At 35.5% G+C, this 72,089-nt stretch overlaps 1 protein-coding gene across 2 annotated transcripts; it reads left to right on the top strand.

Moving 5' to 3' along the window:
- The first annotated feature begins 39,977 nt into the window (after positions 1-39,977).
- On the top strand, positions 39,978-65,365 carry LOC149782962 (uncharacterized). 2 transcript variants are annotated; one of them, XM_089934517.1, is made up of 2 exons: positions 39,978-40,141; positions 62,565-65,365. In XM_089934517.1, exons 1-2 carry the CDS (start codon positions 40,084-40,086, stop codon positions 63,893-63,895), a joined length of 1,389 nt encoding a protein of 462 aa, XP_089790643.1. In that variant the 5' UTR covers positions 39,978-40,083; the 3' UTR covers positions 63,896-65,365. The 2 variants fall into 2 exon arrangements, with proteins under 2 accessions (XP_089790643.1, XP_089790644.1); XM_089934518.1 differs by lacking the exon at positions 39,978-40,141 and adding an exon at positions 51,447-51,624.
- Positions 65,366-72,089: the final 6,724 nt, after the last annotated feature.

Here is a 72,089-nt window from a genome sequence, read left to right as displayed (position 1 = left end):
TTATTGTTTAAACTACCAAGGAAAACAATAGACGTTGAACGTCGGAAGGCAGTATATTATGTGACTATCGTCATACAAACAGAATTAATTATGTTTATTCATATTAATACTTAGTTTGAACATTACCTTCAGATCAAATAAACACATGACATTAGTTTGTGACCTCATAAGTAAATTAATATATCTCTAAGCTTATTTCTGTTAATTGTTTTTGTACATACTGTGTAAAAAGTGACCGGATTTTACAATAACTGTTTATAAAAATGCAAAAGGTCAATTATATGTAGACCTAACGGCAAAACATATGTATCCCTGACAACTATACAATCATTCCTGACAATTATACAATCATTCCTGACAATTATACAATCATTCTTATATAATCATTCCTGACAATTATACAATAATTTCTGACAATTATACAATAATTTCTGACAATTGTACAATTATTTCTGACAATTATACAATAATTCCATGTTTCACTAAATCAAGAAACGAAAGTCAAAAATTGAAAAGATTGGAAAGGAAAATGAGAACAATATTCAGACTGACACAAACTGACAGAAGAAGAAAAGCTCGAATGCGATAACAGCATTTAAGTATTCAACTGGAACACACATTTCATCTTGTTAAAATGAGGAAGTTCTATAAATAATGAAGCCAAAACAGAAAAAGTTATATACCAGGAGATTAACACATATAACTTTTATATATACTATAAATTTTTTCATCTAAGTTAGACCCTTAATTTTACTGTTATTTCCTAGAAGTATGTGCTCTGATTTCGCATCACTGTACTCTAAAATGAGGATGGAACTACTTTTCCCTCGTAGCCTCACTTGACTTGCAAAAGGAAAAGAGAACCATTCTTTATAACGAATAGGTATCATCAAGTTTCACCAACATTTTCAATCACACTGTAACTAAGCTGTCAAATTAATACTGCCATTCTCATGCCAAGTTGCAATCAAAGCTTCTCTCAAAGCACGCTAGAAACAGTTCAACAACTATCAGCTTGGCTTAGGATAGAAACTTTCATAGTCATTCAGCAAAGTTTTGTGAAGGAATCAGTTTGGAAGGAATGTTAAAAGGCATGAATTTGGGTAAAACAAAGAAACTATAAACATATATTTAGTGTAGCACACTTACTGTCGCCCGCCGAAGGTAAAACGATCTTCATTTATGTATATGACCTATTTTCGAACTATGGAGGTATCTTACGCTCCCAGTTATCTTTATCATAAAGTGCAGGTTGCACACTTACTGTCGCCCGCCGAAGGTAAAACGATCTTCATTTATGTATATGACCTATTTTCAAACTATGGAGGTATCTTACGCTCCCAGTTATCTTTATCATAAAGTGCAGGTTGAATGTTTTAAAAGAAAATGTCACTCTGTTAGATGTGTAGATACAAACGATACACTACTGTTATTACGTTGTCTTAAAAGTAAGACAATTAAAGTTGGGTACATGAGCAACATATTTGCAATTTAAAAACAGTTATTAATATTGAAGGTTATAAACAGCAGTATTAACTATGCTGTAGTGAGACATGCTAAGTACATTAACATCTTTATGAGTTATAACTTATACCAGCCTGTAGTTTAGCGAAGTATCCAAGTCCGACCTTATGGTACACCTCTCTCTCTCTCATGCACACACCCGTGTGTACCTTCAGTATGACAGACTTGACTTGAGACGGGTGAAAAGAAACAATATGAAGATATTTCATTTACAGGTGACTCGAGAAATACGCTTCTTAATATACTCGTATCGTTTCTAGTCATGCAAGTGTTGATGGCGTAGGCATGCGGTATTTACAATAATTTACATCACGTATGACACAAAGTTTTGCAGACGCAAAAAACATCTGAAAGGAAAACGTGATCTAGGGCGGCAAAGTTAAAATAAAACTCATTTTCATAATTCGAGGGTTCTGCTTTCCGAGGAGTCCCTGGATGTCATAGGAGAATGAAATTCCAAATGTTTGGAAAAGGGATATTGATGTTGTTGTGGCAGTGACTGACGTTGCTCGCAATGCTACTGTTGATACTGCACGTACCATATTTCAAGGAAAGGATTGGAAAGATGTTATGTACGTACCATATTTCAAGGAAAGGATTGGAAAGATGTTATGTACGTACCATATTTCAAGGAAAGGATTGGGAAGATGTTATGTACGTACCATATTTCAAGGAAAGGATTGGGAAGATGTTATGTACGTACCATATTTCAAGGAAATTGGGAAGATGTTATGTACGTACTATATTTCAAGGAAAGGTTTGGGAAGATGGTAACCGATACAACTACTGAGTAAAATAGTCAACATTTGTCTATCTCCTTATTGCAAACTGAAATTTTGGAAGAACGTCTTTGCGTCTCTCAAATATGTTAATTATATTAGGGAGCTACCAAACGACTTTCTTTTGGGGTAAATGGGATAGACGTAGAGGGCCTTTGTTCAGGGTCGCTCATGTCGTCTTCAAAATTGCTCACATGGATTTGAGCCAACACTTCATCTTCTCCTTTCTCACTGAAATGGTGCGATCTTTCCATCTTGATTGCAAAATTTCATTTGACTGACTCAGCTCTATATGCAAATGATATTTTGATAGTATGATTTAAACAGTACACACACACACACACACACACACACACAATCACACACACACACACACCACTGATGGGGAATTGAATTTTGGATTACGTGTATGGATTGTTGGATGGTGTAGATGGTGTGATGAATAGTATGTTTGTTTCAAACCTTCCCAGTTTAATCTTATAGTTAGTGTGTGGGAACTACACAAAACTTTTTGGAGTGTGTGTGTGTGTTGGTGTGTAAAATTGTATGGTATAGGTGATGTCATCTATTGCGTGTTTGTGAGATTTCATCTCCTTTTAAACTACAAGCTAATAGAAGGCGTTTTGGATAGTGGATATGGGGCGTTAGATTGCAAATAACTATTCCCACATTAAATTCCCGTAGGCCCTCATATATTTTGGATAGTCATCAAAATTAGCTGCTAGACTGTGTCTCGTGTACTTGGATAGTGATCAAAAGTGAGTGTTGAATTGTAAAGTGTATGTTTGGATATCTAAAAATGTTAACTTCCCATTGTCCCCTGTCCCTATCAACACGCTTATCCCCATAAATACTTCTGTCCCCATAAACCGTTTAGCCCATAAAATCTTTGGTAACTATAAACACTTTTGTACACCAAAAGTTTCCCCGCATGTTAAACCTATGGGCTCATTTGACACAGATACTGATCCGGTGGCATAAGTGGTTAGAATTCGGCTGAGTCATACCAAAGATTTCTAAAAATAAGACTTGTTTGCCTTGTCGCAGGTTAATGTGACTTAGTGGGACATAAAACAATATATCTGCGGTAAGATGATCCATTGCTAGACATTGAACTGCCACATTTGATATCCATATAATATTTTGACATAGTTTGTAGATTTTATTTATAAAAAGAAATACGAAATTAAAAAAAAACAAAATTGAAATCGAAATCTTTAAGTGAATTAAAAGAAATAAATGTTTTTGAGTTTATGTACAAATACTGCACATGTAACGAATCTCTGGGGATAATACTAGTCAGTTTTCAAAATATAAGTATTACTACACCTTATTCATTTTGCGATGGTGGTTATTTGTAAAATTCTGTCAGAGAAAATATCTTTCAAATTCAGAATGATGCCTTTATTCAAAACATGTCAAGACTTCTTTCTAGCAGATATTGTGCCTTTATGTCATTTATTCTATTCATTATGGGGTCCAAGCAGTTAATGTAGGTGTTTATGATGGGGTGATTATATGACTAACACGTATATGCTTGTATGGCTTTCAGAAATTGTTTACTAACATAGTTACATGCTACCGATGTATTGACGATGTGGTAATGTATATCCTGTAAGTAGTCAATGCAAACAATTACGAACATGAAATATAAACGACCTAATTGAAACTGTATTAGCCATTATAATCGACAAAATCTGGTTCATACAGGGGTCTAACTTTACGCCATAACATGTGGCCATTCAAAATTATATGGCACAATAACTTTATTGCACAAATGATTTTGGGAATAAGAAACATAACAAGAACACGCTTTTTGATGAACTGCTCGACCAAAAGTAAATAACAATATACATTGTATTAACGAGGAGACAGATAAAACACGGAAGATACAGGAAGACAAAAGCTAAAATAATTTTAATTGTTTTTATTGTATATGGCATATTTTGTTTATGTGTACAATTGAAATAAAAGTTAACAATTTCTGGAGGAGATTTCTCCCAATTTTCCTTAAAAAAATAAATTGGCTGAATTTCGTTTGCATACCTTTATAATGGGATTATTTTAAACTACTCGTTTGCATGCCTTTATAATGGGATTATTTTAAACTAATCGTTTGCATGCCTTTATAATGGGATTATTTTAAACTACTCGTTTGCATGCCTTTATAATGGGATTATTTTTAACTACTTATTGGCATGCCTTTATAATGGGATTATTTTAAACTACTCAGGAAATGAATAGATGTTGAATGTGAGAAAACAGAATATTATATAAGGATCAATATAAAAACATAATTATTACTTATATTAATAATATTAATGCATTAGTATGAACAGTATGTTTAAAATCAAAGAAAACATCTGACATTGATCTCATAATTAAGCTTGTCCTTTATCTCTGCGTTTCGTTCTTTCAGTCGTTTCGTGAACATAGCTGAATACAGGGAATTAAAACATATGATCTCTACTTTTAAAGTGACCTGATTTTAAAAAGACCCAGTTTATAACAAAGTAAAAGTGATGTTAATATGAAGAACAAACAACAACAAAAATCAGCAAGCTTGGAGAATTATACAAGCAATCCTTATTTAACAAAGCATGAATGGAAAGTCAACAGTTAAAAGCATTTGAAAGGAAAATGAGAACAATATTAAAACTGGCACAGACTGACATAAATATAAAAGATTTAATTAGATAACAACATTTAAGTAACATACAATTCAATGTGCTAAAATGAGAACTTCTATAAATAATGTAGCCATAAACATACAGTTCAATGTGATAAAATGAGGACTTCTATAAATAATGTAGCCATGAACATACAATTCAATGTGTTAAAATGTGGACTTCTATATATATGGTAGCCATGAACATACAGTTCAATGTGTTAAAATGAGGACTTCTATAAATAATGTAGCCATGAACATACAATTCAATGTGTTAAAATGAGGACTTCTATATATATGGTAGCCATGAACATACAATTCAATGTGTTAAAATGAGGACTTCTATAAATAATGTAGCCATGAACATACAATTCAATATGTTAAAATGAGGACTTCTATAAATAATGTAGCCACGAACATACAATTCAATGTGTTAAAATGAGGACTTCTGTAAATAATGCAGCCACGAACATACAATTCAATGTGTTAAAATGAGGACTTCTATAAATAATGCAGCCAAAGCAAAAACAATGCTACACCAAGAAATCAATACATTTATTGTATTATATGCTATTCATTTTCTTGTTCAAGCAACAGGCCGAATTTTACCGTTATTACCTAGAAGTAGGAAAACGATATTGATGTGTTCTGATTCCGTTTCAATAAAATACTATAATTAAAAAGAGACAAACAGTCATACATATAATTATATTGATATAAAGGATATACAATATATCAATTTTTTTAAACAATCTTAAAATTTTATATAGTGCATTGGCAATAACGCCATTAGATTACAAATATATATATATATATATATATATATATATATATATATATATATATATATATATATATATATATATATATATATATATATATATATATATAGAGAGAGAGAGAGAGAGAGAGAGAGAGAACAAATCTTCATTTAGTAGACATCGTTTAATTTGGTATCTTCCAACGAAATCTTCGTATAGCCATTATATGAGAGTCATTATTGCACCTGTTGGTCATATTCAGTTTGAAAGGAATGTTTAAAAGTTATGACAAATGGGTAAAGCAAAAGAAAACAACACATATTTTGTTTCATACACTTACTGTCGCCCGAAGGTTAAATGATCTTAGTTAGCAGTTTTTGTGCGAAGTAGCAAATTGGTTCATGTGTCATTATAACCGGTATTCATTTTGCATATAAGACGCATACATATATATACATATATATATATATATATATATATATATATATATATATATATATATATATATATATATATATATATATATATATATATATATATATATATATATATATATATTTTGTTTTACAGATTGCAAACGTTCATGATATAAAACATAAAAGTAAATATTTTATTGTCAGATTGAATACGGAGACTGAAGTGTGTGAAATTAATAATAGAATAAATTGAAGTCATTTATCAGCCAAAAAGTGCGTATGAAAATATTTGGTGTTAAATGTTATTCCGCCACCAGCTGACTGGTTCCTTTCTGTAAAACGTAACTACTGTCCGATACCAATACCGAACTACATGTATATTTTGAAGTCACGAGGAACTGATCGATGCTTCGGCTCAAACATTCTCAACTATATTTGTTATACAGAACAGAGATTACATCAATCAAATAAAGAGACTAGCGAAGAATGCAGAACACTAATAGAGGTTACAAGTGAAACAATAGATAAAGCCGAAGAAATGCTAATTCATTACAAATAATTCCTTCAAACTGTGAAGGTATCTTTACCGGTTATCTTCACCATAAAGTGCTGCTTGGAGGTGTCAAAGAAACTGTCAAGCTATTAAACGAGTAGATACAATAGACTGAGCAATATTAGTACGCTCACCTAAAGTACAACACATAAGTAGGGTACATGAGCAAGAATAGAGAATTTAAGAAAAGTGTTTATTATTAAAAGGTTGTAGACATCAATATTAATTTTGCTGTAGTGAGATATGCCAAATACATTTTCAACTTTATCTATCTGAAACATGTTTTAGAGTTATAACTTATATCCAGTCCGTATAATAGTGAAGATCCGAAGCCCGACGTTATGGTACACTCTCTCTCTCTCTCTCTCTCTCTCTCTCTCATGGACATACATGTGTTTTCCTTTAGTGTGGCAGATTTGAGATGGGTTTTCAAATGGACAAAACATTTGCTCACGTAGGCTTGTGGTATTTATGACAATTTACAAGTTATGCACGTACGACAAAACCTTTTATAGACATAAACAACATCTGAAATGAAAATGTGCCTCTGGATGGAAATAAAAATTATGGACAGAGCATTTTTGAACCGAAACAGAATCAAACACGAAAACGCAACAAAATAAATGCTTGCGCATTAGACGATTATGTAAATATTCCAGATTAAAAATTAATAGATTTTATAATATGACATATTTTTCATCTTCCTTCACTGTGTACTTTTATATTCAGTATTCTTGACTGATGTTGATAATTTCTGAATAGTTTGTTAAATTTAGTCTCTTTAAAAATGCTTGTAACAAACTGATGCACGAACACCTAAGCAAAACTTTGCCTGTCTGTCTCTGTCCAGAAACTTTGTGTAAATTCAGAATCAAACAAGCTGACACCACATATTTGGCAACATTGGTTTTAGAAAGTGTTTGCAATAGGGAAAGAAAGTCCACATTTAGACTATATCAGGAACCGTATATAGTACATGTAAATTAAACACAGATGCAATCAATAAAGAATAAGTAGAAATAAAAAACGAAACATTCCTCAGCTTGTACAGTCACTTCAATACATGACCATTCGCTTCACATTTCTGAGCGTCACTCTGTAAAGTTTTCTTTCCCAGTGCTTGCACCCTTAATGTCACTTTGATATCTCCACATCAACACATTTTATCGTCATTTACCTACATGTTACTAACCAATAATATTGAATGAACAGGTATTTTCTCAGGGCTAGCCTGGTATGTAGAACAAAGTGGGTGCATTTGGATTCATTCGAAGCTGTCCAGTAGTCAGTTGGTGATACCAAGTTCTCATTAAGACATATCCAATGTTACTCGTCATAACTTAGCAGGATTAGATCATACTACCACAATTATATCTATCACCTACTAGGCATGGATAAGTGTTCATTAGAGAAATCAGCACTATTGTTCAGTAAAGGAGAGCCACCTTGGAGCTGTATTTATCTTTCACCTTTTCGCCTTTTATGGTTATTTACATTGAAACGTGCTTATTTAATCTTTAACGTTGTCACGGTTCCTTCGAAATGGGAAATTTGAGTCCACTATTATACTATTATTTCTTCTAACAAATGGCTAAGTACCTGATACAATAAATGTGGAACATGGCACTTGTCGTTGTTTTACTAATGTGTACATCTTTATGCATTTGAACAATCATATTGCAATTTGCAACAAAAACACCATGAGCTATCTTACTTAACGAATCCTGGACAAAATGTTATATGTTGTACAGATCCAAGCTACTACTTATTTTAAATACCATTCATTAATTAAACGTTTCTGTCTTAAATGTGTATGTTTGAATTTTAGAACTAGTATGAAAATTAAATTTTTCATTAAAATTAGATTCTAAATTTAATTATTTATTTAAAGTAATGTTACAATTAAACTTATCTATGATTTTGTTGTTAAGATATATTTTCAGATAGAAATTCACTTGGATTACAATAAAAATTTAATGCATTAAAACATTGTTATAATTAAGGCATATCTAGAAAATTTAGTTAGGGCATCTCAAGAGCGCCGGGTTAATAAATTGAGCCCTGTGCAACATCAGAACTTCACAATTTCTGACAACTCACATAAAGGTTGTAATGAAATTCAAAACATTTTATATGTAGAGTTGAAATAGGCATGGCATGTAACTATAAAAGTTTTACTTAAATTGGCCATAATTTGGCTGGCTAATACTCAGGTCACAATTATTACTTCCTTTTCATCACGCACGAATGTAGTCCCTATCTTTATTTAGAGCATTGTTTCGTCTATCATTTCGGTGGCGATGCAAAAGTTATTTGTAGTCATGTTTGATCTTGATTGTTTATTGTTTAGAACATTAGCATTATGGCGTGTTTACTGTTTAAAATATGAACATTATTGTGTTAGAATATGAGCATTATGAGTTGTCTGTGTGCATTTCTTCTACATTGCACAGTGATTACAAGAGGCCTTGATGTTGATCCGAAAGTGAAATCTGTGACTCATTGCAGTTTGTGTTTACAGTCCAGCTTCTCCAAAAAATGCCGAATAACCTATTATACGAACTTCAATATGAGTTCATTTTTAAGGTAATTTAGATTCACATACGATGTTTAAGGAATTAGAAACAGTGGAAAAATCAGTCTGTTACGTATATCTGATTAAATTTATATCTGATTTAATTTGTGTTTCATTTGATTTGATTGCTTGCGGGTTTTGAAATCTTTTTATTTTCTTTACATGCCAATGTAATGTAATTTTGTTTACAAGGAATTTTATATTCTCCAGAAAATGACCTGAATGTTTCCATAAATACCTAATAATAGAAACACAAATGATTGGTTCTTATCAAAGATATACAGGGGCTACATGATTTTATTTTATATTTTTTGATCACGTGGTCCTCTATTTCGCAATTAGGCATTTCCAAAATTGCGAAATACTTAGTATTAACAGGGCAGTTTAAAGAGAGAGAGAGAGAGAGAGAGAGAGAGAGAGAGAGAGAGAGAGAGAGAGAGAAAGAGAGAGAGAGAGAGTTTCCAGAGTCCGGGCTTTTAAACACTTGATGTCAAGTTGTTTTCTTCTGTTGTGACAAGTACTGAATTTTTGAGTTTTTGAGTTATTTGTTTGGACTCTAAAGATTAATTCGTTTCTCTGGAAATATTATTGTATTCATGCAGAATTCTTTAGCAAAGACATTTCTTGAAAGTTTTGTTTGGATTTCCAAGACCGAAGGATTAATTACTGTGTTTTACAAGGAACTGTAGACTTCAACACAGTACAAGTTACAGCATACGTCATCGCCTCCATCTTGATATCTTCGTCGGGACTCGAACTTGGAATCAATAGGACATTTCAATATTAGGACTTAAAATATTTATTCGTGGATTATTTTTGAATTATGTTTGTATTTGATTCTGGAAACAGTAAATTCATATATTTTCATTTTTACAGAATTTTTCCAGGGGAATGAATTATTTGTTATATTTTTCAAAGATTGTTGTTTTCACTCTTTCTTGTGTTACTGTCCATTCGAGAATAAACACGTACATAAGAGTACTAGGAAACAAACGTAGAGACTAAATAGGAACAATAATTGTGTATTCAGAGTGTTTATGGGAGTGGATAGGATCCTGCTAGCTCTTGTTGTCATTGAGGGTGTAGGTGATAGTTTCGTAAATTATCTCATGTCAAATATCATAACATAAGTCTATAAAGTGACTTTTCCTCTATTATTGTTTAATACTAAAACAGATGGATAGGTTTCGGGATTGTGTTGTTCTTGAAATAGATGTAAGACATGTACACCTCCCTTCGTACTATATAAACAGTATAATACCAATAATCGTCTATGAAAAAGCAAATCCAACAACAAATAATTTAATTATTAAAGTTATAGATGCAAATGTGAGAGGAACTTACGGTATTATGAAGTAAATCCAAAGTAATCATCATAAAGGTCAATGAAAGTTCAAATGAATGAAAAATTTTAAAACTGGAAATGTATTGGTCCGCCAAGAATAGTTACGATGTCAATAAGGCTTTTTGCCAAGACCGTCTTTGAATAATTCATAATAGTTCCAAAATTTTATTTTAGTCCGCATAATGAGCGCTTTCTATTTCCATTGAACGGACCAAACAAATCTTTTTCCTCTCGAATAATAAGTAAAACATAAAATAGATTTGCAACAATAACACAAAAATCAGGACAACACCAGAATAGGAATGAATCTGATTGCTCAGTTATCCCCTTATATTCACCTTCTATTACGACTATATTTCACAACATACCTCACGTGACAGATCATACTACTCAGTTTATTTCGAAAATGCCTACTCATGTGACCTAGCCTAACCAATCGGAAATTACTTAATTCTTTTAGAGGCGTCCAAACCCTAGCAGCCAAAAAGAACTTAACATAAAGTCGCCATCAAATCTTATTATTAAAATTATTGACAGTAATCGTTAACACAGACGAAAGCATCTATTTATAGAGCTTATGTAACTTTACGCTCTTAATATTCCTATTATTGATAGTCCACCATTGTATTTAGCGCGCGCGCGCGCACACACACACACACACACACACACTCACACACACACACAGACAGAGGGTTCATACAACCTATGCGTCGCTTTGGATCAAGGCCATAAGTTGATAACCTTGGTGCTTTCATCTTCGCTAGTCAAGGTTCCGATGTCATAACCCTATCTACACCTTGGTGGATCGAACAGATATAATGGTGCTTTGTCCTAGCGACATCTATTGGATTTCATCAATTGCATCCCTTATTATGTAATGCGAACTAACCAATAGCGTGGTGCATTGTACGTCGGCCGAAAATTGCGGGTACAATTTACCTAAAATGGATACTTTGGAAGTTTAGCATTAAAAGTGTGACCATGTACCACAGGGAAGTCATGACAGGTGTACTTGAGTGAAAGGTATTTGTATAAACGCGGATCGTCACTGGAAAATTGCTTATTCATCAGTCATTCAAGTTGTGTGTTCCTGTTGCCTCGATCATGTAGGGACAGTGTTCAAATTTGAACAACTTAATTTTGATTGGATGCTGCGGCTTGCCGCCGCATCCAACGAAATTCACATACCCGAAGCAAAGAAATGTCTGCTAGATACGTCAAGGTGTAGATAGGGTTATCTTCGTACTCCTTGAATGGACCTCATTCGGACGAGTTGCCGGACCTTATATCGAGCTTGGGTGAATATTCTTAATATTTACTTCGAAGTGGAGACCGGCGTTGGAAAGTCTGAATAATATCATGAATCAGATATATATATGTATAGTGTTGATAAACAAATATGAGCATTCAGAATATAATAATAATAATAATAATAATAATAATAATAATCGTAATAATCAGTGAGGTTTTTAAAATGATACACAGCGAAGCAAATGAAAAATATTATCTTACGAATTGCTTTCATACTAAAAAATTGTTTTATGTTGTTTAACCTTATTTTGCACTGCACTAGTTGAAGTTTTATATTTTTCAGTTTTAATTATAGTTGTCAAATCATGTTTAGAGGTATATATTGTTTGGCTATCAAAGCATTTTTAGATGTATGTAGTTTATATAAACTGTAACTACGATCAGTAAAAAAACAATCACTCTCCTTGCAAATTAAACTAACATTATTTTGTAGTTAGGTATTTTAATTAAAATAGCTTTATTAATTATTTTAAATTTTAATTTAAATAATATAATGCCATAATTTTGGCATTTTAATTAAAATAATATTATTCTGTAGTGTAGTATTTAAATTGAAATTAAATTATTTTATTGTTTTGGTAATTTAATTTTTTCAAAATATCTGTGGTTTAGATGTTTTAATTTTAGATAATATTATTCTATTGTTTTGGTATTTTGTTTTAAATAACATTAGTCTATAGTTTTGGTAATTTATTTCAAACGATATTTTTCTGTAGTTTAGATATTTTAATTTTAAATGACATTATTATATAGTTTCGGTATTTTATTTTTCATGGATTGAATAACTTTTCACGTACACAAATAAGGTCAGTTCCTTGACGCTTTAATATGACGTGCCTTTCAGCGAAGAATGCAAGTGCAATTTTGTTTTCTTCAAAATTTGTTCCTTTCATTCCTGTTTTCGTTTTCTCTACTAAATAGTCATACATAGTCATAAATCTGATGGAAATTCATTTCTGATAATTTTTTAAACCAATCTCCAGTCCATTGAGAATAAGTGGCGTCGCTAGGGAGGTGCGGGGGGTGCGGGTGGTGCGAACCGCACCGGGTGACACCATCTCAGAAGGGTGACACCAAAATGAAAAATTGCAAATTTTACAGAGCACACACTGCTCGGTCTAGTCGGATTTCATAAGCGGATAACCGATCATAGTTAAATACATGACTAGCAGGCACAGCAGTGGCGTCGCTAGGGGGATGCGGGGGGTGCGGACTGCACCGGGTGACGCCATCAGAGGGGGTGACACCAAAATGACATTACTAAGGATTCTGTATGGTCTGTTACGGAAGAAGGGCCATGGGGGTGACACCATGAGCTACCGCACTGGGTGACACCAACCCGAGTGACGCCACTATTGAGAATTTTTCGGAGAGCCATAACATATTGTGAAATGTTGGATCTGCAAATTAGTCTAGGGTAAAGTACTTATATATATACTTCTCACGTACTGACATTTTGATTGTCAATCTCGCAGCAGTGAACTCCTTCTCTTGGAATTTCATTCATTTTCAGGTATTGTGAAACTGGTCCATTATCGACTGCGAAGCTCTTCGCGATATATAATTATAACGAACATTTGACTGTGGAATCGAATCCGAGAAAGAACGGGAAGTAACATATCCAACAAATATGCAGACAGGTAATTTCCTAGGTTCCTGCGTACCTTGTGAGATAATTACGTGAATCTACTTAGATTCTGCTCCATATTATAATTAAATGCCACGCAGAGGAGATTCCACAATGCCTGTGATTACCATGAAGCAGAAAGATTCCACCACCGACCTTTGAAATTTTATGAATATGGTAGAGTTAAATCCTTATTGTACATTTGGATGGTTTTCCTTTTGAAAAGAATTCTGTTTAGCATTTAGATAACGTTTTATTCACCATCATGCCGTGCATTTCTCGTGAAATAGAACTTACTCGTACTACCTCCTGTAATTACAGTACCTTCAAAGCGTGGATGTACAATGATGCAAATGTATTGCTTTTAATAGACATCTATCAAATAGTATGTTATCATTAAAGATCGTTGCTCCGGTGGCCTAGTGGTTAGAGTCCGCCTCGGATGCGGGAGGTCGTGGATTCGATCCCCGGCTCAGTCATACCAAAGACTTACAAAAATGGTACCAACTGCTGCCTCGCTTGGCGATCAGCATTAAGAGGTTAGTGTTAGGACTGGTCGGCCTGGTGTCAGGATAATGTGACTGGGTGGGACATCATGCTACATGTCTGCGGCATTATGCCCCAGTGCGAGACATCACAATAAACTGCCACACTGCAAATATCGTAGCGATATGACTGAAACATTGTTATAGCTACGTTAAAAATCCAAATCACACACACACACACACACATCGTTGAAGTTCAATAGCACTCCTGTCTTTGCTAATATAAATACATATATACATCGCCTCCAGACCAAGTAAAAAAAAAACCATTAGGGAGCAATTGTGTATTTTTGAAGGATATATTTTTGTCCTTTGTTTTTAAATTAGCATATTTTAAATATTCTTCTGTTGGAATACTTTACATTGTATGCAATATACAAAGTGGGTGCTTTGTAAAATTGATTAAATAACTTTTCAGGGGGAAATCATATATAAGAATTAAAGAGTTCTTAAAAAAACGTAATTATAATACTTGAAAACTGAAAACTGTACTGTTGTAAAATGATGACTGAAAACGGTACTATTTTAAAAGAATGCCTGAAAACGGTACTATTGTAAAAGAATGCCTGAAAACGGTACTATTGTAAAAGAATGTCTGAAAACGGTACTATTGTAAAATGATGCCTCAAAATGGTACTATTGTTAAAAAAAATGTCTGAAAACTGTACTATTCTAAAATAATGCCTGATAAGGGTACTATTGCATTGTTAATGCCTGAATACGGCAATATTATAACGATAATGCCTGGAAACGATACTATTGTGAAATAATGCCTGGAAACGATACTATTGTGAAATAATGCCTAAAAAATGGTACTTTTGTAATAATACCTGAAAACGATAATATTGTGAAATAATGCCTGAAAATGGTACTATTGTAATAATGCCTATAAACGATACTATTGTGAAATAATGCCTAAAAAATGGTACTTTTGTAATAATACCTGAAAACGATAATATTGTGAAATAATGCCTGAAAATGGTACTATTGTAATAATGCCTATAAATGGTAATATTGTAAAATAATGCCTGAAAACGGTACTATTGTAATAATGCCTATAAACGGTAATATTGTAAAATAATGCCTGAAAACGGTACTATTGTAAAATAATGTCTGCATATAAACAAACAATAGGTAACGAGTTGTAAAAGGCTGAAATAGAAGTCAAACACGCACCACCACCCCCACAAAAAGGAAGAAATTATCGGTTGAAAAGGAAGTGTAGGACCAATATGTCTTCTTTATTAGGTGGCTATATCAGCTGACTTCCTTTTGCATTAGTTGTTTTGTTGTTGTCGTTTGCAGTTTTAGATACTTAGACTTTAGTATCAATGAAAATAGTTGACTGTTTGTTTTCTTTTTAAATTAGATGCTGTTGCTTCTTAGATACTATTCCCACTTTGATCACTTTTACACTTTTACTTGAATAGTTCGTACCAACGTTCTCTAATGTTCTTTTTATTGTCCTTTACAAAATTGTCACTGACTTTTTATCAATTGCTGGAATGACATGTTTTACAGCATTTGCATCTATAGTAAAATGCAGTCTCGGTTTCACGCATGTGGAAATGTTTTAAAGTTATTTTTTGTATTCAACTTCCTACCCATATTCACACCATTATCACAAGACAATAACAATAATGTAATGTAAATTTAGGATCTGAGAGGTATTGCTGAAATGTCATTATAACGTTTTCATCTGTGTCATAAACTTCTTCTCATAAATGCATAGCTGTTTGCATTTTAATAGAGCCAGATATTGATTCAGATTGTTTGATGGTTGCTCTAATTTTTAAAGTATGTACTTAACACACAATTCAAATATACTAGAATAATTTGATTTAATTTAGCTGTTACTTCACTGGTTAACCTGTGGTCATCTTGTAATATGTTCATACGGATCAATATCTTTACTAAAACTTTGCAGTTTTTTACGTTTTTATTTCACTAAACGGAAATCCTCAATCATAAATGTGCTCATTAATTACACAATGTTTTTTCTCACTAATTAATGTAATATGATATTTTTCTCTTTCTTTCTGCTTTTATTATTATTATTATTATTATTATTATTATTATTATTATTATTATTGCCAAGTTGGAGCAAATCGGTTGTGGTCAGGCCTGGAGAGGGTTGGGCTCCGCCAGGCGACAGCTGCCATAGACACACCACATGAAAAATGACAACCAATACCCATCCCATATTGGCTCGGTCGTCGCTCTGTTCAATAAGGGCCGCGCCTTCCATCGTGCACCAGGGCGGAGATGGAAAGTATATGACTGATGCGCAGAGCAGCAAGATTCGTGTCAGGAACAAAATCACCATTGGCACATGGAATGTGAGAACACTGAGAGCAACAAGAAAGCTTGAGGAGCTTACATATGAAATGAACAAATACCGCTGGAACATCCTAGCACTGTGAGATACGATGGAAGAACATTGGAGAATCAACTACCTTGGAAGGACACAAACTGTACTTCAGTGGCAGAGAAGACAAACATGAGCAGGGAATTTGGCTCCTTGTACACAAGGACAGTGTGAGTACTGTCATGGGATGTCGGCCAGTATCCAGCCGGCTCATCGCCATCCGCCTCAGGGAAACTCCATTCAACATCACCATAATACAGGCATACGCCCCAACATCAGACTTTGATGACACGGCTATGGAAAACTGATATGACCAGCTACAAGAAATTTTGGATAAAACACCGAAAAAAGACATTCTAGTTGTGCAAGGTGATTGTAATGCCACGACAGGCGAGGACGCTTGCATGAACTGGAAAAGAACATGTGGGCGTTGCTGAAATGCAGACAAATATGAGAGGACTGAGGTTTCTGGAATTCGCTAGTTACAACGACGTTATGCTGGCAAACACCTTCGGCCAGCACAAAGTATCCTGAAGATGGACATGGCACAGCCCAAGCGGAGACCATCACAGTCAGATCGACTACATCATGGTGAAGAGGCGCCTACTGTCAATTATAAACATCATCAAAACTAGAAGCTTTCCCGGAGCGGACATAGGAAGTGACCATGCTACATCTAAAGACGGTCAAGATAGAGAGCCACACAAGAATACAATTTGATCTCAAGAAATTGAAGGATCCCGAAGTAGCAAGAGCCTTTCAGGCAATGATTGGTGGGAAATTTGCACCGCTCACTATCATCGATGCTGACAATACCGACATGGACACGTTGATCACCACCTTCATCACAGCAACGACCGAAACAGCCAGCGATATCCTCGGTAGACATCGCCCAGTCAAGAAACCCTGAGTCACAGCTGAGGTTCTGAACATGTGTGACAAGAAGAGGGAGTTGAGAAAGAAAAAGAACGATACAAAAGGGGCAGAACAGTACAAGGCAGTCAACCAGGAAGTCAAGAAAAGCTTGAAAAAAGGAAAAAATAACTGGATGGAAGAAATGTAAAAAGACATTGAGGGAAACTTTAAAAGGAACAACAACAGGAAAGTATACCAACTGGTCCATGTTCTAATAAGCACAAAACAACGGAGGGCTACTTACAGGACAAAGCTGGAAACTGCCTCACAGAAGAAAAAGATATTCTGAAAAGATGGACAGAATAATGCGCAGAACTTTACAACCACCGAGCTACAATAGCTTCAGAGGTACTGAACGTCCCTCCAGCAACTAACAAAGACAACCACCCTATCATACGCGAAGAAGTAGAAACCGCAGTGAGATCACTGAAAAAGTGTAAGTCAGCAGGATGGGAACAACATCCCAGCAGAACTAGTCCAAGCTGGGGAGAAGCAATGATTAGCGCTCTCACAAACATCTGCAACAAGATCTGGCAAACAGGAGTATGGCCATCGCCATGGACCCCTTCACTAATCATCACCCTCCCCAAGAAAGGCAACTTGCAACAGTGTCAAAACCACATTACAATCAGTCTTATAAGCCATCCAAGTAAAGTCATGTTAAGGATACTGCTGAACAGACTAAAACCACAGGCTGAAAAGATCATTGCCGAGGAGCAGGCGGGGTTCAGAGCAGGACGCAGCACAACAGAACAGAGCTTCAACCTCAGGATATTGTGTGAGAAGTACTCCAACACCAGCAAGAACTGTACCACGTCTTCGTGGCTTTCAAGAAGGCGTTTGACAGGGTAGGGCATTCAGCCTTGTGGGAAACCATGAGACTGTACAACACCAATGCCAACCTCATCACAGTAATGGAGCACCTCTATGGCAAGGCCACCAGTGCAGTATACTTCAACGGCATCACAGGGGACTGTTTCAGAACGACAGTCGGAGTCAGACCAGGCTGTCTGCTCTCTCCCACACTATTCAACATCTTTCTGGAGTGAATCATGGCAGACGCGCTTGATAAGCATACATGGACAGTCAGCATCCGAGGCAAAACAATCACCAACTTACGTTTTGCCGACGATATTGATGGACTAGCAGGAAATGAGCAAGAATTAGCTAGCTTAGTAGGGAGCCTTGACAAAACTTCTGCAGGGTATGGCATGGACATTATTGCATAGAAGACCAAAATGATTACGAACAACATCAAGGTCATCAGCACTGACATCAGGGTCCAAGGTACCTAGAAACAGTCCACAGCTTCAAGTATTTGGGGGCAACTGTAAGATAGAAGAAGGATCGTAGCCTGAAATACTCTCCAGGATTACACGGACAACAGCAGCGCTGACAAAACTGAAGCCAAAATGGAAGGACAATAACATCGCACTCAGCTTAAAAGTCAGACTAATGCACTCACTGGTGATCTCCATATTTCTCTATGCCTGCGAAACATGGAGTATAACAGCGGACTTGGAGAAAAGGCTACAGGCTACAGAGATGAGATGTTTCCGAAAGATCCTCAGCGTCACATACAAAGACCATATCACCAACGAAAAAATACGGCAAAGGATAAGACAAGCCACTGGGCCTCACGACGACCTCCTGATCATAGTGAAAAAATGGAAGCTACAATGGTATGGGCATGTCTCACGATCATCAGGACTTGCCAAGACAATCCCACAAGGCACTGTACAAGGAAGAAGAAAGAGAGGCAGGCAAGGAAAGAGGTGGGAAGATAACATTCGAGAGTGGACGATAGGCATGACACTGAGCGACTCACTGAGAAAGACGGAAAATCGAGAGGAATGGAGGAAGCTGGTTGTTAGGTCTCGTGTGATGCCCCAATGGTCTTCCAGACTACGGGACTAATGGTGATGATGATGATGATGATGATGATGATGATGATGATGATGATATTATTATTATTATTATTATTATTATTATTATTATTATTAAATTTTTCATCTTTATTATTCCTCTTGGAAAACTCCCAACTAGAGTAAGTACATTGTGAATGAACTTTTCAAATTACCATAAACTGAAACTTGTTTTAGGAACTTGGCTGGCCCCAGTTAAGCTAAGATGTTTAATTAAACAGATAAAATTACTTAGTTTTTATTATAGGTAGCCATTACTCAATGTATCTTCATGATAAAAAGTTATAGCCATAGAAATCAAAATTCAAATTTATAGATTTAAAAAGATCAAGGTGGTGGAAGTCCTTTTCCTTTTCGACCTCGTATGTATTGACCAATTTTCCTGAAAATCAATTAGTGAATTTACACGACTGATCATACTGACTTGCTACATCAGTTAGTGAATTAAGATGACTTATAACTTTGAAAAATGTGAGCTACTCCTATGCTGTTCATATAGTGAGTGGAAATATTCAATCCTCCGTGCAAACATGAGAAATTATCATGACGTCATTCTGGTGAGATACACAAAGATGCATCTCGTAACTTTCTGGAGTGTAGCCAATATGGAGATCAATGCAGAATCTTATTTTGAAAATCTTAATCAATTAGTTGAAAATCTTAATCAATTAGTTGCAAATCTTAATCAATTAGTTCAGCATAAGGACGATTGACATGTTGCTTCAATGTGCATCTCAACTATGTTAAAAAAATTAAAGTATTTTAAGCCGTTCAAGATTTTTTCTTGAGAACTTGGTGATTATTTTCTTCCTTTACTTGTTAATTATTCCTTTCAATACATATGTGAATAGTATTATCTTATAACAAACGTATTCATGTGTTTCACTCACGGTCACTTGGTGTAGTCTCAATAGGTGTCTAACGTTGGAAGGGAAGAGATGTTTAGTGTGGCACTTGAGGGGCCAACTGTTACTACAACTGACCTTATTCACGCCTCGCTTGCGAAACTTCTAAATCGTGATTAATAACGCATCTGCCGGTTACATTGTTCGTTATTCTCCAGTTAAGATTTTGTCGAACAAAGGTTCGGGGCTCCGTCATGTTACGTACATGATGATCCGAACAGTTAATTCGTCACAGTGAAAAGAAGTTGAGAAATGTTTTGGGAACGAAAGAAGTTTTATTGTCAGCGAAATCCAAAACATTAAAACAAATTCTTGCCAATTCAAAGTTTTACATCATTAAAATGGAATTAGGATAACCAAATGTAATACCAGTTGATGTACTCATGATAGGTTGGATGAGTTATATAACATCAATTTTGATGAGAATGCTTACATGCATTGATATCAGACAGACAAGATGGCCGATATCGCTTAACCGGCTTGAAGCAGCTGTTCCGTTTTTTAGTGCCGTGTTCATATTTGTGCTTGTTGCCTGTTTTCATCATCGTTATTGTGTTCATTATATATTGGCTGTTAAATTCGTATGTGTTTCTTCATCTCCTTGTTTGGAAACGAGAACAATTAGACTTTTTCTCAGCTGTCTTGCTCCACTGTTTTTGAACAAACCGCCATCACGTGATACTCGCCAGTCAACCCGTTTATGCTACGATGGACCCTCATTAATTGCTTTAAATGATCACTCCTTGGCTCTCCACACTACATTGTACACTACGAACTGGGACTACATTCATCATTACCTAAATGTAAACATAAGCGAAAAAAAGAAACGTTGTTTCAAAGCTGGCCGGCATAGAACAGGAAGACGAATCCTAGTTATCTTCCTTATTTCGGCACAACAATTAAAAAAATAATCGACCGTTAATTTAGATAACCTAATTGAAATCCCTATTAATTCGTCAACCTTTGTGTCACCTATCCAAGAAATACCTCTGCGCATTGCATTATTCAATACCCAGTCAGTAGGACCACCGGAAAAGCGCACAGAAATAATTAATTTTATCAACGACCAGAAAGTTGACATATTTTTCCTGACAGAAACATGGCTAAAAACATCAGACGATGTGCCCAAGTGTGAGAATCTAACACCCACTGGTTACTCCATCAAGTTGTTCCCCCGTAATTCTCGCGGAGGTGGAATTGCTGTCATCACAAAGAACTCCATGATAAAACGTCTTAACTACACCACAACATTCAATTTCGACCACACATCGTTTGAACTAGTCCAAACCACACTCACACTGGAGCAAAGGTCAGTCTATTTTTTCTGCCTATACCGCCCTCCTCCTAGTAGAAAAAACAAGGTAGATGACTCTCTTTTTGGAGCAGTTTCTGAATCTCCTGGACCATGGAAATTCGATAGGTGGCAACCTGATTATTCTTGGAGATTTCAACTTTCACTTTGACTGTCCCGGAAACTCTAGTACATCAAAACTCATGGATTCCATTAAGTTTTCAACCTCAAACAGTAAGTTAACCAACCCACCCATAAACATGGTCACATTTTAGACTGGATTCTTCATAGACCTGATGATAACATTCTACGGTCCTCCCTGGTATAACATGATCTTGCATCAGATCACCTCTGCATTATATGCCATCTTGACGTGTCAGTCCCTAACCCTCCACCTTTATCTGCTACTAAGAGAAACCTCCGTATGATAAATAGAACCAAACTAATGCACGACATCCAAGCTAACCTAACAACTTGCTTACCTCCTACCGCAGAACAACTCGATAACTGTCTGCGTTCATTGCTTGACAAATATGCCCCAGCTACTAATTGCAGAGTATCAATTCAAAAGTGTTCTCCATGGTATAGCAGTGTTAGGGATCAGCTTCGCACTGCTAAAAGAGACCGCCGTAAAGCTGAGAGGCTCTGGCTTTCCACCAGACTCACTATTCATAAGCAAATCTATGAAGTCGCTAAGAAGGATGTCACAAATATAGTCTATGCAGCGAAATCAGCCCACTACACTACTAAGATCAAGGAAAGTTCCAGCTGCAAAGAGATCTTCGAGATTACTAACAAGCTAATGCCAAGGAACAAATCAACACCACTTCCAACTACCTTCTCTCCAGTCGACCTTTCGGACATGTTTGTAAGCTTGACACCACAATTTTAATTTACTCGTCGTCACCATACAGTTGGGATACAGAATTTGTGCGGCAACCATTAGCAGCATTTGAACCTGTCTCTGTGGATCCTGATGAAGAGTGCACCAAAGTAATGTGAACTTGATCCAATTCCAACATCAATGCTGCTTGAGTGCTTAGATCCAGTATTGCCTTCACTAACTGATGTTATTAATACCTCTCTCTCTTCCGGGGAATTCCCATCATTTTTCAAAACTGCCGTTGTAAAGCCTCTGCTGAAGAAACCAACACTAGAACATAACGATTTAAAGAACTAGCGCCCAGTTACTAATCTCCTATTCATAATAAAAAAATCTTAGAAAAGGTAGTTCTATCCCAGCTTGTATCTCATCTAAATTCAAACCGTCTTTTTAGCAATGTGCAATCTGCATATCGCCCTTGCCACAGTACTGAAACTACTCGTCTAGAACTAGTTAATGACATTCTCTCTGCATTGGATAGCGGAAAGATTACAGTCCTCACCCTCCTTGATTTGTCTGCAGCATTTGACACAATAGACCATGATATATTACTTCACCGTCTCCATCATGTAATTGGCATTCATGATACAGCCTTGCTTTGGTTCAAGTCCTACTTGGTCAACAGTACACAAATAGTATCTGCAAATGGAATACACTCCAGCCCAGTTGATCTATGTTGTCGTGTTCCACAGGGGTTTGTTCTTGGACCTGTTCTCTTCATTCTGTACACTCAGTCGCTCTCAAGTGTCATAGATCATCATCCAGTGTCTCACCAATTGTACGCTGATGACACCCAAATATACAAATCTAGCCACCCAACTGAAGTTGATGCTACCATCCAAGGTGTAGAGAGGTGCATTTCTGATGTGAAATCATGGATGACATGTAACAAGCTGCAGATGAATGATGATAAAACTGAGGCCATTCTGATCACAACACAAAGACTTTCTCATTCACATCATTTACCTCAAACAATAAATATCAGCAACATTAAATTCACACAATCAGTACGAAACCTAGGTGTTACTCTGGACAGTACTCTCACATTGCACCAACATGTTATGAACATATGCAAGGCTGCATATCTTGAGCTGAGACGCATCAGCTCAATTCGCAAATATCTTTCAGTTGATGGCACTAAAACACTTGTGTGTTCATTAGTACTTTCAAGACTGGACTATTGTAACTCAATTTTGTCTGGTTCATCTCTGGTTCATCTCAATATCTACTTCAGACCCTTCAAAAAGTTCAAAACACAGCTCCTCGGGTCATACTTAGAGTACCACGATCAGAGCACACCTCCCCGCTGCTCTGTACACTACACTGGCTATCCATTCGATCCAGAATCAAACACAAAATGTGTTCTCTGTGCTAAGTTTCACTGTCGGTCTTTAGTCCAACATACCTATCCGACCTCACCCATGTGTACACACCAGCAAGATACTTACGCTCCTCTTCTGACAATCGTATACTCATTATTCCCACTATGAAAACAAAGTCATATGGACAGCGTTCTTTTGTATACCAGGGCCCATCAACGTGGAATGAATTGCCCACTAACTTAGACACAAAGACACAGTGATCACATTCAAGAGGGCTCTCAAAACGCACTTATTTCAACTGCAAGAACAAACTTAAAGACCTAATAATGTTTCCTACCTGAAATAATCTCAGCATGTTTTTATTTTTCATGTTTTTCTAATTTCATGGTGTTTGTTTTTTGTAATATTATTATATGTTTTTTATCTTATAGGTGTTGTCTAATGTTGTAAAGCGCTTAGAGCTTCTAAAGATTAGGCGCTATACAAAGTCCTCATTATTATTATTATTATTATTATTATTATTATTATTATGTAAAATGTTTTCAGATAATATTGAAAAAGCTCAGTTAAATTTAATAATGGTAAAACATGTTAAACAGGACACAAATTGTAATTATAAAAAATATGATACATTCAGAGAAACGGTTAAAATGTGAAGCCCTAGCCAATGGGCATTATAAAGGAGAACTAAGAAGGAGAATCGGCAGTACATCGACAGCAGATAAGAGCAGAAATTTTCAAATTAATAAAAGTTAACAAGCATTGACATAACAATCGAGGAGCAAACTTCAAAGTCCGTATTTGCTGATAATGAATATTTAAGACAAGGAATGAAGCATTTTCATTCTACTGTAAGACCTGAATAGTTTTAGCTTGTTATCCAGGAAACATGGAAGAATTAATACAAGTATTAGATAACGAAAATAGGTATGTGGATTTTACTAGGATATAATTTCAAATGGAATCATATAGCTATGGCTTTATAGATTTGTAGAGACTTCTTTAGAATTTACGTTAATATTTCCTTTAGGAACAGGTGTCCAATATATGAAAAGTCCTCTAAGACCGATAACATCAGAATAAATGCGAAACTAAATCACTCAGTTTTAACATCACACCGATGGTTGCAGCTATTATTACACTGTTGTATTTGATACTTTAGTGTAAAATACAGAAACAACTAGGAGAAATAATTTTTATAAATTTTATATTCCTCGTTTTCAAATGTGACAGATATATTTGCCATCATGCCATGCGACGCGCGATTGTATGTGTGCCTACAGACGTTTTACATGCAACAATAAAAGAGAGCACTTGATGATCTAGAAGAAGAAAAAAGAAACTACACTACATCTCAGGCACTGTTATTAAGTTTTGCTGAAGCAATTTAACTAAACACCGTTCGCGTCTCTAATGAATTTATTTGAAACTATTTCTTTGGGACCAATGATAGAAACTCTGTTTTACATTGTTGAATCGGACTTGCTTCCTGGTAATTCACTAGATCTACCGGCCGCAATGGACAGCCTATCACGTGCTAAAAAATGGCGTTCAATCCCAAAAGACCAAAACTTGTATCATTTTACATATCTCTCTGTGATGTAATTCTTACAATACTGAGACAATTGAGCCTCGTTTTGAGCTGCACATGTGAGCGTCTTTTACAGCTCAGCCACATTATACACTATACCATACATATGACACATCAGCGAATTTCATCTTATATTTTACATAGAAGCATAGTAAAACGATACCTAATATATTCTGCAGTGACAATAACACTAATTGACCTTGCACTACTATAATGGTCACCTTCCTCTCCCTTTTATCGAGTTTAGTAGACCCTACTTTTCTGAAAGCGTGCAATGTGTCCAGTAAATTGGGTTTGTCTGCTCTTTTGATAGATGTGAGTCTGGGAAATATTCGAATCCAAAGTATCACCACTCATATAATTGCCTACAACACCTTAAAGGGGGTGCAAAGAAATCGATCTAATATTGATCCCTAAGCTTCCAGATACAATATATTTGTCATTTATGAAAAGGGTGGAAAACAGACTCTGTAGATAATAATAAGTTGTCGATAAAATTGCTAAATTGCCACCACAGGGACGTAATGAAAAAATGAACAAAAATTACAGATCACGCAAACATCTAAATCAACAATTATCCAACCCTAATTCCTCTTGAAAGCAATTGGACACATTAATTAAAGTTAAATTTAAATATTAAACTCTCAGTTCCATGGGGAAAAGGTTGGGATTTGTTGTGAGCTACTTTCTTTTACCTGGTCCTGATACTTTCCACAAAACAAGAAACCGCAAGGCAATTATCCGGCATTTATTGTAAGGGAGGTAATTGTGTCACTTCTGTTACGATATTATTGCACAGAATAGCGAGACGGATACTGGCACGAGCTTAGTCCAAGAAAAGGTTGCAGAATAGAACACGATCTCGAGATTAACCATATGTAAAACGAGAGCTAAATAACAAAAACAAAACAAAAGTCTCTTTCGTCAATAAAAGCATTTGTTCTAACGGGAATCGATGACGAAATAATGATTAAAAGCAATGGGAAACACATATCTTTGCTTGATACATGCAGGTTATTGAAACAGTAATTTGGTCTAGGTACTTCCATAACTCAGATGTGAAAGCGAAATGACATCGACGCTCGCGAGACCCAAAGGAACAAGTTTGATCCGATGTCTTTGTGCTATCAAACAAAACGCGATACAAATATTGATTATTAATATTTTGTATCTTCTCCTCGACATCACTCTTGTCAAGAAATATCTTACTTTATTATGTATTTGACAGTGGGATATTTGAATATATAGTGAGATAAAAATGATATTGCTACAGTATCGTTACGGCTTTTATTGCCACATTGGCCATAATCCTTTTTGGAGAACGTCATTTTTTATTTAGAAAACATATTTCCCTCGTATTTAAGTTATTCCGACTTGTGTTTCCATAGTTAGGCTATTGTATTTCTTCTTCTTTTCTTTCGATATCTATCACTCTCTTTCTCTCTTACCATTATAATGAAGAGATATTCAAATGTGGCAAGACTGTTGACCCTTCCTTATGCATTTATGTAATCAGTGAGAAGGCGCCATAAAAAATGTCTAAAAATGAACCATAAACAAAGAAGTTGGCTTCAATATTACCTTTCGAAAATAGGTTTCCACCTGAATTACCTTTCGAAAATAGATTTCCACCTGAATCATAAAAGTTGTAATCGACTGAACTTACATGACCTGTTGCCATTCGAGTTTCTGTCAAAAAATACAGTATCGAATAACTGTTAAACTCAGCGACAAACGTTGCTCATTTTCAAAACAAACTCTTGACTAATTATGGCAATACAGCAGTTTGAGTAGAGATTTTAACTCATATGAAGTGCGAAATCACGTCTGTAAACAATATAGAAAATCGTCGTTTCTTGACTAGACATCAGGAAATATTTCACTCGTGAAGTGGAAACATTTTCTATTGTCACTCGCAACTTCGACTCTTGCGTCAAAATAATATTTCCACTTCGCTCTTGAAATACTTCCTCGTATCTCAAGGAAGAAAAAACGTAGACATACTCTTTATACTCATTGTTAGTTTCCTCTTCGAGATTTGAGGCGGAAGAACCGCATCAGATTGTACTGGGAATACCTGTCTTACAGTTTCCTCTAATATTATGAAAAAGCTGACATAAACCGTTGCATCACACGATATTGTTTATTGTAATGTGTACAGTGTTTGCAACCTTGCACGTTTCCTGAGCATTTTTCTTCAATTAAACAAATTCCACCTCAACAAGTCCTTACTTTTTTCATTTTTTTAATTTAAAGTAAGTGGTTATGATCACTGAATACAACTATCGGATAATTAGCTGAACCAACATACAACTCTACATGTTGCAAAGCCAATATCAAAGCCAAACATTCCCTCCTGATTGTTGAATAATTTCTATGATGCCTGCTTAGTTTTTGAGAAAAATAACATGCCGGATAATCCACATCATTTGTATCTTCTTGAATCAACACTCCACTAAGCCCTACATCACTTGCATCAACAGAATTTTAAATAATTGACAAAGACTTGGAGCCAAAAGAACCGGTGCACTTTTTAGTGTGGACTTTGTCAAAAGATTCCTGACACTTTTCTTACTCAACAAATTTCGAATAGATTCGGTAATTATGTAGAAATGTGGGTAATTTTTCGATAATACCCAGACATACAGAAAATTGCATCTGCTACTTATAAAGATAGTCTTGACCTTAACTTCTGCAGGTTTAACTTGACCATCGGCCCACAACGTGTCCTAAAACACATACACAGACACGGCCCACAACGTGTCCTAAAACACATACACAGACACGGCCCACAACGTGTCCTAAAACACATACACAGACACGGCCCACAACGTGTCCTAAAACACATACACAGACACGGCCCACAACGTGTCCTAAAACGCATACACAGACACGGCCCACAACGTGTCCTAAAACACATACATAGACACGGCCCACAACGTGTCCTAAAACACATACAAAGACACGGCCCACAACGTGTCCTAAAACACATACACAGACACGGCCCACAACGTGTCCTAAAACACATACAAAGACACGGCCCCACAACGTGTCCTAAAACGCATACACAGACACGGCCCACAACGTGTCCTAAAACGCATACACAGACACGGCCCACAACGTGTCCTAAAACGCATACACAGACACGGCAAAGCTCAGTTTTACCTAAATTAATTGTCATATTGGCATCGATGAATCAATGAATCAAAGAATTTCCGGATGGGTTCCAAGTAGTCCTTCCCGGTATTGTTGTAGATGATGACGTCATCGATGTACACGTCATAAACATCTAGACCAGATGTTATTATCTTCATGAAACGCTGAAATAATGACAGAGGTCATGTCATTATACTGATAAAGTCAATCTTGATTTGCAATGCAGAAATTTCATCTGTTCTTTCCGTATGTGAAATTTGCCAGAATTCTTCTAACAGACGCAAACGTGGGGACATATTTTGTATTTCTAATTTTATCGATTTAACCATCTATTCCTGACGTTGGAAATGAATTCGTTTTGGTGATATTCTTGATGTTTCTGTAGTTTTTACACATGCGGAATCTATTATTTGGTTTAGGCGCAAGAATATGTGGTGAACTGCAGTTACTTTTCCTTGGTCTATAAACTCGTTATCCAGTAAATAATGAATTTATTTGCTTTTTCAAATATTCCTGCTTGAAATGATTCACACTGCATGGATACTGTTTCACAGGTGTAGAATTTAAAATCTCAGCGTCAGGACAGATTTTATTTGTTTGTGTTGAAACATCAGGAAACAAGTGCTCATATTCCTTTCCTTGTTCTTGTATATGTGAAATTCACTGGCCCAGTTCATTTAATATTTCTGAATTTCGAAGATTGGCTTTACTAGAGTCAGATTGCCTTCCATCGTTTACATCCTCACTGTGTGAGACAGGTACAGCTATATTTATTGAATAATTAACTAGGCTATCTACCAGGTGTGTTTGTAATATAATTTGTCACTTAATTTCTTTTCGATTGTACAAGGACCATAACATTGATCCTGAAGAAATATTTGGCGTATTGGAAGGAGAGTTAGCATTCAATCACCAGTCTATAAGCTTCGTTCCTACGTTTTTCCCTCATACCTTAATTGCATCGTTGACTGAGAATTGTGAAGATTAGTTATTGCTACTTCAAAAGCTTTTGACGACTTATATTTGAAATCAAAGACATAGTGAAAAAGTTAAACTTTGAATGATCGTTTGTTTATTTTTTAATAACTTTCATGGTCCACGGATATTATGTCCAAACAAAAGTCCAAGAGGACTAAAACCATATGATTTTAATACTGATTCCCTAACGACAATTCACAGAAAATTAAATACACTCACTCAAATCTTTCCAATATCAAAGCAATATGACCGAATCATACACTTCAAAATTGTTTGAAATCTTTCCAAAGCGCCTGAACTTTCAAGGTAATTGGCAGAATATATAATTTGTTGGATGCCGAATTTATGCAAAACGTTTTTGGGAAATTCCAGACATAAAATTTGACACTTCATCAGATTGGACAGATTTGAGAAGACCATCAAATGAAAAAAAAAAAAACTTGATCAAAGCTTTTACAATGGTTTTTGTTTAAACATTTCTCAGAGGAATTTCCATTTGGAAAATTCAACATGTATTGGTTGTATGTCTAAGTCTTAGATAAGGAACCCACAGGTCTACCATTGTTCTGCTAAATGGTTTCTCAAATATAGGAATAGGCTGAAAATGAGCGTCTGGGGTATACTGAATTGGTTTTCCTACCATTTGACAAGAATGACAAGATCAAAAATACTTAGTAACATCGAGTTGACTTTTCGGCCAATGAAATGATGAAGTTCTTATGATAAGTATTAATGACTCCTAAATGTCCAGATAATGGAGTTTTATGGGCTAGACTAACGATTTCCTGTCGATAGGGCTTCATGACAACAGCTTGATAGCTCACTGGCCACTGGGACATATGACACAATTAATTTTACTATATGTTCTCTACATTTGTTTCTCAGTACTGATCTTTCCACTGTGTGACAATCAATACAAATCATATGTTAATCTAAAATACCTTCAAAGATGACTTCACGGTGAAGTTCTCGTCAAAGGTTGTCCGGCTCTTTTTTTAGATGCTGGACTGGAAGTATTAATTGTGAACCGATTCCTGACAGGGTTAGACAATTTCACCTCCATTGACAAAACTTCCATCCGTGATCAAATCAATGTCTCTTAAATACTGCTGCAAAGTTTTAAGGATTTTCATCCATGAATAGGACAGATACAGAATTTTAGCTGACACCACTGTAACACAAGCACAAGCCAATTCCAAATGGCCGAATTTCAAAATTGCACAAAACTTAAAGTTTAATTGTGATTTTGCTAATCAAGATAAACACTTTAAATAAACTGTAATTAGTCTTTAGTTCTAACATGGAAATTACTAGAAATTAAACTTGACTATTTAACTTTCTTAGAAAATTCAGTTTTAAAAAATGATACATATTTTGATATGAAAATTTAAATTTGACTTAAATTTTAATGAAAATTTAAAACCTGAAGTTGACAAATTTTGCTATATGGCAAAGTCTCTCCATTCCTTTGTCATAAACGTCAATGGTTTTCCTTATCAGGTGTGAAGCAATTAAACCAGAGCTTGTCAATGAAAGGTAACACCTGAAATCTGGTAGCATATAAATACGCAAGCTAGGTCTAACCAAGTACATGACATCATTTCCACCCATGAAGGGGAGGAGTCTTCAGATGTCAGGCTTCCAGTAGTATTGAAGAGTTGGTGAAGTTTTCTGAAACCAAGCTAGCATGCCTTTTCCTAGTTATATAAGTGAGAAACAGAGAATAATTCTTGTATTTTACATGCAGTTATTGTAACTGAAACCATGAAAGGGTACAAAAAGAGGAAGACAACTTTTTTTAAACCTGGATATATTCCACATAACAAAGGAGTCACATATCTGACTGATGATATTCTACTAATTTCCAGTGCTGCATCTGTTCCAGTGACCAGAGGAATTGATGCAGACAAGTTCTCTCTCATAGCAGTGACAAAGCCGACAAATGGGGGTCTCAAGTCAGTTCAGGCACCAGACTGTAATGGCATACCTGGGTCTGCAAAAATTCTACGACCATCATCCAAAGCAAAACTGGACCTGAAAGAGACAAATTTGAATGAGCACGATGGGACACGTATGATCTGTATGAAAAAAAATGTTGAAATGTGGAATGATATCATTCATCGCCATGGCAATCAAGTCAGCATATGTGGCAGACCAGAGTTCCAAATTGCTAATGAAATAAAATGGGAACTTGCTTGGAAGCATACTATGATGTGTAAAAACTGCAGCTTTAAGTCCCCAGAGTATACGTTGTATGATGAGATAAAAACAAATAAACCTGGCACAAATCCTGCTGCTGTAAATATGATGTTTCAAGCTGGACTACAAGATACACCAATGGACAACACCAGGGATAGATACTTGCTTGAAGCCACGGACATTCCACCACCTAGCAGAACATCTATGCAAAGGGCCTCCAACCTTGTAGGCAAAGCAACTGTGGAGCTCAATGAAATGGACATGACAGGCAAGCTGAAACTAGTCAGACAAGTTAATGTTATGCGTGGTGTTCAGCATCCTGAGCAAATAAATGTTGCTTTTGATGCAAGATACAATGCCATTAGCTTTGGACATGAAAAGAAACCTGGTCAAAGTTCATCACAAGCTGTTGGAATTGCCTGCGAAACTGTTACAGAGAAGCAATACATTGTGGGAACTACAATAGAAAACAAGCTGTGTTGGACTGGAGCATGGCTGAAGGGGAAAGGTTTTGATGTGAAATGTCCAGGAGGCAATGTTGACTGCACAGCAAACCTGTCACCAGTTGCACCACATTCAGAATATGAAATGGCAAGAGAAATGGGAAACAAGTTTGTTCTGCAAGAGATTCTCATTAGACATGCAACAACAGATGGAGATGCACAGGCTGCTGCTGGCTTCCAAAATGCTCACACCATTCTGCATCCAATGTGGAAAGTAGAAAGATTGTCGGATCCCATCCATTTGGGTCGTTTACAGTTCAAACGGTGTAATTCTGCAATATTTAGTGAAAACATGTTTCCAGAAATAAGAACAAGAGAAGGAAAAAGGCTGAAACAGAAAATTGTCAGCCAAGACATTAAAGCACGTTGCGGTTTAATCTTCAAACAAATGATGGAGGACAATAGTGGTGATGTTACAAAAATTAAATGTCAACTTCCCCGAGTAGTGGATGCCACTCTGCGCTGTTATTCAGGGTACTGCTCCAAATGCCGGCATTATTCAAAGGTCTGTGGGGGAGGAAGTACTAACAGCTGGTGGATGCGATCAGCATACCTGGGACTTATCAAATGACTCATCTCAAAATGACAGAAAATGATAAGAATATCCTGTTAGAAGTTATGAAAATGAAACTGTCCTGTGATGTTGTAGAAAGACTGCGACTGAACACAAACACACAGAAATGTGAGGCAGTGAACAGATCAATCAGTATTTCTTTACCTAAAAAAGTGAACTATTCCAGAAACTTTGAGGCAAGAGTGCATTATACAATACACAGACTCAATAACAGCCTGGGATCATCAATGAAAATAAAAGCGACACACTTAGGAGGTAAACTTTCAACAAGGACTCTGAGATCACTGGAGACAATGGATAAAGACTGCACTTACCATCAGTTGTATCAAAAGCATCCACAAACCAGGAAACGTATTCTAGCAAGAGGAGGAAATATGATACAGGCCCATCTGAGGTACAGGACACAGCAAGGCAATAGGAAGTCTGACTACTGCAAAGGACTGCTAGATACCAAGGGTGATCACTTCTATGCAAAGGTTTAGCAGGAGCCAATGGACACTGCAGACAGAAAAAGTTAACTTAATTCCATGAACAAAATGAAAGTGCTCAAATACACCATGAAGAACACATTGTACAGAAGGGAAAACTGTAGTGGGGAAATCCGTAGGTAACACAACGCATGTTATGTGCAGTTGTGTTACTTACTACCACCTGATGAGACATATGGAGAGGTCGAAACAGTTTTCTCTGAATATGAAGACACAAATAAAGAAATTAAAAAGCAAAATAAATAAAGATTTAAAAAAATCAAAATTAAAACAACATGACATGACATGACAAGACATGACTTACTAGACTAGCTGAAGGAAGGAAGGAAGGAAGGAAGGAAGGAAGGAAGGAAGGAAGGAAGGGAGGGAAAGAGGAATGTATTTAAGAAAGCACTGTCATACCAGCATGGTCTACTAAAATAAAGACCACACTCTTTCCTTTCTCCTTGTTACTCAACACATCCATCCATCCATCTATCCATCCTTCCTTCCATGCCAGACATAAATTAATATGGATGTGGGTGGGTGTAAAGGATATATCATGATACCTGAATTTATTCCATGTTACAATTTCAACTTTATCATGCAGTCTGGATAGTCACCATGGCCAATGCAATGACCATAACCTTTGCAATACTGCCTATTATTGTTAATGGAATGACGCTCTAGAACCAGATGATCCACATTCACACACAAACTATTATGGCATAAATGGGATGCATCTAGTTCCTTTGGTATAGTCAGACTTCTCAACTTTACCATCAGTGCCAGTCTGCGAATATGGTTTTTCTTCCACGTGTTTGTCACGGGATCCTTATATGACAATAGGCCATATAATCCATTGGCTGTTACATTTCCTGTCCATATTTTACAAACACTATTATGTGCTATTACATAATTCAATGAAATTTTTGCTGACAGGCTTTGAACAAAATCCTCCATTGCAACTTCTATATGGTGTAGAAATACATTGCTGCTAATAATTATGAGTGTCATCTCCAACAGATACCATTTCTGTGAATTTTTAAGGGAAAATTAATTTTTAAATTTTTAATTTTTAAAATAAATTTTTAAAAAAAATAATTAATTTTTTTTAAATTTTAATTATATTTTCTAATTGCTACAGTCAATATACACATGGTGTGAAAAACTCATGTGTCTATCATTAATAATAAAAATTTATAGCAATTTAAAGCTGAATCAATGCTTCTCTGACAGGACAGAGGACACAATTAATTTTACTATATGTTCTCTACATTTGTTTCTCAGTACTGACGTTTCCACTGTGTGACAATCAATACGAATCATATGTTAATCTAAATACAAATCATATGTTAATCTAAAATACCTTCAAAGATGACTTCACGGTGAAGTTCTCGTCAAAGGTTGTCCGGCTCTTTTTTTAGATGCTGGACTGTCAACATAACAGCATGTAAACAGAACACAGATTTCACTTCTGGATCATCACGAAGGCCTTATTACTCACTGTGCACTGTCGCCGAAATACACACAGACAACAGCACCCTGAACTCATATTATCAAGAATAAACAGTTACCTTTAAATCCCTACCAAAAATGCATAAATAAAACTCTTCTATTACCACCAAAATGAGAGAGGAAAAAATGTTCTAAAAATAGACTAGAACTACATTCGTGGGTACTGAACTGGAAGTATTAATTGTGAACCGATTCCACTCGTCACCAGCTGGTACGAAGACGCCATTTCTCACAAAATAACAAACTGTGGCTTGTGGTGCTACAGTTTCACAAACAGCGCTCGGAAACAAGCAGATCTCCTGATCTTGCTCCTGTTCGACAGCGGGTGATTGCCCTTTGTAACCCTGATTGGAATAGAGAGAATGAGTTGTAAAAAGAGGACCACTATGATCAATATCTTTTTATAGCTCCATACGACGAACAAACAAGTGAGTTCATTAAAATACTGATCAACAAACGAATTATTGAATGAATAATTTCATGATCAACGTCATTCTTAGGAGTTCTTTGTGCCTAAAAGCCATATACTATGTGCATCCTGGGGAAGTTTAATCCCCGAAAGAGCATTAGTCAAACGTGTTTAAAACGTGATCAACAAGCAGCAAAACAGAGGCCAGAGTTATACAAAATAAAGGCAATGACTTCAGTAACCGGCAAAAACACCTTTGACACTATTACTATAGACACGTCTTTGAGACAGTGACGCGACAAATTCTTTGCGGTATTGTTTTGTTTATCTATCTTATTTTTAACTCCTGGTACATGATATTATATAATGTTTGTAATGTTTATTCATGGCTGTAAATTGTACATAATATCTTATGTTAGATTTTGCCTACATGACCTGGGTCTGTTAAGAGCAACAAGTTACATATGGTCTATACATAGATGCTTACGTATGTGTTGACAACTACTACCAGTAATCTTAATAATGAGATTTCATGACGATTTTGAATACATTTCTCGTTGGCTGGTGGAGTTTAGATAGTTCTAAAAGAATTCAGTAATTCCATATTGGTTAGGCTGGGTCATATAAATAGGCACGTTCGAGTAGGCACGTTCGAGATAAATTGTGTAGTATGATCCGTCACATAGGGTATGTTGTGAAATATAGTCGTAATAGAGTGTGTATATAAGGAGAGAACTGAGCAGTCAGATTCATTCCTATTTTTGGAGTGATTCTCATTTTTGTGTTCCTCTTGTAAGTCTGTAGACGTGTTTTATGTTTTACATTGACATTGATCTAGAGGAAAGACATTCATTTAGGACTATACCAGTCACACAACCGAATGATGAGTTCACAATGCATTTTCGTGTCGAAACCAAGTAATACTTTCCTTATGTGAGACGACTGTAGAAAATCAACAATACAGATTCATTCCATTTCCATTGTCAAGAATCGATGACTACATTGGCAAAATTGGAAATGTAACAAATGTTACAAAGTTTGGCCTTTCGAAAGGACTCTGGCAAATTCCACTGATGGAAAGAGTAAACGAGAGCATTCGTACTCCATGGTGTTTGGGATTTAAGGTTCACCTTGAACGTTCGAACTTTTAATGAACCTGATTACATCTGGTCTAGATAACTGTGATGCTTACATCGATGATATCATCATTTATAACACATGGAAATATCACGTGTTAACCACTGATTGAAAGTTTGATAAGTATGTTAGGCACAAGTGAGTTTTGCCGTGCTATTTGTAGGATATATCGTGGGACATGGTCAAGGTAATCCGATAGAAGTCACGATTATCTCAGAGTTTGCTGTGACTATCAGTAGAAAGCAGCTTATGTGAGTTTTGGATTTGGCTGACTATTATCGGAAATGTTGTTCCAATTGTTCCATAACTGCTGAACCCATGACCAATTTGTTGACTACGAAAGTAGTTTTGTATTAGCCTGAAGAATGTCAGGAGGCTTTCGATAAGTTAAAAGCCATATTTAACAGTGCACCAATTCTTTCATCCCCAGACTTGACTCAATGATTTAAAATCTATATTGATGCATGTTGTCTTGAGGTAGGTAGAGTATTGTTTGAAGAATGGTGCAGATCATCAAGGTGCTATTTGTCTAAAATATTAAACAAGCAAAAGGGAAATAATTCCACAATAGTGACGGAATGTTTGGCTTTGACATTGACTTTGCAACACTTAAAGTGTATTTCAGTTAAGCTATTTCTCCAATTATTGTATTCAGCGATTGCAACCGTCTTCCTTTCATGAGCAAGATGAAAAACAAAACAGAGGTTATTGCGATTGAATTTGATGTTGCGTGAATACATTTTGTATTCGGTGGATTCTTTTATTGAAATTATTCACTGATATTACAATGTGTTCACTAATACTTCTTAGACTAAATCATTATTATAGTGAATCCAAAGATATGTTGGATTATGTTATTGTAATACATCAAAAGAGTGTAACACATCACCACATTTTATGTCTCTCTCACTTTATCACATTCGAGATTACAGGTACATCAGCACATTCAATATTTGAATTTATTTGTAACACCAATAGAATTCGAGTTGTGATATAACAATTGGGACAATTAAAAATTTAATTCTCAGTATTGTAAGTTCTTTTTAAAATTGTACCCTTGTATTAGAGGGAATAAAGTATTTGTTGAATTTTACAAAACGTTTTGGTTGTCGCTCATTTCTGTTACTTAATTTAAGACCATAAAATTGTGATAGTATGTCTGTATGCTGACAACTGGATACATAGCTAGGTATGTGGGTAAGCTGGAGACATGTATGATCGTCCACACGAATGCCTCTATGTAGTTGTGTATGTATTATTATACTTATTATTATTATTATGATTAACAATATTATTATGATGATGATGATGACATCAGTAGTAGTAGTAGTAGTGGCAGTAGTACTGGTAGTAGTCCATACAAAAATGCGGAGAACACCTCGGGGTTCATTCTTCCTAGACACAATACCCTAGTGACACTAACAAATTTAAAGACCACGACCATTACGCTTTACAGTTTTATTGCTTTTATTGTTATCCAAACGGGTTAGACTTACACTTCTTTGTGTACCTCAACACCTTCGATGGTGTCACTGTACCTATATAGTTAAACAATGTAAAGGGGGATCCGACTGCTCTTTGGAATAACACGTTAGGTTCCCTATATGACTTTGTACATCTTGAAAATATTAATAATTTCCAATTGCGTTTACCACTAACAAGATCGTGGATAAATTCGACTCCAACGTCCAAACCATCATCGTTCTCACCAATTATTTAAATAACTGAGAATCATGTGTCATCCCCATGGACAGAACGGATATGAGAACTGACAAAAAATCAAACAAAGTTTCCACCTGTTCAAATCATTCAACAAAATGTGTCATCCCCATGGAAACAAAGGATACAAGAAGGATACAAGAATTGACAAAAAATCAAACAAAGCCTCTACTTATAATATTCACTTCATGGATTGATAGCGAGGACAAGTGCCTTATCCATAATCCAACAACACTGAACTGGTTATTTCTTCATCCTTTTGTTGTGTCAATTGTATTCACAAATGAAACTGCCTTAGCAAATGTGTGTGAAAGTGCTGGTTGGGTGGTTTTGCCTTTAAGAGTCACCGCCGCAGATGGAGTCCCGGTTCTGAAGTATATGTACATTGACGCGATGAAAAGGTTCGAGTCCAACTTTTACGCATTCGCTAACAATGACATCTTGTTCACAGATACCTTGGTTGAGACAATGATTGAAATCGTGAAAAATAATTCAACATCCCATAAATCTACTCAAGATAATTCAACATCGCATCATGATAATTCAGCATCGTGACATCATACTTTGATCATCGGTAGAATGAAAAAAATGTTTATGATATGACAATGGAAGAAGGATCGTCTTGGAGTGAAGTAACAAAGGTGGCGAAGAAAAGGGGCAAAACCTTTCCGAAGCGACGCAGATGACTATTTCATTACGTTACCTCCGTATAAGGGGAATGATATACCTGAAATTGTGGTAAGACATACTGCGTACGATATTTGGTTGGTTCGAAATGCCCGGAAGCAGAAACACAAAGTCATAGACGCAACAGACCCCATTCGAGCTGTGCACCAGACAACACAACATGGCAATTTTAAAAGCGGGAAAAAGAAAATTATAAACTATTATCTTAATTTGCTAGTATCACTGTACAAAAGTCTACAATACGGTTTGGGAGTCTTTGAATGAGCAGACTATCAAGCAACAATAAAAACAGGATATATTTCGATTACTTCTCGAACTCTACCCAATTATTGCGATGCTTGAGGAACAGGACCTCAGTACCAACCTGGATTTCAGGTTTCTAGCAACCACATTCTGACACCCATTAACATAGTCAAATGTAAGTACAACAGTTTGACCTGACCACCTGACGTGGTCTATATTTCTTTTCTTATGACAGCATGTTATGAATTGTAAGGGTTTTGCTTCTTTATGTTGTATGTATTCAAATAGTCAAGACAATGTATCGAATTTAATTCAGATTAATAATAGGTCTTGAATCGTTCTAACCAAAAATTTAAGTTACTGATTCAAACTTTGATGATGTCATGCATGTTTGTTGCTGATCCCATCATTCCACCAAACTGATCATACTCAGTATGCACGTATGTACGGAAGTATTTAAATATATATATAATATAACAGAACAAAACATTTATTAATGAAAGTTAATCGCTAGCCGTAGATAGGTGGCATGTGACAATATCACCACTGCAACACCATCTAGTTCGTAGTTAATATCGTATATTGTTAAGTATAGCGATTGTTTTTATGTCTATTATAATACCTTGTATACCAATGAAGGAGAGGGTGCGTCCATATATAGGTCAACTTAAAATATTGCCAGTCACAAAATTGATGATTGTTCTCTGTTCACTCATATTTTCTTGAGGCAACGACTTTTGTTTCGAAAAACTGTATTCCCGCTCTTGTCGTCGTTTCCGTCTTATTTCTTGAATACTTCCTTAAAGATTTAGAGATTTTATATAGAACCTAAATTTCTCGTGGAAACACCACCCTTTTTGATTACTTTTATTTTTCACTCAAAGTTTTCTCTTCATTTAGCACATTTCCAGTTACAGCAAAGTAGACTGGTCGACTGTGAAAGTACACCCTTGTATTTAATACACACACATGGGGCATTCAACGTAAACCTCGCTTAGGATAAACGGTATAATGTAATATCTTTGTACACCTTGTATTAATTAGACCGTAAAGCCCGTCGCTATTTTTACCAGATAATACAATGAAATTCAGCTTAAACCGGTTATTGGTCTCCGGGTATGAAAGGTAATCAATATTCATCTCGTGGGATTGCAGCCAATAAGAAGTAACTTATTCTATAATATTCAGCATGAGGGATAGCATAACTAACAAACGAGAAGTAACATACGGAACGGATATGCACACAGGTAAGTTCTGTCTCTCTCTCTTTCTCACTGTGTGTGTGTGTGTGTGTGTGTTATATCTTCCAACTATCTACATGCCTACATAGGAAGGAAATTACGTGAAAATACATAGATTGTGATCTATATTAAAATTCTGAGTGCCGGGCATATGAGAACACACAATACATGAGATTACCGTAAAGCACGTAGGTTCAGCACAGACCATTTACAATTTTCATGAATTTGGTAGTGTTAAACCATTAATATGCAGTTGGATGGCTTGTCTTAGTTTAGAAAAGAATTTTATTAGCTTTAAGATCACATTTTATTCACTATCATACAGTGGATTTCTCCTTGAATAGAACTCAGTAATATTGCTTCCTGTAGTATCATCCAAAAATCGATGTACAATTATGTAAATGTACTGCTTTTAATAACTATATGTCAAGTAGTATCTTATAGCTGAAGTTCAGCAGCATACGCTGTCTTTGCTACCCATGTCCTACAGCTGAAGTTCAGCAGCATACGCTGTCTTTGCTACCCATGTCCTACAGCTGAAGTTCAGCAGCATACGCTGTCTTTGCTACCCATGTCCTACAGCTAAGTTCAGCAGCATACGCTGTCTTTGCTACCCATGTCCTACAGCTAAGTTCAGCAGCATACACTGTCTTTGCTACCCATGTCCTACAGCTGAAGTTCAGCAGCATACGCTGTCTTTGCTACCCATGTCCTACAGCTGAAGTTCAGCAGCATACGCTGTCTTTGCTACCCATGTCTTATAGCTGAAGTTCGACAGCATACGCTGTCTTTTCTACCCATGTCTTATAGCTGAAGTTCGAGAGCATAAGGTGTCTTTTCTACCCATGTTTCTGAATGTACGTGGGGCACATTAACTTCATTCCACTAAAAACCGTTTCTGTGCAATTTACACATCAGATACCCCCTTGTTCAACTGCATCATTCAAGTAAATCCAGCCAACCCAATGAAAATGATATTATTCACTTCATTCCACTAAAAAAAAAAAAACTTTTCTGTGTAAGTATTTACACATCGCATGCCCATCGATGTTCGATATTGTTCCTATTTAATCTGTGGTTTGGACGATCATGTAATTGTTGCTGTTTCTCGTCAAATAAATCCTTTGTAACTTATAACTTAATAACATTGAGAATAAAACTTATTGGATAATCTTTACATAGTAACCATGGTTTGTTCTCACTGTTGTATTGTAAACCTTTGCTGGAGCAGTTTCTCTTTGTTTTAATTTTTTCTACAAAATATTTAAACTCCTTGTAATCTTATTAGTGGATAATCAAGTCTTACATTTGTAAGTGTCATTAACTGTCACATTAATAGTACTTGTTCTACTAATTTAATCCTAAAAGAAACTAATTCCATTTCTGTATTTATCAATAACGCATTGAGCCATACAGTTGAAGTAAATATACCCTATTGAAGACAAATATTTTCAAGTATATGAACAAATGTAAGCACCTTAAATAAGATTGAAAGTTTTACTGATATAATGGTACATCTACATTCTCAAGAAAGAGCGAATGGATATAATAGACAACGATCTGTTGTTATTTGAAAGTCACGTGGTATACAAAATGCTATTCTTCTTATATGACGAACTGACATTAGTGTTGTTTTGGGCATTTGCAGCTTCCCTCCTTAGTTTTTGATCTTTTTCCAATTCTTAAATCCTATTCGATCCCGTCTTTGTACACATATACTGGTAAGAAAAATATCAGTGCATGAAAAATTATAGTGAATTGAACGTAAGACATTTTATTTTGTATGACATTAAAGAAAATACAAGTGCGAATATTAGAGACAAATATTTCTGAAGAATTTCTATTTATTTCTGAAAGTTCAAAAAACTAAATCTGCACATAAACAAACAATATGTAATGAGTGAGAAAAGACTAAAATAGGAGTCAAACATGTCTCCCTTACCCCTAAAAAGCAAATTATCGGTTCGATAGGAATTCTAGGGCCAATATTGTTTATTTGTTAGGTGATAGTGTTATTTTACTTGTTGGTTGGTTTGGCGCTTGCAGTTTTAGATACGTAATCTTTAGTACTAATACAAATAATTGGTTGTTTGTTTCGTGTTTTTTTTTTCGTTTAAATCCGATGCAGTTGCTTGGTTGCTTGTTGAATGCCATTTTATCAGTTTTACTTTTTCCTTGCGTAGTCCTTACCAATGTTCTATACATTTATTTTATGTTCTGTCATTTGATGAATTTTTAGAGACTTTTTATCAGTTGATGAAATTATATTTACATTGTTTGCATTTATGGTAGTGTTGAGTCCCTGTTTAACGTTGTAATCAAATGTTTCTAAATTATTTTTTTTTTTTGTATTCAGCATCGTACCCATTTTCACACCATTATCTCTAGACAATAAATATATATTGTGATCCCCTATGGCATAGTGTAATGTAAATTTTCGATCTGAGAGATATTGCTGAAATGTTATCATAACGTTTTCATCTGTGCCATAACTTTGTTCCCATAAATATAATTGCTCTGTTTCCTTTTTAATAGTGCCAGATATTGTTGATTCAGACTGTGTCATGCTTGTTCTAGTTTTGAACTTGTACACGTAAAACACAAATAACACATAATAGAAAAATGATTTAAGTTAGCCATCCCTTGTCTTGGTAACCTCTGGTCATCTTGTAAAATATTTAATTGCAACTAGAATGTTCATTCGGATCCATATCATTATTAATGTTTTGAAACGTTTCTATTTTGATATTACTGAACCAAAATACTCAATCGAAAATGCCCTCATCAATCGCACAATTTTTGTTTTTACTAGTTATATCCATAATTTTCTTCTTGTTCTTGTTCTTCTTTATTATTAATTTTTTTTATTATTATTATTTTATTATTATTATTATTATTATTATTATTATTATTGATGTTTATATTTAACGTTGTTTCTTTTTATGATTCGGTGAAATTATGATAATATCATTAAAGAACTTACTGTTGTGGATACTCAAATAAATTATAAAACCCCAGCTAGAGTCATCAAACTGTTAATTAACTTAACAAAAATATCATAATTGAAAACGTGTACTAGGAAACTGGCAGGCCCAAATGATGCAAAAAACAAAAATGGAAAAATAATCACGTAGTTTTTACTACAGGTAGTCTTTGCCCAGTTTATCATCATCATCACTTGCCACTTCTCACTACCGATTTAAAAAGTTTTATTCATAGAAATAGATCTGATATCGAAATTCCAAATGATAGATTCTAAATATCAAATGGGTTTGGGGTTGTTGGGTTCTCTATGTCTTTGTGGAGGACTTGTAGCTTTTGAAAAATGTGAACTACCCTTACGCTATACATATAGTGAGAGATAATAGTCTACACACTATTCAAGAATGAGAAATAATTAATTGTGTAATTATCATGTGTTTAAACCTGATTAAGATCAATTTTAGGGAACCGGACGATAATGTTTATATTTTGCGTTTAACTTGTGAATTACATTTTATACATATATGAATTGTATTTTGTGTATAACACATATATCCATGTATTTGACTCGTGGTCACTTGGTATATAAGGTCCTAGCTGCCTTCACGTACATGTAAAGCTGTTTTTGAGGTAGTGCTGATTGTCTATTACATAACACTTACGTTTTTACCTCGATGACGAGTTAAGTTCAAAGGCAACCCTTTACTGGTCCCTATGTTTTGTTTTAAACAAATCAAATGTAGTTTGAACATGTGTCTAGCACACACACACACGCACACACACACACACACACACACACACACACACACATATATATATATATATATATATATATATATATATATATATATATATATATATATATATATATATATATATACACACACACACATGTAAATAGGCAATTAATGAAATAGGTAGAATGTTATTTTAAATAGCTACAGTTGAGAGAGAGAGAGAGAGAGAGAGAGAGAGAGATTGTAATGATTTCTTCATACTAATAACGAAAGGTTTTGAGAACTTTGACTTTTTTTTATTTACGTGAGAATTATCATCTAGTCACCTTCAAATATGCGACATTCATCACAATATTTGAAACAGATGTTTTGATAATGATGTTTGTCAAGGAGTAGCTATCAAGTATACTGTAAATGTTAACGTAAACAGCATGTCATAAACACAGCTTGTGGGTGTGACATTTTCTTAACATCGGTCACGCTTTGAACTACATGGGATCGTCTCGTTGCTTCAAGTTACCTATAAAATAAATATACCACATAATGTGTAGTACATGAGCAATGCTCCCGGTATGACTGACTGACTGACTGACTGACTTTATTTCCTCTTTAAAAAGAGATTACATCAGAATAAACAAATTCATGATAATACAAGATCATAAAATAAAACAGAAAATTGGCAAAAATACAATAGTAATACTGTGTCAGCTACCGTACTGACAAAACGAAATATCTCAATACCTGCAATTATGCAAATCTGCAATCATTTGGCGGAGCATGGCACTGATCTTTTAACAGTTGCTTGATGATGATAATATTTCGAAAAGTTAATACGTCTATAGTGTTATGTGCTTAACATTAAGTTCGGGATAGCAACGAAAATGAAATGAAAAGCTTATAACAGTGTAATTCTATATGTAGTTTTTTTTCTTCATATGACGCATGTATTTATGCATATATATACTTGTTTGCGCGTATGCGTGCGTGCATGCATTTATCTATGACTGATTGTCTAAATGACTTAGTTATCTCTTCTACAAAGAGTATATCAGGTTGCTAAGATACATATTATACATATCATAGGATTATGAGACACATCATAGACGAGAACGCAAGCATGATATATACATCGTCAACTAATGCATTTACAAAATGAGATATATAAGTACAGAAAACCATATAGAAATCTCTAGGAAATAAACATAAACAAATACATAAACAAATACATAAACACACACACAAACAGCTGTCATACAACAAAATTTGCGGATTTGACAAGAAGACTTTGGCCTTTAATTGTTTATTTTTAATGTTAATTTACTACTTACTTTTTATATCATGTTAGAGCATGTTAGTTGATAGTAGGGCACACATTTTATTGTAGAATGAAGCTATGTTGTTTGCGGTCACCAACATGAGCCTATCTGATACATCATCGTCAATAGATGACATGCAGTCAACCCTGCTTCCAAGAAGTGTCTCCAACAATGCATCTTCTTCTTGATTGAATAAGTTAACCCCTTCTCTCACTTCTAAAGAGTCAATCACTCTCTCAAAGAAAACGTTTCGTTCCTCAAGCAGCATTTCGCAGCCTAAAATAAGATGTTTCGCTCTGTCGTCAGTCTCTTTTCCACAGAGTTTGCATATCATAACTTTACCAACAAGCATGATATATAGTTTCATTACTTCAGAGAGAGGCCATAACATGGATGGAAATTTACGCCCAAGAAACCATATACTACTTGGTTTTAAGTCCAAATGAATGTTTCTGAAGTGAATTAAATCACCCCTTAGTTCCATATTTGCTCTCCAGGTAGTTTCTTCATGGTTTTGAATAATATCAGTAAGATGTCGATTCCAGACGAGTTTTTCTTCAGTTTGTACTCTTGCTGCATAGTCTAAAAGAACACTTCCCATACTATATTTCTTAGTTATTCTGTCAATATCAGGTATAAATCCCGTCTGTTTTAGCGGGTTGTTCAGATACTGACATAGGCGCATAATGAAAATCTTTTTCCAGATAAAAGTCCAATCGCCCTTACACAATCGGTTGAAAAAGAGCAATTTCATCCTACTATATGTATGCTTCCATTGACCAGAGTCCTAAGGTACTTCTCGTTCCCTCCGTAGGCGAATATTTATCGAAAGCTTGCATACGTCGCGCTGCATATCTCTGGCATAATTCAAGTTCTTTTATATTCGAGTTTGTGATACCTGACCATAGTTCACATCCATATAGGACCGAGGGTAGAATAATTCTTTTCCAAATCTTCAAACTTGTTAGAGGGTTCATTCCTCCATCTCTGATACCAATAAAATATAAAGAGTTTGACAAGTGTTTGCCTTTATCACATGCTTCTTTTATCGCGTCGTTTGGTTTTAAGTTGTATTTTAGAGGTATGCCGGCATACTTCTTACTTTTGACTGTCGGAATTGGAGATTGGTCGAGCATAAAAGAAGGGATACCAGTCGTTCTTTTGTTAGTAAACAAGATGGTGCAACTTTTATCTGCATTATATCTTAATCTCCACCTTTTCGCATAGTCGGAAATTGTATCAAGCAGTTGTTGCATTGAATGATGCGAGTTAGACATTACAGTTGTGTCATCTGCTAATAAGACACTAGGCAGGTGAAGATCGACAAGATTTAGACCTCGCAAAGTGTGATCTAATTCCGTGATCAAATCATCTATCATTACAAGAAAGAACCCGGCAGACAAGATACGGCCCTGTCCTATCCCCGCCTAATATCGAAACGTTTGGACAGCTTGCCCGCATATAAAACAGAGCTTGTTACCCTCTCAAACGAATCTTTCGTGATGCGCCAGGTCTTCCCTTTGATGCCAAGTCTGTACAACTTGTAGAATAACCCGTTGTGCCAAACTGTTTTGAAGGCTTTAGCATTATCAAGAAATGTAGCATAGACAGGAGTATTTTTATCCAAATAGTAGCATATAGATTCTTTAATACAGAACGCTGCAGTGATACTACCACAATTATTTCTAAAACCCTGTTGCAATGGATTTGGAAAAGAAATCTGCTTAGAAAATATAAGTAGTCTACTATATATAATTTGTTCTAGAACTGTCTGAAGCACTGGAATTATAGTTATATCGCGGTAATTATTCATATCTAATTTGTTCTTTCCTCCTCCTTTGACTATTGGTATTACCAAACCTTGTTTAAAGTGGCACGGGTACTTCTCGGCCTCGTACACTTTTGTGAATATAATTTCAAGTAATTGTACACTGCTTGGAGGGTCCGCAAACAGTAAATGCTCAGCAACAATACCGTCGTGGCCACATGCCTTATCTTTATTGAGAGAGCTAATTGCACTACTGATTTCGTCTCTAGTGGGAATTTTATCAACAACTTCATCAAAGTGTGAATAGGTTTCTTTAGTCTGTTTTCTAACCTCTGCTAAGACCATCTGGTAATGATTTTCATCGTACAGATAAGTATTGTCAGGCATTGATAAACTGGAAAAATGATTTGCCCATAACTCTCTAATAGAGTCGTGATCGCGTACAATTTTTCCGTTTGATTCGATTTCGTGAATGTAATCGCGTTTATTTCTTTTATTCCGTATAAACTTATAGAAAGTAGAAATATCGATCTCAGCAGCCTTTTCAAGCTCACTAAATTGTTCTCTATCGTATATTTCTTTAGCTTTCAATAATTCTTTTGCAAACAATTTCTTCGCTTTCTTATAGTTCGCATATGATATATATTCCCAGCCTCTTGGCCTACCATTAGAAATCCATACCCTGCGTTTCAGCCGCATTTCCGTGTGAAACTTTTTTACGTTTAGTAGTTTCCAATAGGGGTTAGCGTATGGGCAAAACCTCTTTATGGGGAGAAACCTAGAAGCTGCTTCATGTAAAATCTTTACGGTGTCTTGAATAATAATTTCAATATCGACATTCGTCGCTAGTTCTGCTTTATGCATTTGCGCTAACAATTCATTGCGTGTTGCTTCCTTATATCTATTTATTTGTTCTACTGAGGCTTTCTTCCAATTTATGGAATGAATGATATGCTCGTCAGCCATTGCTGCATTATGTACTAAAGGCGTGACCAACTCTATTTTTATAGGAAGATATCTGAAATGTTCAAAGGATGATCATCTATTATTTCTGCCTTAACCACTAAATCGAATTTACTTCTTTGCAATAGTACATGGCCTATCAAAGATTTTGATTTGCCATCGGTTGAGAAAAAAGTAAAATCTGGCCCTTCACAAATGGATTGACTATTAACAGATACTAAATGTCTATCGCTCAGAAACTTTTCCAGAATAGTGCCTCTAGCGTTTGATGTTAGACAATTTGCTTTGAGCTAAACAGGGAACTTAGCTGACCACTGAAGTCTCCGGCAAGTATGGGAATGCCTTCTTTGCAGAAAATATCAAACTGATCCTTTAGTTCTTCTATTGTTTCGGAGTAACTTGCAATAGGAAAATTAGTTGATGGCAAAAGTGCACCGAATATAAAATATTTAAGTCTATCATTACATTTTACCTCTATCCGTAAAACTCTGTCACTGCCAGCGCTCGACAAGGGATTAAGGCGGAGTGATTTCCTATAAAGGATTGCTATTCCCCCGAACCCCGTATGCCTTAGCCTTTCTTCGAAATTTACTGCTAGCCTTTTGTCAGAGCGTGAGAATGATTTAAACTCTGGGTGTATATTATCTAGGAAATTGAGCTGCTCCGGGAGAAGCCAATGCTCAGTAAGTACAGCAACATCTACCTCATTTAGCAAAGAATACAAGTAAGGTGACCCGTACATGACTCCTTTTACGTTCCACGTCAACAGACGAAATGTATGGCTAGACATTAGTTGACTTAACGAAAAATAGATTTTCAACACAAGTATTGCAAAGACTATATAGCAATACATTTTCTTAACATCGGTCACGCTTTGAACTACATGGGATCGTCTCGTTGCTTCAAGTTACCTATAAAATAGATATACCACATAATGTGTAGTACATGAGCAATGCTCCCGGTATGTATGTATGCATGTATGTATGTATGTATGTATGTATGTGTGTGTGTGTGTGTGTGTGTGTGTGTGTGTGTGTGTGTGTGTGTGTGTGTGTGTGTGTGTGTGTGTATGTATGTATGTATGTATGTGTGTGTGTGTGTGTGTGTGTATGTATGTATGTATGTATGTATGTGTGTGTGTGTCTGTATGCATGCATGCATGTATGTATATATGCATGTATGTATGTATGTGTGTGTGTATGTATGCATGCATGTATGTATGTATGTATGTATGTATGTATGTATGTAGGTAAGTATGTACGTACGTACGTATGTATATATGCATGTATGTATGTATTAATGTATATAGGTAAGTATGTACGTACGTACGTATGTATGTATATATGTGTATATGTATGTATGTATGTATGTATGCATGCATGCATGTATATATGTATGTAGGTAAGTATGTACGTACGTACGTATGTATGTATGTATGTATGTATGTAGGTAAGTATGTACGTATGTATGTATGTATATATGTATATATGTATGTATGTATACATGTATGTATGTATATATGTATGTATGTATGTATGTAGGTAAGTATGTACGTACGTACTTATGTATGTATGTATGTATGTACGTATGTATGTATTATGTATGTATGTATGTATTTATGTAGGTAAGTATGTACGTACGTACGTATGTATGTATGTATGTAGGTAAGTATGTATGCATGTATGTATGTATTTATGTATGTATGTATGTATGTAGGTAAGTATGTATGTATGTATGTATGTATGTATGTATGTATGTATGTATGTATGTGTGTGTGTGTGTGTGTGTGTGTGTGTGTGTGTGTGTGTGATTTGGATTGTTTTAGGTAGCTTTAACAATTTTTCAGTCATTTCGCTACGATGTCTGCATTGTTGCAGTTTCTATTGATGTCTAGCATTACACAACTGTCACACAGTGATTAATGAAATGATCATTGGTTCAAGTCATTTTGTAACCATATCACACAGGATCTTTTATATAAAAAAAATCCAATTTACATAATATTAAATACATGAACCTTTCTAATGAGGGAAGGAAAGAGAGATTGAGAGTTCTGTTTTATTTTAAAGTGTGTCTTTGATTTTAGATTTTTAACGTTGTTTTAACGATTTGAGTCATATCGCTACGATTTGTGCAGTATGGCAGTTTATAGTGATTTTCTAGCACTGAAGCATCATGCCGCAGACATCTAGAGTCATGTCCCACCCAGTCACATTATCCTGACACCAGTCCGACCAGTCGTAACACTAACCTCTTAATTCTGAACGCCAAGAGAGGCAACTGCTGTTTCCCTTTTTTTTAAAGTCTTCAGTGGAAGATTTTGAGTTCATGAGCACCCTATAGTTCCAATGAATCATTGAAATAAATAAATAAATTTAATCTTCTCAAACTGAGCACTATTTAATGACTCAGTTAAAATAAATGTTTAAGACAGGAATAGTAATTTTCAGGTAAATATCTCTAATATGAAAAACTAAGACGCAATTTCAGAACCAGAAAGAGGGTATGCTAATCATTTCCAGAACATTCAACTTGTCAAAAAGGTCAGGTCTTTTAGCAGCTAACAAGGTAAAAGTAAGTCATCTGTTTTTAATAGGGAAAACACTTAACCTGAACTTAAATCCCATCAAATTCAGCAAGATTTCTTTTACAGCACCCAAGATAAAAAGGATATAACAACGTGTTTACTCGAAAAGAAATTACCTCATTCCGAAGTACAAACCCACAATGTACAAAATTATTTATTGAATATGTTGTCAACTAAATGACCATGGCAATCTAGAATCATGAATAAAAAATGAAACAAATAATATCGTTATATATAACATATACTTGCATAAAATAATATATAATTGGAATTATTCTTTCTGTCTGGACAGCTCGGGTAGCCTAAGTGGTTATAACGTCCACTTCGGATGCGGGAGGTTGCGGATTCCAAAGACATAAAGTGGTACTAGTAGCTGCCTAGGAATTAAGAGGCTAGTGTTAGAACTGGTCGGCCTGGTGTCAGGATAATGTTACTGTGGGACCTGATGCTACATCTCTGCGGCATGATTCCCTAATGTTTGACATCGCTATAAACTGCAACATTGCAGACGTCGTAGCGATATGACTGAATTTTTTTCAAGCTACTTTAAACATCCAAATCACACACAGCACACTAACTTTTTGTTTTGCGAGGATGCATTTATATTTTAATTTTCATGGTAAATCATTTAGGTTATAAATAAACGTACTGTCTACCTGTCTGATTGATATGGAGCAACAGTCACTGATTTTGTTGTAATTTATTGCTTTGAAAAAGGAACAGTTACCTATTCTGACTGTATTTCATATCTATCCCAGTTTTGGGTCGTGGTGTGTGTATTTGAGAAAGCTTGCCACTAACTTCCCTTGAGTCAGTGGATGTTCCTATGACCTTTTACAAATATACTGGTCGCCATGTAAAGCTGACCATGTGCTAACAAATCACGGTAACCACTATAAAAGGGTGCCCCGGGTAGCCGAGTGGTCTAAGATGTTTCCCTTTACGGATCACCAGCATCTCACTTCTGTCCGGGTGGGTTCGAATCTCAGGTTCAACAAGCGTAGGTACGTGAGAAAGTTTACCAGTAGCTTCCCGTGGGTAGGTGGTTCTTTCAGGATCTTCTCCGCCAGATATACGTGTCATCTCGCTGTGAATTCTTCGTTTAGTACAATTGAGCCTCGTTTTGAACTGCACAGGTAATCGTCTGCAAAAGCTAAGCTGCATAATACATACAGCGTACACATGACAGATCAGCAAATTGCATGTCATTTTGTATAAAGAAGGCATAAAACAATGACAGTCAATATATTTTGCAGTGAAAATCAACACTCACCCTACCCCAATTTCATTTTAAAACAATTGGATATGTTATTTAAATATATATGTAAATATTAAACTCTCAGTACCATGGGATTTGATTTCAAAAACAGTGTTGTGAACCACGTTCACTTACCTGGTCCTGACTCTTTCCACAAAACTGGACATTGCATTTATTGTAATGGAGGTAATTCATGTTTGATACGATTCCCGTAATATCGAGTCCGGTACTTGCAAGAATTTTGTGATAGAACAAGGTTGCAGAACAGAGCACAATCTCGAGATTACCCAAATTTATAAGACAATGCAGCTAAATTTCAAATAAGACACCAATAAAAGCATATATTATAACGGGAATCGATGACGATATGATTAACAATAATGGAAAATAACTCAGTGAGGTATTAATACATACCAGCTTAGGTACAGTGATTTGGTCTGGCTGTCTGCATTGCATTTGAAAGCGGTAGGACATCGAAAACGCGAAACCCAAACAGTGAAGATAGATCTGATGTATTCAGATAAAAATACTTTGTTGATTATGTGTTATTATTTACCCTAACACAATTAATTTATAACAAAACAGCTTGTTGATTTTATGTTGCTTTAGTTTATCAGATTCCATCAATCTTCTCATATTGCGCATTGTGCCTAAACATAGCTTAACATTATACTTACATGTTTATTTTGTTAGGTGACGTCTTGCTTGTCATCGAGGAGCCTAAATAAGCATACAAGGTTCCGATCAGTCTCTGTAAACGTAGCCTTTATTATAGATTGCATATGGATAGGTATAAAAAAAAATTAACTTCATTAATGAGATATTATGAATTGACCGAGTTTTCTACAATTTGATTGGATGTAAACGGTCACTTGATACTGATCTGGATTTTTTTTACACATCGATAATTTCTGCGGACTGCTTTTGGTTCCTTATTTCCAGGTCATTTTACCTGAAGTCTGATCTATATCAACGCATTACACCATAATAATAACAACAACAAGCTCCCACTCACCCACCCCCTGTGATATCCGAACAAAATTTACAAACCACAGATTAAAATCGCTCATTAGAGGTTAGAACAGTGTAACTGCACATACCTTCCTGCATTTCAATACTCTCTTCTTTTGCCGAGGACGGCATATGGCAGGCTTTACAAGCCAATCTTCAGAATGTATTGCATTTTTCTTCGATAACATGTTCCAGCAGTTGTTAAAGGTCAGGGTCATATAACGAGCAGGGACAAGAGATTGCTTTTGAAAGATGGAAATGCGCAGAAATCATGAGCAACGAATGCTATAAAAAAAAAACAACAACAAAAAAACGTGTCATATGCAAGCGAATTGTTAAAAACAAGAGGAACATTGGGGGGGGGGGAGTCCAATTATAATTCCAAAGATCATCTAAAGAACAGTAAGCTTCAAATGCTGCATGTGATTTCTGTACAACACTAATATCGATAATTTATTAAGCATCGTTTAAGATATTTCACTTAAGATATAAAATGGAGGAACAGCTCTTTTCGCCATTAATCATCAGTGTGTTTGAATTATATTATTTGTGGAATCTGTTGTTTTATATGATTTTCCATGTTTTATATGATTTTCCATGTTTTATATGATTTTCCATATTTGTGAATTCTTTACATTGACGTAGATGTTGTTCTGTGATGTTGTATACTAACGCAGAAGCAGAAACTTCGAGTAATGCTGTAGTAATTACTTTAAAATCAGTACTTTCTTTTTCGATTTTTATAGTTTAGCTGACTATTTTTTTGCTCAAGTTTTAAATCTTAGAAAGATAAGAAGGAATCAAACGATAAAAAGGAAACTCTGTACAGTAGAACCTGTCTTGAGAGACTACCCTTCTGTCAAATAATAATGGTCTCTCAAGACACTTGGTCTATCATAACGGATCATAACACTCCATAATGAGTAAATCCATGCATTAAGAATTTGGTCTTCCAACACAGGTGGTTTCTCATAGCAGTGGTCTTTCAGGACAAATTTTACTGTACAATAGTATTAATAACCAATCAGCGATCTCTTCGTACTCATTAAGCAGGTCAGTTTCTTCAAAACGAAGTATTATTTGGGAAAATTTTCGAATAATGTTAGCAGACCAACAAATCCACTGGCCAGCATCCAACTCTGATGACCGATAAACAGTTCTTAACAGACTGATTCCATTGTGTGAGTTATAAAAATCAAAGACTAAGAAAATAAAGAATAGATCACTGGTGCATATTGTAATATTTCATGAATTTTCCTTAGTCACGTAGAGAGCAAAGGAAATTTAATACATCCTCATGGTCAGTGACACATGAAAATCAAATTTGACCTTGTAATTACAGTTTAATTACTCGTAATCAATACTTAGTACAATGCAATCATAAGTCAACTATCCCAAATTTTAATTTTAGTTACTAAGCAACTGATTTATTGTTTACCTCTAATCCAATCTTTCAACGTTATAAACCTGTGAAAGGAAACGTTTATAACGAATTTATAAACCCCTGATTTTTTGGAAGGGTATATTACTGTGAAAAATATATTGTGTGTAACATGTAACTGTGTTGGGTGAAGTCTATATTCAACGTTACATGGTTGTAGAGCGCTTTGTGACTTTTGGATTATGACAAGTCAATTATATTTGCCAATTGGCACTTTAGTTCATGTAAACGGGAACACCGAAAATTATTGCAAAAGATTAAAAAGCTGATGAAAAATATAAATACCACTTGTTAAATATATTTGTTGTTGTTGTAGTAGGGTTCAACGCCATTTTTCAGCAAAAGATAGACTATATATGGCGGCCAGTATCAATGGCTGAGGAAGAATCCAGGAAAACCCCGGAAGGAAACATCGACCCACGAGAAGCTACTAGCATGCTGTTTCACATGCCAGCATTGTCTGAAAATGAGACTCCAACCCACGCAGACAGATGTGAGTTGGCGATGATCATAATCCAAAAGTCACAAAGCGCTCTTCAACCAAGTGTGAGTTTGGATTTGATATCCAATTCCACTCTGTATTCCTCTAACCTATTTTACTTGCATCAAATGAAGTATTAAATGGATCATTCCTTATCTCCGCGTCCGCGTGCAAGTAAGTTTTAAATGTTTGTATGTTTTCATATACTAGGATTTTAACTGAATCAGTTCTTCAGCTTAATGTGTCTTTCTTCTATTTAATGTGTTTTTGCATTTGTTTCCGTTGTCTTTCATTCAATGTCATTTTAATATTTTCTTTTTCGTTTTATCCTTTTTACCACAGCAATATTATTTATCAGTTGTTGAAAAAAGTATTCCTGAATATGTTGGGATTTGTTTAATCCATCAGCAAGCTCGTCTATTTTTAAAATGACAAAGTTAGATCCTGAAGCAATTTGATTTTGTCGATTGAATTAGTGATTGATAACGCATAGGTCGTTTTGATCGCTTAGATTCCACCTTTCTTATCATTTTTTTTTTTTGTTTTTGTTTTCTTCTATCATTTTCCCTTATTACGGTTAAATCATTCTTCTTATGCGACTGTAAAAAAAATGTGCAGGCGTTAGCTGTTATCGTATCTTCCAATTTTATTAACGTACTCTTGACATCCCTAATTAAGTTATTATCTCTTGCATATTTTGTTGTTTTTCTTTATCTAAGTCCTTTTTTACTGGTCCAGTTGTGATTGCAAATTATTGTATTCACTTTGTAATTTCTTTAATTTCACCCTGTCACACTCTAATATATCTGTCTATGCGTTTATCTTCTGTTCAATTGTTTGCACGTATTGCTGAATGTTATCTGTTCAACTGCTTGTACGTATTGCTGAATGTTAGATATTTAAGATGATCTTACTCTAACGGTTTCCAAAACTCTCACAGAATCAGACATGGTATTAAATTTCTACTTGAACATGTCCTGTGCAGCTAAATCCGTTGACATAATGTAAATCGGTCTATTCGCACTTCGTGACTCGTGTATTGGACGGCTCGGTTATTACATTATTAGCCGTTAAGGACTCACGGTACTAATTCAACTCCAATAGTAAACATATGGAAACACTATCATATTCAAAATTCAATAACTTAAAATGTATGGGTGCTGATAATGACACCTATAATTCTTCATGCACATCTAACCTTGGTGCAAGCTTATGTGTGGAGAACACCATATGACCCGCGGCATTTTGTTTATCTACATGTGCATGAAACACATGTTATTGATTCTGCACCAAATGAATCAGGTGCTACTTTCATTATTGAGTACTCCTGAGTCAAGCCTGTAAAATTACTAAAATTGCATCAGTAGAAATTTGTCTATTTTTTTTTTAAATTACATATAGGATAAGCTCTCAAAAGATATTTTTACTAAAATTTTATTTTCATTATTAACCAATTATGGACCACCAAACCCGCAAATACTCTATTATTTGTTCACCCATTTCTAGACTGGTTCACAGTTCTTCCGTATAATTAGTACCGTGTGTCCTATAACCAGATTTAATTTTTTTAGAAAAAGTTTAGTTTTACTCATTGATATTGGAGCATAATTGTAAGAAAGAATTGGCCATGCTTGTGCATGGATAATAGTGCAATAGCATTTTATGTGATACCAATGTCTATAGCTAAATTGCATCCGCGTTACATGTTGCTGTGTTGCATTGTACTTTTTAATGGCTTATTCTTGTTATTAAAATAATTGTTTTCTGCCTTTGTATCTTCATGTTACCTTTCTATGGCATGCATGACACACAAAAGAAACACAAGCATGCTGACATCAGCAAGTATGATATCACAGGGTTTCAAATTACATGACGCATTGTATTTTCATCTCTCACTGGCTATAAGACAAGTTTTAAATGTTTTAAATTTCAAAATTGCATTTCTTTTCTTGCTGACTCTCACAGAAATAAGATGAAGTGCATCCCAATTCATATCAATCAAACAAAACAAATAAGTGTGCCACATCACAGGTCAAAATGATAAGAGGCCATTGTCCTTTTGTGACTAAAACAAATACACACACCCATGAAGCATCAAGAGATGCTGACATTCCAAACTTATTTATACTATCATCACATGTGATTCATCACCCCCAAATCTTAATAAAAACGTATAAAAGCCAAAGAAAAGTTCCATAAGCTTTATTATACTGAAGAATTAAATAACAGAGTGCTACTTTTTAGTATAAAACTATGGGGAAGGGTGTGGAAGCAAAGAATAGACAGAGTAATTTCTTCAAGCCTGGTAATGTTCACCACAACAATGGGCAAAATGTGCATCAACCCAAAAGACACAGCCACTTGAGGTCTGTTACATAAGGACAAGAGACAAATTTGAAAAGCTATCCAAAGTTCCTATAATGCTGACATTGATGTTGGAGACAGAAAGCCTATGTACAAACTGCTGCGGCTCAAGCTAATAAGTAAGCTGGAGGTGGAGAAATATGTGAAAAACATTGCGATGCCAAGACAAGTCCATGTTTCTATGCAATATTCAGACACTGATAAAATTTATCACTGTATAAACTGCTTGTTAAATTTAAGTAATAGAATTGAATTGCATATTAAAGTTGTCTAATGCATAAATCTATACCTACATTTACCAAAAACTCATAAAAGGTTAAGAAAAAGTCTCTGAATCATTACTGTGGTTACTTTCTACTATAAGCAGTGTTAAATTACTTTTTAATACAAAGCTGAATAAAATGCATAAATTATTGAAAAAAGAGAACCAAAGCAAACCTTGCAATCACTCAATTACAGTCAAAGGGGAGGGAATACACCTTGATTTGGCAAACCATGTAGCAAGATCTAATTTACAGCTAAATGATTCCTTAATATTACTTGATAGTAAGTGCAGAGCAATGTTGGCTTCATAAATAGCTTTTTTTAAATATGAAACCATATTTCTGACATGAAGCTTGTTTTTATCTATTCACAACAACAGATCTGGTGAACAAAACACATATCGCTTAGTGCACACAGGAAAAAAATGCTGAGATTGGGTATAATGTGTTCCGAGAGCACCAGTTCCAAAGCCCTGGCTATAAAGATTTTCTATCATGGGACTTGGTACATAAAGAAAAAATAGGTCTGATGTGGTGGTAGAGAGCAATATGTTCACCATGCAGTTATACATCAATAATGTTTCAACTGTATGAAGAGATGCCGAAGAGAGGTTGGGGAAGAAAAACTGCCTGTGTAAATAATGCAATACAGATAGGACTTTTGCAGACTTCTATTGGGAATGAAGGGTTGAAAACTATTTTTTAAAGTGAAAATGTCCCTCCCTGCTCCTTCAACAAAAGAGATGCAGAAAAGTTCCAATACTGTGCCAAAAAATTGTATGTACCAATATAAGAAACATGCTGAACATAGAAAAGGTGTCAAGGAGTTTAATTCTATGATAAGAAATAAAACAGATATGATTGATTCAATGTGACTTGACATATAATAATGCAATTTACAGGTTGAGGCAATGCAGCATGTGCAGTTTTGTGCACAGTCCATGATTTTTACAATGTTCTCTGCTTTGATCTGCTGAATGTGTCTCTAAAGTTAAATGATCAGTATTGATACATAAGTGATTGTGACATAAGTGGCTTACATTTAAAATATTTCCCCCACCCCCTTTTGGGGAATTGTTGCATGTGTTAAATGGTATTTAACCATATAGGCCACTCTGTGGACACCATCATATGAAATTCTGCCATCAGGCCATACTGTGCTCTTTTCCCCATGGCCTGAGCTATCTACTGCCACTGTCTAGTGTATAAAACCATTCCCATCTGTCTTTTGTATAGATTTTTTCTCCAAAATCACATGCAAACCATGAAAAAAAGACTCCATTATGATTGTCATATGCAAAAACCACCAAAATGATACTCTGGATGCACATGGTAACCATGGAAACAACAAGCTTGTATTATGGTATAGGTCGAATATAGGACTCACGGTACTAATTCAACTCCAATAGTAAACATATGGAAACACTATCATATTCAAAATTTAATAACTTAAAATTTATGGGTGCTGATGATACGACCTATAATTCTCCATGCACATCTAACCTTGGTGCAAGCTTATGTATGGAGAACACCATATGAGCCGCGGCATTTTGTTTATCTACATGTGCTTGAAACACATGTTATTGATTCTGCACCAAATGAATCAGGTGCTACTTTCATTATTGAGTACTCCTGAGTCAAGCCTGTAAAAATACTAAAATTGCATCAGTAGAAATTTGTCTATATTTTTTAAATCACATATAGGATAAGCCCTCAAAAGATATTTTTACTAAAATTTTAATTTTCATTATTAACCAATTATGGACCACCAAACCAGTAAATACTCTATTATTTGTTCACCCATTTCTAGACTGGTTCACAGTTCTTCCGTATAATTAGTACCGTGTGTCCTTAAGGGAAGTTGTCAAATACCGTAGGGCTAATAAAATCCTGATAGTGGGGTCAAATGTGACGAGGGCCGATGCAGGGTCAATTCTATGTTTTATGTAAAGAATGAACTTCTACCGAATACCTTGTATTGGTCAAGGTACTGAAAACGTCTTTGTTTTTGGTCTATCTTATACAGCTGCTGTTCACAGGAGGGTTTCCAGTGTTTCTGGACTCTAAGGCTAAAAAAGACGTAAACACGCACTCACCGTATAGTCACTTGTCACTTGAAATTTGAACATCGTTTTATTCTTGCTCACATTATTGGCTATTATATACCCTTTGAGTAAATCGACACAGATACTTTTGCTTTGGTCCCCTTTCGAAGACCGTTCCGTTGGCCTAGTGATTAGAGCGTCCGCCTCAGATGCGGAAGGTCGCAAGTTCGAACACCCAGCCGAGTCATACTAAAGATTTATAAAAAATGGTACTAACAGCTGCTTCGCAAGGCGCTCAGCATTAAGAGGTTAGTGTCAGAACTGATCGGCCCGGTGTCAGGATAATGTGACTGAGTGGAACATGAAGCTACATGTCTGCGGCATGATGCCCCAGTGCTAGACATCATAATAAACTGACACAATGCAAACATCGTAGCAATATGGCTGAAAATTGTTAAAGCTACGTTAAAAATCCAAAACACACTCCCATACAGCCACCCGTTCGCAGAACCGCAGTGCCCTTTCGAAATTTTGGAAATCCGCCCAACACTTGACCTGAACTAGCCCTGTTATAATTCCCACAAAATTCATATTTCCCTTGTTAAGTATATATTCACGAAGCCGCCATTCTGTACATAGACTGGATACCATTGTTCACATCTAACGTTTATAGAACATGACACTTTTTCATGAAGCAATAATAAAATGGAATAAAATACGATTCAGCTCTTGCTCCCAAGGTACACTTACATGTATATAAATAGGTTTCGAACGAAACTATGAGATGCGCACGTTTGTGCATGTGGGCCTTTGTTTACAGTGTGCTGATTTAATTTTACGTTGCATTCTCTCTCTGCATGCAACTTCTTTCTCTCATTTAGTTACTATATACAAGTATTGTACTATGTGTCTCTGAATTTAAAGTTTAGTAACCTTGAAAATCTGAGTAGATGGATCCACCTTCAAAATATGTACTTTTTCCATGATGTGAAATAAACATGAACTACATTGAGTAAATTTAAATAAGGCGTGCAAAGTTTTTGAATTTAGGCTGCTAGATCAATTACAAATCTCTGAATATGAGGCCAAAAGTAGTGCATTAATACTGAATGAATAATTTGACATAAATTGAAAGACTATGCTCCATATGTGTTGCGTCCTTCTGGTTCGAAGACGACGATGACATCACTGACATGTTTGCTTTCTTTAAGTAAGTGCACGTGATCAAGCCTACTGTGCTCTGAACTGTCGGTCGCGCGCTTGAAAGATGTCGATTGGGTTCGCGTCATCAGTGAAGAACATGCTGCAGCTATGCCATTTACTCTGCTCACGCTTCTGCACTGTCTCTGCAATTCTCTTCTGTTCAAAATGTGTAGTTTCGGTATTGACGAGAATCACCAGATGGAGAAATCAGGTATTAGAATTGTTCGCAAGTTTCAGGGTTAATTTTGAAGTCATTTAATGACGACTTGAAGGGATCTTCAAAGCGTTTCCTCCCACCACCCTAAGCTCGTTTTCCCTGTTTTAGTTCGCCACAGAAGATCTTTGTTAGTAGCTCTTCTGACAGCCTGGTGAGGTGGCCTGCCCATTTCAACTGTGATATCATCATCATCATCATCAGAGTATGGATGCTTTGAAAACCTGCTGACGTGAAAAACTCAGGGTCTGGGACCCAGTTCTGCCATCATATCCTCATCAGTTTCCTCATGCAGCCCACGTGAAAATAGTTCAGCTTCCTGGCATGGTGTCCGTACATCATCCAGGTTTCTCAAGCAAGATTTCATCATTAATGTGGGCTGACAGTGTGCTGCCAAAATACGTGAACATGTCCAGTGCGATGAGTTTGGCCATTTATAGTGACTGTATGCTTTACATAAGGCTTTCCTGGTGCAGGTTGGTGTATTGCTTCTGTCTTTTTGATACTGGTCATGATAGATGGCTGTTGAATGAGAATGTTGTTGAAGTGTTATGCCTATCTTTGAAGTAACGTTTCCTTGTTCTTGTCAGTGAGCAGTGTTCCAATGTCAGAACTCATTTTTTGGACATGTTCCCGATGAATGTGTCCCGTAGTTTTGTCTTCAAAGCGTCACAGAAGCTCTTTGTATAATTCCTTTATGCGTTGGACTGAATTTCATCTGCCCTATTGCTTAAGCATGGGTCTTGAAGCGTTCCGAGTTTGCATTGAACGGTCCTCTTGATGTTGTTGAAGACTGCATTCTTAAAGGATGCAATGCTGTCTTCTAGATAGGCCTTCAGCAGCTGATGTTTCTCATTGAGAAGTGTGTGTACGACAGCATAGTTTTCATCAAACCAATCTTGATGTTTAAGTGAAGTGGGGCCGGTGATTTTGGATGCAGTTTAGAACGTGGAGCCTCTGAAAGATGTCCAGTTTTCACACACACACACACATGTACATTTTTCATATAATCTAGATTCCATTCTTGAGCGAGTGAAAATTATTTTAAAACTTCAGTGGCACATTAAAGTAACACCAATATATTTTACGAAATTATCCCTGGAATAAATACATGTTCTCGTTAGAATCCATCAAGAAATAAGTACAAGAGAACGAAAGAAAGAGAAAATTCAAATGCAGCAATAGACATGCATACAGAAACTAACATAATCATAAATTAATCTATACCTTAATATTAGTGCGTGAGTTTCCATAACCTATTATTAAGAGAAAGTGCAGCATAAGTCATTGATATATAGTTTGATCAAGATATGTGGAAAGGTACAAGCTAAAATGGCATCCAGTGTGCAGTAGAACGTGATCCTATGTATGTATGTATGTATGTATGTATGTACGTATGTATGTATGTATGTACACTATGATGACAAGTAGGTAGATAGGTACGTATACAGGTGAGTAGCCACTTACGATCCTATATTCCATGTATCTGTTTGTGTAATGTTATTTATATTATTGTGATTAACGAAATTATTATTATTATTATTATTATTATTATTCATAAACAGGTCCAGAGAACATCTTCGGATTCTTTCTTTTCAAACACAATACCGAGGGTTACTACTAACTTAGAGACCTCAATCATTAAACGTTAACAACTTAATTGTTTTTAATGTCGTCTAAGCAGGATTGAAAGATCCTATTGTTCTGCATTTTTGAATATGTGTCTGTCTGACCATTTGACACAAAATGTGCGATGAATATACAAATCTTTAATTTGATACTTTGTCTATTTGCAGAAGGTACCTTCAATGCATTCCAGAGATACCGACTGATAAGCGAATCTTCACAGTGCGGTCGATGTCGTCACTGGACGTCTCGTTTGCTACTAGTTTTGCTCTGTGTTTCATTCATCCATTACTTGTTCATTTACACTAACAGCTTCGACAGCATCAATATTCCTTTAATGTTCAAAACTGTACAGGGGGGTGCAACTGCATTTTGGAATAGAACATTAGATTTCTTATCTGACTCTCAAAATCCTAAAAACATCAGTAATTTCCAGTTCCAGTTAACAACATCATCCACGAATGGGCCTCCAATGCCTAACTCATCACTCCCACCAACTGTTCATATCACTGAACAAAATATGTCATCCCCTTGGACACAAAGGATATTAGAAATGACAACGGATCAAACAAAGTCTCCAGTTGTACAAATCATTCAAAAAAATGTGACATCGCCATGGAAAGAAAGGATACGAGAACTGACAAAAAATCAAACAAAGCCTCTTCTTACATTATTCACGTCTTGGATTGATAGCGAGGACAAGTACATAGTCCATAACCTAACAACACTGAACTGGTTATCACTTCGTCCTTTTGTTATGCCGATCGTGTTCACAAATGCAACTGCTCTAACAAAGACGTGTGAAGGCGCTGGTTGGGTGGTCTTGCCTTTAAGAGTCGCCGCCGCGGATGGAGTCCCGGTTCTGAAGTATATGTACATTGATGCGATGAGAAGGATCGAGTCCAACTTTTACGCATTCGCTAATAGTGACATCTTATTCACAGATACCTTGGTTGAAACATTGATTGAAATCCTACAAAGTAATCGAACATCCCGTAATTCTACTCAAGATAATTCAACATCGCAGCATCATACTTTGATTGTCGGTAGAAGGACCAATGTTTATAATATAACAATGGAGGAAGGATCATCTTGGAGTGAAGTAACAAAAATATCGAAGGAAAGAGGAGAACTTTTCCGAACTGATGCTGAAGACTATTTCATTACGCCACCATCGTATCCTTGGAATGATATTCCTGAAATAGTGATTGGGCGTAGGGCGTATGATAATTGGTTGGTTCTAAACGCCCGAAAGCAGAAACACCAAGTCATAGACGCAACAGACACCATCCTAGCTGTGCACCAGACAACGAAACATGGCAATTTTGAAGGCATGAAAAAGGAAACTAGAGACTATAATCATAATTTGTTAGTATCATTGTACAAAAGTCTCCAATACGGTTTGGGAGTCACTGAATGTGCGGAATATCGAACAACAATAGATGCGGGAACTATTGTGGTCACGTCTCGAAATCTACCCAAATATTGCGAAGTTGGATGAAGAATTTTTTTATGTGGAAATTAAAAAGTTATTGAAACAAAATTACAGTAAAACATTTCGACATGCGTTAATATTTGCATCTTTTACTCATAAACGCTTACTAAGAAGATGGCCCATTGAGATTATTTTGCGTGGAGGTGTGTGTGTGTGTGTGTGTGTGTGTGTGTGTGTATTTTGTGATTATGTATTCACTGTATGGAATTTATTCCCTGATGAGTGATGGTTTCTGAATGTGAGAAATTCAGTCACGATACGCACACAATTTTAAATTTTCTTAAGTTACAGTTTTTGCTGTTTTAACAGATTGTTACTGTTCAACTCTGTTGCTCATGTGCACGTGGTCGACACGTTTTGGCGTTGTTTGAAGTAGTCATGGTTAATGGTTGGAAGAAATTAGAGATGATTCCAGATGGATCAATTTAGCGAATTCATAGACCGGTGGATTCATTGGGTGATTTCAGACAGTGTCCTATTTCTTCCATTCAAGGAAAGCTACATGGCACTACATTTCATATTTCTGAGCTGGTTTACGCCACAGTATTTGATTCGGCCTTTACATTTGCCTTTATTTGTATGTTGACTAAATCGCATGCGGAAGCCTTGACCTCGCCGATCCTGAAATCATTGGAAACATATTTTGTGAGTTTGACGCATAATTTGATAGATGAAAATGAAGCAAACAAATTAGAGATAGTTCAGCTGAAATCTAGATTGGCAGCTTTAGAGACGAACACTAAATCTTTGGAATCTGAAGCTGACAATTTAGAACAGCATTCACGGTGCGACTACTCAAGATTTAATTATATTCCTTCATAACTTCTGGCAAACAACAAATATGTTTTCTTCCAAAACTTAGATTCTCAGATATAACCGCGACATTTTCATGCTATCAAATACGTACTGGGGTCTAATCGAACAAGAAACATCTGATAAACAGGAATAATCAGGTCAGTCAAAGTTTAGGCGCGACCATTCACTTCTTCATGAACCATTATGTATGTAAAGTAGTTAATATTAGAACAGAACAGAACGGATGACTGAAAGTAAATCGCCGGCTGGATATTAGGTGGCATGTGAGAATGCTACAACTGCTACATTTTCCCAAAGTGACGTAACTAACCCATGAAGATACGCCTCCAATTAAGGGTTAAGGTTTACAACCAAAGCAAAATTATGAAACATTTGGAGGAACTAAAAGTTCAGTTTGGTGCATGAATGTACCATCTTTAGGACAGGATATAATGACTATCGTGGAATGTACAAAAAGTGTCAGAGAGAAAACTAGTATATTATTATGAAGAATGAACAATTTATAATTGCTTAAATAGCACAAAGTTTTTTAATATTGTACTCATTATTAGAGGAACAAATTTGGCAAGATCTTGGAAAATGCTGAGATTATTGGTGGTATATATAGTTATCACATATGCAATAGAAGATTTGCTGCAATAAAACGGTTTTGAAATCTTACTTCTTTCTTTTTGAAATCTGAGACAAATGAATCAGTTCGATGTAATTTTATTACAATGATTACATCTTCTTTCCTCAGACAGATAATTGTCCAAAGAACCGTTTTCAACAGGCAGTCTTTGATTCCAAGTCCTAAACTTTATTAATGGTAAAATACTGTTTCCAAACAGTTTTCCGTACTAAAATACTGTTCTATACAAGGGTTAGAACTTTATCGTACTGTTACTTCCTGTTGTGAAAGAAGCAGATTAATGCGAGTGCTTCTCCTCAGTTGTGAAATGTTTATTAACATTTCGGTATGCAAATTTTCAATAATTATGATATTTTAAAATTCACATACTTCATACATATAAAGTAGTATGATTAATATAATATGATCGAAAATATGATTTTGCAGGTATATGGGAAGATCCAAATTTATGTAAAAAAAATTGTAAGGTAGAACCAAGGTCTTTCCAATTCGGTCTATGTTGTATTTAATTAACTTAGTAAACTTTAGATGTTATAAACAAAATAACACCTAAATATTTTTAATTTAATTTAAATGTATATCAGATCATCACCAATTGTGTGTGTATATATATATATATATATATATATATATATATATATATATATATATATATATATATATATATATACATTTTTATATATTAGAAGTTTCTTCAGCATAAAGCAATAAGAAAATTCGATGTTTCATTAAGCAGTATAAACATTCAAAGTTTCATCAGCGTAAAGCAGTATACACATTCAAAGTTTCATCAGCGTAAAGCAGTATAAAGAGCGAGATCAGAAAATAGTAACTCCTCACTATTGATAATTCATTATTACACTTTGGTTGCAATAAGCAATCACTGAGGTGAAATATTAGCATCTCACTCTGCATGCGTGTACGAAATAACCATTTTTTAAAATTCAGATTGACAGTATTATCACATTATTACAGTCATCACATCAATGGAATAAGATCGTGTTATCGCTCCGTTGGTCTAGTGGGTAGAGCGTCCGCCTCGGAAGGTCGTGGGTTCGATCCCCGGCCGAGTCATACCAAAGACTTTAAAAAATGGTACTAACAGCTGCCTCGCTTGGCGCTCAGCATTAAGAAGGTAGTGTTAGGACTGGTCGGCCTGGTGTCAGGATAATGTGACTGGGTGGGACATCATGCTACATGTCTGCGGCATGATGCCCCAGTGATAGACATCACTTAAACTGTCACACTGCAGACATCGTAGCAATATGACTGAAAAATTGTTAATGCAACGTTAAAAATCCAAATCACACACACACACACACACACACACACACACACGATCGTATTGAAACTTAAATACATTGATATCAATATAGTTGGATAGACAATTGATAAAATTACTAAACATGGAACACAAATTAATCTCTAGAAAACTCATTACTTCACAATAATGTCCCCTTGGTACTTTTCGCCGCCTTAAATTGAAATGAAAGAACAATAAAGGCATCAAGTAAAGATGATTTCAAATTAGCGACATTTTGATAAAATAACACCAATCAAGCTTCTCAGAATACAATCATTCTTTAAACTTTGGTCTCGTATGGAAGTGTTTGGATAGTAGTTGCTTTCTTTGTTCTTTGCAATAGTTATATTCAAGGCGAAAATAAAATTCATCACCCAAAAATAATTGTTGCATGCAAAGCGTACACAATATTTCATATTTTGGTATATTTCCTATATTCTCTTCTTTATATGTAAACAGTGATTACATGTTTGAAATTGTATTATACTGTATTATATTTTCATAGGTGTTTTAACAAATAATGTTCCAAATTTAAATTCGGTTTGAAAATAATGTATGCATCAGCTTCTGTTGAGTTAGTAAGGGATCATTCCCATGTTTTGTTTATACTGATCATAAAGTCATTTCTTAAGTATTGTACCTAGTTAGCGCTTTGTCGGGACTGCTTTGATCAACCCTCCAAAAACTGAAACCCAGTTTCCGATATAATGTTTTGAGAGCTTCCAACTCATTTGCTTCTGCAGTAGCCTCAGATACATGATAAAAGATAGTTCATTTTCCATTAATGAGATTTACCCAATAGCGGACCATTCTACGTTTGATTGCAAATGTAGCTGAATTATGACAAGCTCACCATAAAGCATGTACATGGGGTGGATTTTTTTAAAACTTTTAGCATATATTTTAGCATATCTAAATAAACCCGTTCCAACCTTTAAAAACTCCAGATCTCAGCCGCGTTTGTGAGAATTTGCACTATTGTCATATAGAAAAGTTTAAGTTGACAGTCATCAGGCAAGTTCAGCTTTAATGTTCATTTCTTAATAAGGTACATATGATTACTGGCTTGACTAATTAGGTTCTTAATTCTCAACAAATATATTATATTCTCTATTAATGACAAGACTACATAGACATTGCTAGATGTGTGATTGTTAACTGAAATCTGTTCGTTTTCATGCATCCAACTCTGACAGGCAAGTTCTCTGTATAGTATTATAAGCAATGTGTTGTATTCCATATGTATGAAAAACAAATATCCTTTGCAATACGCCTGGTTATTGCAGATATACAATCGTACTTAGACATATCAAAATCAATTTAAATCTAATAATTGTGTAATCTTCATTTATTTACAAATTCATAAGATGTAACGAATTCATTACAGTGTGTCATAGATCATCATCCAGTGTCTCACCAATTGTACGCTGACGACACCCAAATATACAAATCTAGCCACCCAAATGAAGTTGTTGCTACCATCCAAGGTGTAGAGAGGTGCATTTCTAATGTGAAATCATGGATGACATGTAACCAGCTGCAGATGAATGATGATAGAACTGAGGCCATTCTGATCACAACACAAAGACTTTCTCAGTCACATCCTTTACCTCCGACAATAAATATCAGCAACACGAACATTAAATTCACACAGTCAGTATGAAACCTAGGTGTCATTCTGGACAGTACTCTCACGTTGCACCAGTGTGGCATGAACATATGCAAGGCAGCATATCTTGGCCTCGCAATTCTTGAGCTGAGACGCATCAGCTCCATTCGCAAGTATCTTTCAGTTGATGCCACTAAAACACTTGTGTGTTCATTAGTACTTTCAAGACTGGACTATTGTAACTCAGTTAATTATGTCTGGTTCATCTCCATATCTACTTCAGAAACTTCATAAAATTTAACATATTTTAAATATGTTTAACAAAGATAGAATCTGTTACCGTACCACGGGCACTTATGTACCAGAAAATGAATCGTCTACATTTGTCTCCCTATACATTCCTTCATAAATAAATGCAGAAGAGTTTTCATTGTGTTCTTTATATCTTTGATCATCAGTTGTCTGCTCACAATTAATCCCCGAGCAATACAAATCAACATTTGTGCTAGACAACGAAACATTGCGTTTTCGGCTCTCTAATTTAAGTAAACCAGCATGGGTTTTACTTGACTTAGCAGTCTCTAATCTGCTTTAACGCCTCTAGTTGACCTTGTTTTTCTAAGGTATTGTTATGCACTATACGGTTACAACTCTTTTATGCCAACGAGGTACAACAGGCTTAAATATTGCATCCTTATACAAATAACAGGAATAAATGAAAGAAACGTACATTATTTTTTTCCATTAAATAACCTTTGACATAATCAATTATTTAAATAACAAATGCCTGTCTAATAATAAGAACAATTTTAAATTCATCCTTTTAAATCTTTGCTCGATTGGTCATATTTGTTTACTTTGGCAAACATTACAGTGAGGACAGCACAACCCTACTTCTCTTAATGTGTCGTTTCTTGTTTGATGTAGAAAGCACCTGGAATATCTTAGATACAACAGTTAGTAATGACCGAAGTAGAACATATTACCTTGTCAATTAAGTGATAATTGTAAACTTCGGCATAAATGAAAGTTTGCCAATGATAAGTTTAGACATAAGTGGATTAAGATCTGTCCAGTGAAAACACATGACATAAAGGGACAAAATTTTCTTAAAGGAACTGACACTCTTTGGACTGAAATGAATTTCCAGGAATTGCAGAAAATACCAATATTTTAGTTGTTTTAATTACATTGAAGGCAACACGTTCCTTTATATCCTATTAAAGTCGTTATAATTTTTCATTGTTTGTACAATGGGAAAAGGATCATCCTTGAAAACTGAAGGTCCAATAGATCAAAGTCACAGGGACCAAATATTTAACCGTTAGCTGGAACGTCAGTAAACTATGCACATTATCGTTTCAGCGAACGACTGTCTAATACAGATGACATCTGTGAAATCTTTTGAAATATTTGAGTCCTCTTGTAGGCGGTTTATATTTGGTAGATTTACTGTCATAAGACAATACATCATTACACACCAGGTTTAGACAAATTTTAAGATATTTATTGTACTTTTACTTACGTCTATATGTAGCATTGCAGAGATACCAGAATATTAATATAAAATGCATATAGTATGCTGTTTTAGCATTACTTCATTTTCAAACAGTCACCAATACACAATGTAAAAAGACTGATATATACTAACCGACGGTTGACTTAGAAATGCTATTTTGCCATGAGACATACCTAATTAGTTCCTGAGGTAAATCAAAGGCTAAAAGTGACAATGATAAATCATTAATACTTAGCAATATTTACAACAGTAAATGAATGACATTAAATACAAAATGTATAGCCGCTTGTACTGACTATTGACCAGTTTCTTGTGGTATAACATTTTTTTTACAGATTTCAGGGTGGTGCAATAAGGGATTTAATAACACTGAAAAAAAACGTGAAATGCCCGAACGTAGCGTCACTGGCATGTTTCATAAATCAGATAAACACTGATATGAAGTTCGTGATCTGCTCTTACAAGTATGCTTTTATCAGTTCCCTTTTCATATGCAAATGATGGCACTTAACATACACGGATGGAAAGAACTGCAGGGATTTCACTAGAGACTAATTTATGTAGGTACTTGATAAACCTCAATGATTAAGTGTTTCATTCAAACAGACTAAACATCACCATTTTATTGAATGTGTTAGTGCAACTTATGTATCCCTTTAGAGTGAAAGATTTTATAGTGATACGTAAATCTGAATATTTTAAATTAACCAATTTATTTTACACGAACCACCTGAAACGGAGCGTATTATTTTTATTTTATCTATCTCTCACTCGATTGCGTTTTCAGGTGACTTTTAGCTGTTCATAAAGTCGATAGTTGTATATATTCTATTTTGGTGACAACGCTCGTACCCTATCATAATCCTTCCTTTGTCCCTATTTCACAGCATTTCCCCAATTAAGGCCAGTTTCGAAGAATAAGATGTACGTTTTATGTCGTATATATATATATATATATATATATATAGAGAGAGAGAGAGAGAGAGAGAGAGAGAGAGAGAGCTGTAATTCGATATCCTTCAAAGACCGCTCACATTTCTCTCTCTCTCTCTCTCTCTGTGTTGCGACTTCAACCCAGTGTTAATCCTTGTTTTAACTACCCGTGTAAATATATGTGTATATACATGTAGCGAAAACATTGATGCGTCAGATTCACATTCAAGATTCTATGTTTTACCAAGAAATACTTATGGAGGGAACAACGCTGTCCGATCAGGATCACGCATTTATTTCAAATACCTTCTGTAGAAACTTCCTTATCCAATATACGATATTGTTATATAGTTTTCTGTGGAAAAATTGTATGTATTATGTACAGACTTGTATGTATTTCGCAGTTTTCTGAACTTATGGATTACTTTTCCAAATGCGACCTATGGCGTGGCAGTTTAATTATCAAAACTGATAGAAATCAAAGCGGCAAGGATCATCATAACACACCTGTTAAAACGAGAGCATAAATTGATTTATAAAAGGACGCATATGGTACTCACATTGCTTGAAAAGAAAACAAAGACAATCAAATTACACTGAAAATAAGAATGTTATACTTGAGTCTTGTTGATTCCTCTTCCGGACAGCTGCCGGCAAGCCAATAGTTAAAATATCCATACCCTTGTTTATAGAACAGTAACAAAAAACAGAGAATCAAAACTGTTCCATCCCACTTAAATACATATGCTTCTTGTGTCAATCATTACCGTGCATGTGTTACCTCTTATTGTCGCTTCACGTCATACAGGGGAAGCAATTGATTTCAACAGTACTGATTTGCAAAGGTCAACATGGAAAGTACACATAAAAACAACAAGAATTACTGTTATCTCCGTTTTAAGAATAAACAATAACTTGATAATGGGGATGGCTGTAAGTAGGGATTGAAAGTACAAGGTCTGCAAATTCAGGATATAGAGGGCCTACAGAATGGGGGTAAAAATAAATACATATTGTACCTAAGAACAACACCCCTCTAATTAAAGAAAGGGAAATAGAGATCAAAGGGTTGAAAGTAAGAATTACTTATACAGAGCCCATAGTCAGAGAGGTCGAGGCCAAAACAATCGATGTATTCGTATCGGGCCTCCCTCTGGAAGTTGATACAAGGGAAATTAATGAAAAACTACAAGAAAAACTAAGGGTACCTGTTAAAAGCAGTAAAATGGCAACAGTGTACGGCTTCCAAACTGTTAAAACTGGAGTGGGAATAATACAAGTACCAAAGCAAGAAGCCAGAAGAGTTCCAACTTATTTCTGTTTGATGGGCGTCTTGCTTAGAACTTGGTACAGAGGTTCAGATAGAGAGAGAGACCTTGTACTAAATGT

This window comes from Sinohyriopsis cumingii, chromosome 15, assembly GCF_028554795.1.
Source record: "Sinohyriopsis cumingii isolate HCF-2022 chromosome 15, ASM2855479v2, whole genome shotgun sequence".
In the NCBI taxonomy this organism is placed as follows: Eukaryota; Metazoa; Mollusca; class Bivalvia; order Unionida; family Unionidae; genus Sinohyriopsis; species Sinohyriopsis cumingii.
This window is presented reverse-complemented; position numbering and strand designations above follow the sequence as displayed.

Excerpts from the sequence above, each read along its gene's own strand:
- LOC149782962 (XM_089934517.1), top strand. The coding sequence starts at position 40,084 with ATGAGGGATAGCATAACTAACAAACGAGAAGTAACATACGGAACGGAT. Across the intron at positions 40,142-62,564 it reads CGGAACGGATATGCACACAG|AAGGTACCTTCAATGCATTC; the intron begins GTAAGTTCTGTC and ends GTCTATTTGCAG.